Source organism: Hippopotamus amphibius, chromosome 13, assembly GCF_030028045.1.
Source record: "Hippopotamus amphibius kiboko isolate mHipAmp2 chromosome 13, mHipAmp2.hap2, whole genome shotgun sequence".
Classification (NCBI taxonomy): Eukaryota; Metazoa; Chordata; class Mammalia; order Artiodactyla; family Hippopotamidae; genus Hippopotamus; species Hippopotamus amphibius.
In genome coordinates this window covers 66,001,908-66,062,855 of record NC_080198.1, presented here as the reverse complement: position 1 = coordinate 66,062,855, position 60,948 = coordinate 66,001,908, and the positions used below count along the sequence as shown (strand labels likewise).

At 34.8% G+C, this 60,948-nt stretch overlaps 1 protein-coding gene across 2 annotated transcripts; it reads left to right on the top strand.

The window, feature by feature from the left end:
- The first annotated feature begins 680 nt into the window (after positions 1-680).
- On the top strand, positions 681-44,378 carry ADAD1 (adenosine deaminase domain containing 1). Of its 2 annotated transcripts, none has more exons than XM_057706414.1 (11): positions 681-852; positions 1,610-1,798; positions 4,273-4,440; positions 9,844-9,912; positions 14,014-14,139; positions 20,547-20,670; positions 22,704-22,841; positions 23,830-24,059; positions 32,515-32,752; positions 35,260-35,392; positions 44,265-44,378. In XM_057706414.1, the coding sequence occupies exons 1-11, from the start codon at positions 681-683 to the stop codon at positions 44,376-44,378; spliced, it is 1,701 nt and encodes a 566-aa protein (XP_057562397.1). The 2 variants fall into 2 exon arrangements, with proteins under 2 accessions (XP_057562397.1, XP_057562395.1); XM_057706412.1 differs by having other exon boundaries at positions 22,671-22,841.
- Positions 44,379-60,948: the final 16,570 nt, after the last annotated feature.

The window sequence follows — 60,948 nt, the reverse complement described above, 5'->3', positions numbered from 1 at the left end:
TGGGGCACGGCGGGCACGCACTGGCGCAGGCGCGGGGGCGGAAGCGCCGGCGGAGGAGGCGGTTGGTGATTGGATGAGGCAGGGAGGGGGCGTCAGTCCCAGGCCTGCTCCGAGGGCGCGAGTTAGCTTTTGAAAGACGCAGAAGCCCTGGCCGCGTGCCTCTCAGGCCCAGCGGTCTGAAGTGAGAGGTTGAGGCCGGGAGGAAGACGCAACGGCGTCGGCGGCGGCAGGCCGGCGAGCCTCTGGCCTGCGGCTCGCTCAGAGCTGCCAGCCCGCGGGATCCGGCCAGCAGGGCAACAAGGACAATATTGGTGGGTGGGAGTTGGGCTGGGACTCGGGAGGCCGCCAACGGGCGGGCCGCTGCGGATCTCAAGTGTTTTCTTTTTCTTCTCTCTTTTTTTTTTTCTTCCCCTGACTCTCACCATGGGCCGCCTCGTCCCTTCTTTCCTCTTTGTAGCAATGATTTGGGGAGGGATTTAGGAGAGACGGTTCTTCACCCGTAAAACGAGTCACAAAGCAGCCATGACATACAGTTAGATGTTTAGCGCTGGTTGAGGGTGCGTGTAAAGGCCATTTATGGGAATGTGGTAGTTTTCTATTTCAGAGTAAGTACTTTTAGTTTACGTAGTACTTTGTCTTTTTGTTTTCTGCCAATTTTCTTACAATTTGTAGGTGAGAAAATGTCTGGCAGCAGTGACTGGTTTCAGAGTTCTCGGGCCCCTAGCTTTGCCCAGATGCTGAAAAAGAACTTGCCAGTTCAGCCATCAGCCCAGACGGTGACTACACCCACAGGATATTCCTCGGAAAGTTACAGCCTGTCGAACATGGCATCCAAGGTTACACAAGTGACGGGTAAAAACTCTTTTACGTTTGTAATAATGCCTAAGTTCTTTAAGAGTCTGGGGTGGCCAGTTAGTTTTGCTGAGCCTCCAGTTTAAATGTTTCCTGGATATATATCCATTTACCTGTGGCCATGTCCCCACTGAAACTTGGATTCGACTCCCAGCACGGTAGAAATCCTTCCCCTGGCTGTTCACTTAGTTGTTCTTTACCACTTGAGTGTAGAACCACTTCCAGTGTGGCTTGCCTTTTTGGGGTGAGGCTGTGTTATCCCTTTCAGGAAAGAGGACTGGATTTATACTGATGTGTGTTACACATATCACTTGGCATGGTGTTAAGTGTAAAGCAGGAACAGACACACTAAAAATTCAGTTGAATTCAACGTGAAAGGTAATATAAAATAGTTAAAGGGAAGCAGAAACCAGGTTTTAGTCCCAAATCTGTTTTACTACATTCTAGGCCTTAGTGACATCATGTGTATAAATGGCTTAGAGAGCCTCTGAAGATCTTGACATCTCTGCAATTCTGTGATTCTTTGGCATCACTTAATGAATTGACAATGATAGCACTTTCCAAAATAGTCTTAGTACTCCGGATGATATACACAATAACAGGTTACATTTTTAATAGTAGAAACTCATTTTTAATGAAAAACACGTGTCCAAATGTGTCTGCAGCAGTCTTCCATTTTAGGGAAGGGTTTAGTGCTTTCGCATGTCGTATTCTTTTTAATTTCACCAAATTGACAAGCATAAACATTTATTTTTAGGTAACTTTCCAGAACCATTGCTCTCCAAAGGCCTTTCATCTATTTCAAATCCTGTCCTTCCTCCGAAAAAAATACCTAAGGAATTTATAATGAAGTACAAACGTGGAGAGATAAATCCTGTATCAGCCTTGCACCAGTTTGCACAAATGCAACGGGTTCAGCTTGACCTTAAGGAAACAGTAACAACAGGCAAGTGCAAACTTGTATCTGGTTGTTACAGTACTAGAAAACATTTTCCTATTAAAAGCAGAGTATATAAGTGGAACTAAATTTTATTTTCTTTACCTAATGTTCGGGTTGGATAACTGCTCGTACGTTTTGACAGGGATACTTCAGAAATTTTTATATTCATACTCCTTTAGCCTTTTGAGCCCCTAAATTTACTCATACAAAAGTTTTAAACCACTGAATTTTAATTTTTTGTGTATAGCTAGTTTAACGGAAATCTCATCAGCCTTGTAAATTATTTTCAGGTGTAAATAAGTACATCTTATAGCATAAATATGCTTTTGTAGGGATCTTAAATATTTGGACTGATTATTTTATGAGTATTTTGTGATGATGATGATGCCTAACAAAAATTATAGTCAAATTTGGCTTATGAAATATAAAAATTATAAGGGAAAGTAGTACTTACATGATTGATTCTCTGCAGACTCGTCTGTGACTAAATTTCTCCATTTTCTCTTAAACTGTCCCCCACCAGAAGAATCTGTTAGCACATGGGCCTGTGGAAGGCTATAGGAATACACATTAGTAAAAGATGGAAAGAAATTTCTGATTTCTTCACCTTGTGACTAGTGATTAGGAAAAACTTTAGGAAAGTGAAAGGATAAGAGAATAAAGTGCTCTTAAGAGGCATTGACCGGCTAAAAGCATGAGAGTCAAAGGAGCACAGCTTTTTAAAATCTTTATGTGTGTGTGTGTATATGTGTATATATTTGTACACAAACACACACACATTATCAAATAGTTTGGTTTCTTTTTCTCTTCCTGATACTAAATTTTGCCAGTAGGGGTCTCAGAGCTAGTATCTTTGCAAAATAATTTAAAGCTGTTGGATTTTAGTAAAGATTGTCATAGTGAAGCCAAGTTTCTAGTCATTGTTTTGGATGAAATAATAAATTAACAGGTGACCAAAATGGGGTCTTAATAATGAAATGGAGTTTTCTTGGGTCCTGGCACTGTAGGTTGGATAACTTCTTGTGATCAATACTATAGACTGAATTCCTGTGTAATTAGTTAGCTTTCTGCCATTCTTCTCAAACTGCCCTTGGAAAATGTCAACTATTGGTCACAGTACGAAAAAAACTTATCAGGGCAAGTCTTCATTGAACCAAGCAAAAACTACTCAAAAGCACAACCCAGTGATTGTTAATGGTGTTCATTTTATGTGCATGGTACTAGTTGAATAACTCTAATTCAGTAGATTTGGTAAAACAAACAAACAAAAAAAAACAGTGTCAGTATTTTTAAACAAGCTCTTTAGTATGGATTTAGAGGATAATAAAGTTTGAAAACCTGGGGTAGAAACAGGATGAAGCTTCAAGTCTCAGCACTCTGACACAGAGTACTTATTAACAAATTTGATGCATAATATCTCACAGGTAAGAATCATCTGGGCCACCTGTTAAAAATAAAAATAGTCTCAGGTTTATTAAATGTAGATTGGAACCCGGATGATCATGAGGAAGGAATTTGGGAAACTGAGGTCATGGGTATTGGGAGGAAAGCAGTTTACCCGGATGCAGTCTGGAGTTGCTTCTGAAATCTTAATGTACATCTTAAAATCCCAGCAGTTAATGGAATATGTGAGAAGACAAGATAATATAGTAATAATGAGGCTTATGTGGAGTGATACTGTACTTAGCCATTTGTAACCAGAGTGGAGACTTAAGTTTCTTAAAGGCCTCCAGAAGTCTGAATACCAACAAGTAAAACTTGAACCAGAAAAATCTTTGGCCTGTAAATTTAAAGATGATTCCATTTCACTTCATTTTTCATCAGGCAAATATGAAAACTAGGTAAATGTAATTGTGTAAAGGTAATTTTTCTGGGAATTTTGGATGACTAGACAATTTAATTCTTTAGCATATCTTTGTTATTATTGTTTATGTTTTGGTTTTCCTTGTAAATCCCCCACACACACCCTAAGGCAATGATGGGTTGGATTGCTTACTATGACTCCCTAATAGAAACATAAGATTTCTTCAAAGAGATTTCTTCTGTTCTGGAGCATGTATGAGTATCAGGGCACTCAGAGGGTAGGAGGAATTCAGTTTCATTGGTATTGAAGTTCGAAAGAAGAGACACGATGCCAGAGGCTCCACATTTTCCCTCTCATTGGTCATTAGATAAATGTTGGGTTGCTTACCATTGCCAGGCATTGTACAAAACACTGTCATTGTATGTGTGAAGTGACCTCTAAGCTGGCCCTGTTGTTCATGCTGAATCTGGAGCCAAACTGGCTGCTTGAAGGATTCCTCAGAGCTAGTTCAGGGGCCCACTCAGCTTTGCTTTTAACCTGTATTGGCCCTGCAAAATAACTGATAGGCTGAGATAGTTTTCTACAATTATACTGGAATGTTTTCTTATGTAACAGACATCTTTTGCAAGATCACACTGTGAAGTATCACAGCATTCATTCTGAGTTATTTTTCAAGGTAATGTTATGGGACCATATTTTGCTTTTTGTGCTGTGGTGGATGGTATTCAGTACAAGACTGGACTGGGACAAAATAAAAAGGAGTCTAGATCCAATGCAGCAAAATTAGCTCTTGATGAGCTGCTACAGTTGGATGAACCTGAACCAAGAATGTCAGAAACATCAGGTAAATATTCTTGATTATAAAGTAGTGTTTGTAAAATGTATCATTTTCCAGAAAGTTACCTGAAAGATTTATGTTAATAAATAGTTACTTGGCAATTACAAGATAGTAGTAGCAGGATTTGAATAATTTCCTTCCATTGCTGATCGGTGACTTACTTAATAGTAGTTAAAATGCTCTTGTATATTTCAACACCAAAGGTGTAAACATGTTGCTGAACTATCTGATAACTTGTCAGATTTTCAATGGATTTGAGTCCTGAAACTTAGTTTTCTCTATAATTTATTGGATTCTAAATTGTGCACTTAACACTGTGCACTTAATATGTAGAGGTTTTTAATGCAATTTTTGTGAGGTTTGCCTATGCTAAATTCTGTAATGGTAGGGTAAGTTGAGAAAAAAAGGCCCTAAGGTAGTAGCATAGCAAGAAGGTTGAGAGTGTAAACTCCAGAATTAGATTGAGTATTGACCCTGGACAAGACAAGCTGTTTGCCTTCTAAGACTAAGTTTCATCATTTGAAAAATGGAGACAAGGATAGATACCTCCTATGGCTGTCATTAGGATTCAGTAAATAATGGATGCAAAGCTTATAACTGTGCCTGGTGAACAGTAACATAATCAAATTGCTACTAAATGTTAATCAATTTGAAGAATATATATATTAGCATAGTAACCAGTTTTTGTCAGTATTCATTCATGTTAGATTACATTTTGGTTTACCTATAAATGAGGCAACTTTAGTAAAGAAAAACATTTAAATTTGATTTAAACAGTGACAGTAAGTTCTTTTTAAATTCAAATCACTTTATGAGTGGGCTTTTTTTGTTTATTTATAACCTATTAATTTTAATATTTCTTTTGTAATACTTTTCTTAAGGTCATTTTGTGCTTTCTCTGAGTTTAATTCTTCTTTCATACATTTTAATTTTTCTGTTCTTTAGTTAAAACCATTGTTTAATAATTAAAAGTGATTTACTTTGCCACATCTCATAAGTTTCAATGTGTAGCCTTTCTCACTGTTTTCAAAACAATGATAGTTTGTCATAGTTTGGATTAAATAAGTACTTAGGGAAGTATTTTGTTAATTTTGATATATCTGTTCACTAGTTTTTAGGTTTATTAATTTTTCAGGGCTAGGAATGATAATTTTAGTGTCTTATCCATGCTAACAGTTTATCAGTGGAAATTCTTTATATGTAATTATTTTACAAGCTATCAACCCAGCTAGGTGTATCCCCAGCAATGTTTTCCCAGTTTCTTTCCAACCGTCACATGCGTTTGAATTAATAAATTTATGTTTTGAGGGTGTGCTATGGTAAATACTAGGACTGTGATAATTTCCTGGGACTGTGGTAAATACTAGGAATCTAGAATCAAGTAAGACCCATCCTCTACCCTGAAGGAACTAAAATACTTTGTTGAAATCAAGTTAAAATATATCTACAGAATTTCCTAAGCATCTAATTATCAGAAAAGGATATTTATGATTGGCTTCTCATGAAGAATGCATTTCCCCTGAAGGTTTTCAGAATGTTTATCTAGGGCTAGCAAGTCTTTTTTCCTATGGGCCACAGTTTTTAGTTTCTAAACATTTATCTTTTCCCTTTTTTAAAAAATTAAAGTAGCATTTTCCCACCTCCGCTGATGGCACTTTTCACCAGTTTTCTCAAAAAGTGCCAATAGTGCCTTAATTATGACTAAAAGTTCTTTAATGAAAGGTTTTGTCTTGGCATAGAGCCTGGAAATAATTTAATTAGGTCATCTTTTCCCTTATAATGAACTACATTTTCTTCTTTAAAATGTTTGTCCTAGACAATTGAGTTTGTTTTTCTTGTGAAGGGATATGGAAGATAAGTATTGCGCATTTACTTTTTTCTTTGCCGTTAATGTTATATTTGTTTTTCTAGTCTCCTCTTCCCCATTTATAATGTAAAATTTCAAAATTCTGAACTCATCAAAATTATTTTCCATGTATATCTTCTTTCATATTTTGTATGTAGTGTTCTGTTTTTTCATTTTCTTTTTTAATAAATTTATTTATTTATTGGCTGTGTTGGGTCTTTGCTGCTGCACAGGGACTTTCTCTAGTTGCGGAGAGTAGGGGCTACTCTTCGTTATGGTGCGCAGGCTCCTCATTGCCATAGCTTCGCTTGTTGCAGAGCACAGGCTTTAGGTGCATGGGCTTCAGTAGTTGCAGCACATGGGCTCAATAGGTGTGGCTCGCAGGCTCTAGAGCACAGGCTCAGTAGTTAAGGCGCACAGGCTTAGTTGATCCACGGCATGTGGAATCTTCCTGGAGCAGGGCTCGAACCCAGGTCCCCTGCATTGGCAGCTGGATTCTTAACCGCTGCACCAACTAGGAAGTCCTACATAGTGTTTTTAAAAGTATATTCTTATTTTTTCATTAACCATATAAAAACTTCTTTGCTCTGACTTTTTTCAAGGGCAGTATGATTAATGATGTTAGGTTTTGAAAATCTGACATTTTTTGACACAATTTAAGAATCTGGTTCTATGTTTTGTTTAGTTCAGTACCTTTTAAAAATAATTTAATAACGTGGTGAAAGTAACATAAACTTTTTATAAGGCATATATTTAGAACATAAAATTTACCAAGTTAACCATTTTAAGTGTGCATTTCAGTAGTGTTAACTACAGTCACTTTTTTGTGCATCCAATATCCAGAACTATTCATCTTGCAAGACTGAAATTCTATACTCATGAAACAGTTACTCCCATTACCCCCTCCATCAAGCCCATGGCAATTACCATTCTACTTTCTGTCTATATGAATTTGACTACTCTAGGTACCTCATTTAAGTAGAATCATACAGTATGTGTCTCTTTTGTGACTAGCTTATTTCACTTAGTATAATGTCCTCAAAGTTTATCCATGTAGTGACATGTGTCAAAATTTCCTTCCTTTTTAAAGCTGAATAATAATTCTATTGTGTGTAGATACCACATTTTGTTTATCCATTCATCTGTTGATGACATTTGGGTTGCTTCACATTTTGACTATTGTAAATAATGCTGCTATGAACATAGGGCTACAAATATTTCTTTAACACCCTGATTTTTCAATCGTTTGGGTTTTATACCCAGAAGTGGAATTGCTAGATCATATGGTAATTTTATATTTAATTTTTTTGTAGAACTGCCATATTGTTTTCTATAATGGTTGCAACATTTCACCCACAGTGCACAAGGGTTCCAGTTTTTCCATATCCTTGTCAACACTTGCTATTTTTCATTTTTTTGATGGTAGCTATCCTAATGGGTGTGATATCATATCTCATGATTTTGATTTGCTTTCCCTAATTATTAGTGATGTTGAGCATTTTTTCATGTGCTTATTGCCCACTTGTATATCTTCCTTAGAGAAATGTCATGCTCGAAATGTCCTGCCCATTTTTGAATTGGGTTGTTTGGTTTTCTTCTGAGTTTTAGGAGTCCTCTATTCCAGATAACAATCCCTTGTCAGATATGTGATTTGCAAATATTTTCTCCTCTTTTGTGATTTGTACTTTTACTTTGTTAATAGTGGTGAAGGGGAAGATGAGATGAAGCGAGAGAGTAGCACAGACATATATATACTACCAACTGTAAAATGGATAGCCAGTGGGAAGTTGTTGTATAACAAAGGGAGTTCAACTCGAGGATGGAAGATGCCTTAGAGGACTGGGATGGGGAGGATGGGGGGGACTCTAGGGAGGGTGGGGGGGGGGAGTTGAGGGAGGGATACGGGGATATGTGTATAAAAACAGATGATTGAACTTGGTGTACCCCCCAAAAAAATAATAAATAAAAAATAATTTAAAAAAAATAGTAGTCTTTGATTCACAGAAGTTTTTAATTTTGAAAAAGTCCAATTTTCCTATTTTTTGTTTCCTGTGCCTTTCTTCATATCCAAGAAATCATTGCCAAGTCCAATGTCATGAAGCTTTTTGCCCATTTTTTCTTCTAACCGTTTTATAGTTTTAGCTCTTATGTTGGGTCTTTGATCCATATTTTGTTAATTTTTGTATGTAGGGTTAGCCAATCCATATTGTGTTAATTTTGTATATAGGGTCCAGCTTCATTCTTTTGCATATGGGTATCATCTAGTTTTTCCAGCATCATTTGTAGAAAAGGCTGTCCTTTCTCCTGTTGAATGGTATAGGCACTCTTGTTGAGAATCATTTGATCACCTATGTAAGGATTTATTTCTGCACTCTCTATTTCATTGGTCTGTAAGTGTCTGTCTATCCCATTGCTACACTGTTTTGATTAATGTCACTTTTGTATTAAGTTTTGCAGTCAGGGAATGTGAGTCCTCCAAATTTGTTCATCTCTTTCAAGATTATTTTGCTTGTTTGTATATGGTGTTTCAAAATGCAGACCAACTTGTACAGTCACATTTTCTTATTTATTGAAAGCATTTGTGCTTAGTAAACAGGATTTAATATCTTTAGTTTTCATTTCACTTGATCCTTACTCACTGAGTAGATGGGGAAAAAAATCCATCTTTCTCTGGGTTTTTAAGTTCTGCTTATCTAAAGTCCAGAGTGTATATATGTAACTATATTTACTTAACTAATGTGAACCCCGAGATGACATCACCAGTCTTTCTTTGCTAATTTCTGTGTATTCAACCAGTTTCTCGTTTTACTCACAATGAGGTCCAGAGAAGCAGTTCTATTTACTTTCTTTGTCTTTGTGTATGATTCTTGAGAAATATTGACTACTTGAGTTGAACCTTTGCTCCTGGACCCTCTTCATTTAAGCTTTCCTGATTTTTTTTTTCACCCCTTTAGTTTAGTGTCATGTTCTTTTCTTGTTTTTCCTGGATTTCTTAACTCGGGAACCAAATTGGAAAGCTGTTGCAAAGAATGAGGCTAAAAGCTTAGAAAACTTTGAGTACAAAATACTCTGATAAAATGGCATTAAAATGGTAATTTTTACTTATTACTTTTTTGATAGAATGTTCAATTTGAATGTTTTACCTAATATTATTGTGAATATAAAATTGTTCATAAGCATTTGAAACAGGGTTTCATTTTAATTGATTTTCAGAATGTTGAATCTTTTACAAAACAAGCTATGTAGTAGCATAAGAATACAGAACCCAGAAATATATTTGGTGTTTGTACGAGGGTGAGTCAAAAATTATCCTCACTCTGGTTATATTAAAACTTCTATAAATTCTACAGCCAGAGTGCAGATAATTTGATTCACCCTCGTATAATTGATTTCAATATAGGAAAGTTTAGCAAGGCTGAGGTAATGGATAATAGATGACCTAGAGTAGGCAGAAGTATACAGAAAAAATAATCATTCTTGGACTGCTGTTTTATTACAACGTAGTGTGATACCTGCTCTTTGGAACATTGAAGTTTCATTTTTGCTTATGTTTTTATTTACAGGTCCTCCTCCTATCCCTGCAGAACCTATTGTTTCACCTGAACCAGTATATGTTTCAAAAGTACATTATGGTAGGAAAGACCTTTATGATAATTTTAAAGAAGATTAACCCAATTAAAAATTATAACAGCATATAATTAAAATATGCATAGGTATGAAAATGTACATTAGTATTTTATTATTCAAACCTGTCACACTTCTACAAAGATGAGTATTTCCTTCCACACTCTGCTAAAAATTAGGGAAATAATAAAATTGGAGAGGAACGATTGAAGAAGTGGTTTTTTCCTATAAAGAGATGGCTTATCAATATCATATAACAAGCTTTTTTGAGAATTCTTTACTTCGGTGTGCTGGTCATTAATGAAATCCCATGACTTTCTGGTGCTTCATGGTTGGGGTATTCATTTCAAGGATTCTATTCACTTTCTTTTATTGTTAGTCAGTAACTAACATTTATTAGTCACTTTGTCACTCAAGCCCAAAGAAAACTATAACTGCAATTGAAATTACTAGTTATGTGACCTAGGACCAGTTACTTCTCTGTACACCTTAAGTTTTCTATCTGTAAAATAGTTACAGCAGTAGTTATCTCATAGAGTTATTGTGAGGATTAAATTAATTTATGCATGTAAAAAACTTGCCTGGCACACAGTAGGTGTTCACTAAATGGTAACTACTATTATTTTAACATTTTATTATATTCAACATTATGTGGTGATTATTGTATACTTTTCCTATTAGATTGTGAATCCCCTGAAAGGCAGGAAATTACCCTTAATTTCTACGTTGCCTACATAGTAGTAACACTTAACACTTTAAAGTTTAGAGTATTTGTAGAACTAAAATGAAGAGCATTTCTGTTTTTGTCTTTTCCAGGTCTGAGGGTTAGGATTTGAAAACACTTTTATGCCTTTTCAGGTTTGGTTTTCCATTGTCTTTCTGAGACAGAAAAAGGGTATATTTGTGTGCTTGTTTGGAGTAAAAGGCCTAGACTAGGGAAGATAGGCACATGCAAAAGGCAAAATCTACCAATAGTTAAATATAGCCAGTCAAATATAGTCACTTAACCTAACAGTCATAGGAATTGATTAACAGAAGGACAGTGAGCGATGAGTCTAACAGCAGTGATCTGTTAATATAGAAAGGGGCTCTAGTCTTTCTTTTCAGCCTCTGTGGACATTTTTAATAAATAGTGAGAAAGAATCCCAGGTTGGCAAATAATATAGACTACTGTTACCCTGAGGAAACAGATCAATCTGTGAGGAAGAAAGAATATGTGATTAACAGTATGTTTAAAGAAATACATGAATAGAGTCAAGTTTGGTAGGCTCAGGTAAGGAGTTAAAAAGTTAAAAATTGATATTTTTCTGTTAGAAAAAGGAGAACAAGCATCCTTCTTCAGGTTTATAGGTAAACACAGGAGTTGGATGTTACCACTTTTGAAGAAAAAAAGATTTGGGATACATAAAAATCTCCTGAACGGCTCCTGTTGGGCTAGTTATGGAGGGTTCACCATTTCACAGCCTGTCTACTTTGCCATATTTTACTGGACTGTTATCTTCATTTAATATAGTGATATTTTGGCTCTGAAGATAGGTTCAGGTTACTTATGATACTAAAGATCACTTGGAATTAGCAACTAGAAATCAAAGAAATAGTGTTAATTAACATCATATACTTCATGTTTTTATCTTATCCTTCACTTCCAATAATTTGTGAGAACATTTTATTTCTTCAGCAACCAGCACACGTGTATAGTAAAAATAGTATTGCACTTGCTCCTTATTCCTTCATATGCATGCTAATGAGAGATACATTTAGTAACTAAGATTTGATTATATTTACAACGTTCGTTATTTCCTTCAATACCAGTTAAGATCAATAGCTATATCAGTATGTTAACTTCCAAACATTCTTTATGATATTCAGGTGCAGCCTTTTTAATATGCAGCAAAACATTCTCTTGCCACACACATAATTCTTGTTCTGTTGGTCCTAATTGCAGTGTATTTTTCTATCCTGTATCATTACACAAAATAATTGCTAACTATGCTAACTATATAGGACATGATTAAATAAATTACAGTACATTCATTCTGTGGACCATTAAGAAGAAGGAGGGTAGCATTAATGTCTACCTTTGAATGATGCCCAAGACCAAGTACAGTAAGTCCCCTACCTGTGAATGAGTTCCATTCCGAGAGCGTGTTCGGAAGTCCAGTTTGTTCCTAAGTCCAACAGAGTTAGCCTATGTACCCAACTAACACAATCGGCTATATAGTATTATACTGTAATAGATTTATAATACTTTTCACACAAATAATACATAAAAAGCAAACAAAAAATAAAACATTTTTAATCTTACAGTACAGCACCTAGAAAAGTATAGTAGTATCAGCTACATCACTGCTGCTTTTACACTTGTTTCCAGACATCCTGGGCTTGAAATAAAGATGCTGTACTATTGTACTCTATACCGTACTGTACAGTAAAGTACACAAAAGCACAACCACTTGTAGTGGATGCACCCACATGACGATGTGATGCTAGACACGTGAACTAACTTACATGATTGGACATGTGAACACACCTTTGCCTCTTTGAAAGTTCACAACTTGAAGATTTGTATGTAGGGGGGGATTTACTGTAAATGCAAAGTGGATTTTAGCATGCCCTGGTTTTTATTTTTTTAAGTAGTATATGTTTATATTTGTTTATATTTTTGTCCATACATTGTTTACCAAAATGTCCATGCTTGTAATAGTGGTTGTATTTGGAGAGAGAGACTTCTGAATGTACATCTCTTATATTGCTGTTTCAGTGGAAAATAATTTAATTTTAAAATATCATCAGTGAATATGCTCCACCTGTGTTGTAAGTTTTTGGTAATAAGCTGAGCCAAGTTGAGTACTTCTCATTCATATTTTCACTACATAAACACCAAAGCTAATTTTTACACCACACAATGGTTTTATTAATTTAAATGAAATTAAATGCTAGCATGCAATCATAATAATTTGCACCTTCACGTTGTATGCTTTGTGGTTAGATAAAAGAATGTAGCCAGTAGTTCATTCTTCTGATTGTGTTTATGATGTGACTTTACCTGTTTTTGCTAAGAGAGCATTAACAGTATTAACAAAGAAGAGTTCAGATCTGACAGATACAAATAAAAAACTTGAAAATGGCATGACTGAAATGAGTTGTATTAACTGAGACTACTAACGTTAAATTTTTATCATTTGTGTGCCTTTTTAATATAATTATTAAGCAGGTAAAAAGAATTTCTGTGAAAAATGTGATTATACAGTTCATATATATGCAATGTGTGAGAGCAAAATTGTTTCATCACTCTTTTCCTCTGAAGGTATAATGGACTGCAAACCACTTGATAGACTACTTAGCAACCCTCATGCAACTAACAGGAACTATCAGTGTTTAGTAAACAACTAAACTTTGAGAAATTCATATTAAGTGATTCTGCAACCTCTCATTCTCTAGAATAATGATTCTCCCCTGGGGATATACAAGCATACATACACAAAGCAAGAGATGGCCAGGGCCCTATCTCAGAACCTCAGGTCTTTCATTTCTTCCAAAAAGTCCATGGGTAACTTTTGATGTATATTCTTGGTTATAACTGTTCTATGGTAATCCTAATTACTTAAAGCTATGTTTATCTCCTTTCAAAGTTTGGAATTTTTTTTAGTGGGAACATGGAACTATATCAAGAGTAAGTGTTTAATGCTTTGCAGTGGTTCTCAGTGGGGCAAATACTAAGGAGTGTATTTGGACTGTCACAGTGATTGGGGAAGACTGCTGGCATTCATTGAGATGTTGCTTGTCAGGCAATTTGGGACAGTCCCATACAACAGAGAATTGTCTTGTGTCCTATATGACTTTTGAATATTTCATCAAATATAAATAAGTAATCTTCTAATATGTATGTAATACTTACACATCTTTTTGCAAGAATCTATACAAAAAGCTCAATAACTTGTGTTCTTTTAAAGTGGAATACTTTAAAATCTCAGTCATGACATGAATTTGCTTATATATCTCTATAAATTAACTCATTCAATTGAAAGGTTGTAAGAGGAATAATACAGGCCTCTGGGAGAAAGCACAGTGTTCTTCAAATTCATATTGCATTTGATTTTTTTTTCTAGAAGGGAGACATATTCAGTTTGCAAAGATTTCACAGATTGTTAAAGAAACATTTAATCAACTAATTTCTAATCATTCAGAGTATCTGAAATGTAGCAACTCATTAGCTGCTTTTATAATTGAAAGAGGTAAGTGCAAGTGTTTGGGATGTGTTCATTTGTACAAAAACTATTAAGTAACTTGATCTTGATGAACTGCACTATAGCAATTTTTTAAGTATCTTTGCACCTGTTGACAGTAGTGCTGCATTAATTTGAAGTGGCCTTTCTAGTGAGTGTGGGTCATCAAGCACAAAGATTCTCAAAGGTAGAGATAAAGTATACTGAATAGGAACCAATAGAGAACTGCAGAATGGCAAAATACCTAACATTTTAAACAATAAGTATGTTGGAATCACTACCAGCTTTAAATCTAACCCCATTATAGCAAATATTGAGAAGGACTCTATAAAAATCAACATATTTTCTTCACTTTCAAGTAATAAAAGATTAAAGTATGAAAAATCATGAATGTGTTTTTTCCTGTATTATGATGTGATTCCAATTACGTTTTATCTTTTATTTATCCTTTAATGTTCTAGATTGGTCATTAATTAAAAGCATTTGAATTTTATATTCACCTCTGAATAAAGTATTATAGATGATACAGAAACAATTTGATGTTTGGTTTCTCTTCTTAAGGATTTTTTGTGACCTAGGTGGGGAGAGAATATATATATGATTGTTCAAGGATCAACTTTAGTTTGAAATCATGGAGCATGATACCTCCATGCTTTTTTGTTCTCTCTCTAGATTGCTTTGGTTATTTGGGTGTTTTTATGTTTCTGTATAAATTGTACAATTATTTGTTCCAGTTCTGTGAAAAATGCTGTTGATATTTTGATAGGGATTGCATTGAATCTGTAGATTGACTTGTGTAGCTTGATCATTTAAGGATATTACTTCTTCCATTCCTTGAGCACAGTATATCTTTCCATTTATTTGTTGTCATCTTCAATTCTTTCATCAACATCTTACAGTTTTCTAAGTCTTTTACCTCCTTGGTTAGATTTATCCCTATGTGTTGTATTCTTTCTGATGCAGTTTTAAATGGGATTGCTTTCTTAATTTGTCTTTTTGATAGTTCATTGTTAGTGTATAGAATTGCAACAGATTTCTATATATTAATTTTGTATCATGCAGCTTTACTGAATTCATTTATTAATTGTAATAGATTTTTGGTGAAGTCTTTAAGGATTTCTTCATATAGTATGTCATCTGCAAACAGTGGCAGATTAACTTGTTCCCATCCAAATTTGTATTCCTTTTATTTCTTTTTCTTGTCTGATTACTGTAGCTAGGGCTTCCAATACTATGTTGAATAAAAGTAGTGAGGGTGGGAATCCTTATCTTATTCCTCTGATATAAGAAGAAATGCTTTCGGCTTTTCACCATTGGGTACAATGTTGGCTGTGGGTTTGTCATATATGCCCTTTATTATGTTGAGGTATGTTCTGTCTCTACCCGCTTTGTTGAGAGTTTTTTTTTTTTTTAATCGTAAATGGATATTGAATTTTGCCAAAAGCTTTTTCTGCATCTGTTGAGATGATCATATGCTTTTTAGTTTTCAGTTTGTTAATGTGGTGTGTCACATTGATTTGTGGATATTAAACCATCCTCGCATCCCTGGAATAAATCCTACTTCGTTGTGGTGTATGATCCTTCTTTTAATGTATTGTTGAATTTGGTTTGCTAATATTTTGTTGAAGATTTTTTTGCATCTATATTCCTCAGGCATAATGGTCTGTAATTTTCTTTTTTTGTGGTATCTTTGTCTGGTTTTGGTATCAGGGTAATGCTGGCCTTATAGAATGAGTTTGGAAGTGACCCCTCCTCTTCAGTTTCTTGGAATAGTTTGAGCAGAATAGGTATTAACTCTTCTCTAAATGTTTGGTGGAAGTCTCCTGTGAAGCCATCTGGTCCTGGACTTTTGTATGTTGGGAGTTTTTAAATTACTGATTCAATTTCATTATTGGTAATTGGTTTGCTCATGTTTTCTGTTTCTCCCTGGTTTGGTCTTGGGAGATTGTGTGTTTCTAAGAATTTGTCTATTTCTTATAGGTTGTTCATTTTATTGGCATGTAATTGTTCATAGAAATCTCTTACAATTCTTGATATTTCTGTGGTGTCAGTTGTAACTTCTTTTTCATTTCTTATTTTATTTATGTGGGCCCTCTCTCTTTTTCTTGATGTATCTGGCTGAAGGTTTATCAATTTTGTTTCTTTTCAGAGAACCAGACCTTAGTTTCATTGATCTTTCCTTTTTTTTCTTAATTTTTTTTAAGTCTCTATTTAATTCATTTCTTCTCTGGTCTTTATGAATTCTTTTCTTCTAACTTTAGGTTTTGGTTACTCCTATTTTTCCTTTAGGTGTAAGGTTAGGTGATTTATTTGAGATTTGTCTTGTTTCCTGAAGTAGACTTGTTTTAATTTCCTTCTTACATCTGCTTTTGCTGCATCCCATAGGTTTTGGGTCATTGTGCTTGCATTTTCAATTGTGTCCAGGTATTTTTTTATTTCCTTTTTGATTTCTTCAGTGATCCATTGATTGTTTAGTGGCATGTTGTTTAGACTCCACCTGTCTGTGTTTTGTGTGTGTGTGTGCCTTGTTTCTTGTAATTGATTTCCACTTTCATAGCGTTGTGGTCTGAAAAGATGCTTTATATGATTTCAATCTTCTTAAATTTATTGAGACTTATTTTGTGCCATAGCATGTGATCTAGCCTGGAGACTGTTCCACATGCACTTGAAAAGAATGTGTATTCTGCTGTTTTGGATGAAATGTTCCATATAGGTTTAATTCCGTCTGGTCTGTGTGTCATCTAAAACCAGTGTTTTCTAATTGATTTTATGTCTGGATATTCTGGCCATTGATGTAAGTGGGGTGTAGTCCCTACTGTTATTGTATTATTGTCAATTTCTCCCATTATGTTTATTAGTTTGCTTTATATATCTAAGGTGCTCCTATGTTGAGTGCTTTACATTTACAACTGTTATGTATTCTTTAAGGATTGGTCCCTTTATCATTGTGTAGTATCCTTTTTTGTCTTTTTGCTGTCTTTGTTTTAAAGTCTGTTTTGTCTGATTATAAGTATTGCTACTCCAACTTTCTTTTCGTTCCATTTGCATGGAATAGCTTTGTCCCCTTCACTTTCTGTCTGGGTGTGTCTTTAGATCTGAAGTGAGTCTCTTACAGGCAGTATATATGTGGATCTTGTTTTCTTTTTCAGCTACTGTATGTATTTTGATTGGAACTTTTAGTCCATTTACGTTTCAAGTAATTATTGATAGATATGTACTTATTGCCATTTTGTTACTTGTTTTCAGGTTGTTTTTGTAGCTTTTTTGGTGTTGTTCCTTCTTTTGCTTTCTTCCCTTATGATTTGGAGACTGTCTTTAGTGGCTGTGTTTGCATTCCTTTCTCTTTTTGTGTGTGCATCGGTATTATAGGTTTTTGGTTTATGTCTACCATGAGGTTCTTATATAACTATAAGAAGTTATATATATATGATTATTTTCAGTTGATGATCTCTCAAGTTCGAATGCTTTCTAATCACCCTATATTTTTACTCCCCCCAAAGGTTAATGTTTTTGATGTCATATTTTACATCTTTTTGGCATGTGTATCCCTTAAATACTTGTTGCAGTGATAGATGATTTTACTGCCTTTGTTTTTTAACCTTCCTACTAATTTTTATAAGTGACTGATCTATCAACTTTACTGTATGTTTGCCTTTACCAGTGAAATTTTTTCTTTCATAATTTTCACATTTCTAATTATGATCTTTTCTGTTTAGAGCAGTCCCTTTAACATTTCTTGTAAAGCTGGTTTTGTGGTACTGAACTCTTTTAGCTTTTGGTTGTCTGTAGAATCTTTGTCTTTCCTTCAAATATAAATGATAACCTGGTCAGGTAGAGTATCCTCTACTGTATGTTTTTTCCTTTCATTGTAGGTTTTTCCCTTCATTGTAGATTTTTTCCTTTCATTGCTTTGAAAATATTGTGCCACTCCCTTCTGGCCTGCAAAGTTTCTACTGAAAAGTCAGCTGAAAGTCTTATAGGAGTTCCCTTATGTAACTAATTGCCTTCCTCTTTCTGCTATACTCTTTCTTTATCTTTAATATTTACCATTTTAATTATAACGTGTCATGGTTTGAACCTCTTTCAGTTCATCTTGTTGGGACTCTCTGTGATTCCTGGACCTGAATTTCTGCTTTCTTCCCCAGGCTAGAGAAGTTTTCAGCTATTATTTCTTCAAATAAGTTCTCTGCCGCTTTATCTCTCTTCTCCTTCTGGGACCCCTGTAATGCACATGTTAGCATGCTTGATATTGTTTCAGAGGTGTCTGAAACTATCCTTATTTTTTAATTTTTTTTTCTCTTAAGCTTAAGTAATTTCCACCACACTGTCTTCAAGATCACTGATTTGTTCCTCTGTACTAGCTAATTTACTGTTGATTTTTTCTAGTGTATTTTTAAATTTCAGTTATTGTATTCCTCAGCTCTGTTTTGGTGGTTCTTTATATTTTCTTTTCTTTTTTTCTTGTTTTTGATTCTTTATATTTTCTACCGCTGTGTTCATCCATTCTTCTCCTATTTTTGGTGAATATCTTTACAGTCATTATCTTGAACTCTTCACCAAGTAGATTGCTTATCTCCATTTCATTTAGTTCTTTTTGTGAGGTTATGTCTTATTGCATCCTTTGGAACATAATTCTCTGTCTCCTCATATTGCCCAATTCTCTGCATTTATTTCTATGTGTTAGGTAGTTCAGTTACATATCCCCCTCTTGGAGAAGTAGCCTTATGTAGAAAATGTCCTAGAGACCTAGCAACACATTCTTCTCTGGTCACTAGGGCTGTATGCTCTAGGGGTGCCCCCTATTTGGTATGTGTGTGCCCTTCTGTTGTGGTGGGGCCAACTACTCTGGGCATGCTGGTAGGCAGGGCTGGCCCCTGACCCAGTTGGCTATAAGACCATGCCCTGTGTGGTGGCTGTAAGCCCAATAGAGGTCAGGGTAGGCTTCCCTGCCATTTCCTCTTACATCTTGATGAATTTCTTCCTTTGGTTATTCCTTCTTTTTCCTACATTATTAAACTCTAGTTTCTCCCTGAAACATTGCAGTTTGAGTTACAGAGAAGGAAGCTGAGCTCTTGGCTACACTATTGCCCTTTATAATTCAGAACTTATATCACCATTCCAGAACTTACACTGACACTATATAATTCCCTTATATCACCCCCCCCACCCCCATACTGGAACTTTTTGTTCAACCCAATACATTAGAGATAATAAAACTTTTTTACTTTTCTCATCTAATCCTACTCCTCCAGCTTTCTTTATTTCAGTAAATGGCATCCACCCAGTTGCCAAAAATCTAAGTCATCCATTATTTATCCCTTTCCCTGACATCTTAAAATTTATCTTCAAGTCCTGTTTATTATATCCCCAAACTCTGTCTCATATCTGATCTTTTTTTTTTTTTTTTTTTTTTTTTTTTTAGCCATCATTTGAGTCTTAAGTCCTTGTCTTTAACCTGGACTGCTATAACACACCCCTGATTCAGCTTCTTGGACCTTACCGAAATATCTTTTACCCCACTCCTTATGCTGCTCACTCCTCATAATGAAACTTTAATTTCAGTTTCATAAGGAGGGATTCTGCAACTAGTCTTCATGAGGTAATCTTTCCTCCTGATATTCTTTAAATTAGCCCTGTATTTGTTTCCTTCAAGGCTTTTATTACAATTACTTCTCTTCTATTAGAAGCTTCATGAGAGCATGTCTTGCTCAACCTTTTATTCCTAGCATCTATTTCAGTGCCTAGTATTTTGGTAGGCCCATAACAATTTTTGTGGAATTAATCAAAGTCCTTTCTTAGGTGGTTACAAATGTGGAACTGAACTTTGAAAGACTAAAACCAGAGATTTTTTGAAATCATCAATACAGAGGTAAAACATAGAATGAGGTATTCAGAGAAGAATATTTAGAGAGAAAAGAGAAATGATCTAGCTACTAGGCTATAGAAAGTCCACACAGTTAGGAGGTGAAAGGAAAAATCTATCTTCTGAGCATAGAGTTTCAAAGAAATCTCAGATGGTATACAGCAAAAAGTGTTTCTGTTCGTTGTAGTGGAAATTTATTTAGACAAAGTATAATATAAAACATCTGCCTTTTAAATTGAGATATTATTGAAGTTTTTTTTTAAATTTTGCTACTTAGAAGACTCTCAAACTCTTATTTGAAATTGTAGAATTTTTCCAACTTTTTGTTCAATATATTTTATCAACTTTAAAATGGTAAGGTAGACTTTTTCATTGAACTATGGGTGTAATTAATTCATTTAACCTACTCTCTTCTTACACCTGGCATTTAATAAGTGCTTAAATAAAAGTTTGTTGAATATAAATGGGAAAAAATGGTAAGGTAGAGGTGGAGGTTGAACATAGGGAAGAGGGAAGTCAAAATAATCTGCTACTGTTAACCTTTTCTTTTCAGCTGGACAGCACAAAGTTGTAGCTATAGGCACAGGTGAATACAATTACAGTCAGTGCATTAAGCCAAATGGAAGAGTGTTGCACGATACTCACGCTGTTGTTACAGCAAGGAGATCTCTCCTTAGGTAAGGTAACAGATATATTTAATACCATCAAATATTAAGGCTCTTAGCCTAAAGCAATCACATGTATATGTCTTTATTTACAAATGAAATTTTACTCATCATTGAGCCAAGGATATGGCATTCTCTTACCTATCCAAGCCATCTGATTTTTCCATGTCACTTTTGGAAATCTTATAGTAATTGCAGTGTGTAGCCTATGAATTTTAGTGGCTTCTATTACCAAGATCTTATGAACTCAGTTTTAGGAGTCATACAATCTTTTTTAAGATAAAAATACTGTCTTTATTACTGATAAAAGTATAGCTTTAGATCTGGACCTAGTAGGCTTCGTAATATCTCACCCCTAAATTAGCCATACTTATCCAAAGGCAGAAATCAAAGAGTTTCCACTCATGAGGTCTGTACAAAGTTTACCATATAGCAGTGTTGATAAAGTATTTTTTAGGCTGGCAGATCTCAGAGAGGAAGGGGCTGAGGTGAGCATGCCTAGTTTCTTTTTCCAAACTTATCAGTCACTCTGCTCCTTATAAGAGGCATGAGTAGCAGATAGTAGAGAAATAAACCAGGAATGTTACTCTTTGGAATTCCTTTTCTATAAGAACATGGAAAGTGGGAAATAAGCATTACCTCCTACAGTATTTACCAGTTTTTGTTCTCAAGTCATTAAGTTTATTTTTAGTTAATTATCGGCTGTGTTGAGTCTTCGTTGCTGTGCTCAGGCTTTCTCTAGTTATGGTGAGCCGGGGCTACTCTTTGTTGCAGTGCGCAGGCTTCTCAGTGCAGTGGCTTCTCTTGTTGTGGAGCACGCACTCTAGGCATGCAGGCTCAGTAGTTGTGGCACGTGGGTTTAGTTGCTCCGTGGCCTGTGGCATCTTCCCGGACCAGGGATTGAACCCGTGTCTCCTGCATTGGCAAGGGAGTTCTTAACCACTGCACCTCCAGGGAAGTCCCAAGTCATTAGGTTTACTTTTTATAAAACCTTTTTTAAAGGAATTTGTCAAACACAAGTGAGAATCAGATAATTCCATCATTCAGTTATCAGCATTCTGATACCAATGTCCAATGATCATATCTAATTTTTAGCATATCCAGTGATTAGGATTCTATTGTTCTTATTTAATTTATGCATCCTCACTTTTTGTTGCTGGTGGTTTTTTTTTGCTGGGGTATTTTAAAACAAATTTAGACATTATTTTATCTGAAAAACTTAAGTATGTATCTCTAATAATAAGGAAAGGCTCCTATAATCTTAGAAGGAAAGCTTTTGGAAAGTCTGTGAAGGTAAAGCAACTCATTGTACTCCGATCCCCCATAGTGCTTAGTGAATTATTTGACTCCTTTAAAACTACCTTTTGTTTTTATTTCTTTCCATCCTTGGTACTGTCATTTATACTGGTGCTTAATTTTTTATTATATATTTCTGATGATAGGATTAAAATCATGGTTTTTTAAATAAAATAATATTTCAAATTTCCTGAAATAGTCTTTCAGGAAATCTATTTCACTTCTTAATTCAACTTATGGACTTTGTTATATTATTCCTATGCTCTTGTGTTTTTGTCTTTAGAACCACTAAGTAGCAGGAACCACAGTTGTTTGTCTGCCTGTTTTGGCAGGGAAGGGAAAACGGAAGTAAAGCAGAAAATTGACACTTCACCTAGGCAGCTGGGAGCAGAGCTGTCTTAGAAAGAAGGGAGGAATCAGTAGAGAAATGGGTCTTTTGCAGAAAATGATAGTTGAGTACTCTAATGTGAAATGAGAGTGCAGTGGTAGTTGAGGAATGATGCTTTACAGCTGGTCACGGGGCAGACTGGGCTCCAGCTGAAGACTTCTCAAGGGACTTAATTCTTCATTAAGTAAGGCTAAGATTATTTTAGAAGTCTCTATCAATATCAAAACTTTTGACATACAGGGACATTGTTCACGATGTGAGTGTAATGTTTGTTTGAGATACTTCATTTTTAAATTTACTTACTTGATAAATTTCTCATTTATTTTAGGTACTTTTATAGACAACTTCTACTCTTCTATAGCAAAAATCCTGCTATGATGGAAAAATCAATATTTTGTACAGAACCAGCTTCTAATCTACTCACTCTCAAGCAGAATATCAACATTTATCTCTATATGAGCCAGTTGCCTAAAGGATCAGCCCAGATTAAGTCACAACTGTAAATATTATGGAATACTTTTAAAAGGTTTTTTAAAGCAACTAGGATGGCCATATCATATATCCTGAATCCATACAGCAAAAGAAGTAAATTTGTATCTATCCACATTCTCCCTCCAGCCTTGAGGTGTTACTTGTAGGCTGAAAGAGGCCACAGATTCTTTCTCTCTCCCCTCCACTCAATCTGATTCATTACTACAACTTAAATATTCCATGTACTTCACCACTTTCTTTTCGATGCTATTGAAAATCTTCTACTCCTTTCTAGTTGTAATACTTTATAAACTTTAGGAAGTATGGATTTATGCACTCTTCACATACTAACACAGGAGTTAAGGAATGCAGTCTGTTCTTTTGGTCAATCAGTGGCCAAAACTTCATTATCTTGATGAATGGGTAGCATCAGCATGAAATTTGAACACAGACACGCACAAAAAGAAAGTAAAATTCACTTCAAGTCCAACCATCTAGAGATAACCATGGTTTATAGCTTAATTAAAAGCCTTACAGTAACATCTCTGAAAACAAGGGTGAGTGTTCCTGGAGAGAAACCTCAGGAAAAATAATTTTAGATTTTACTGTTTTAACATATTTTATTGGAGGTGAATCTTGAATATAAATTGTCATTTTTTTTTCATTGTCTAATTTTGTAGTTTTTAAAATTTTTCATGTGGAGAAAGGTAATAACTCACAAACTATGGTGGGGACAAAAATTAGATTTTGATTTGATTTTAAGGGACATAAAGAATGGCAATAATATGAAATTTATCCTTGCTGGAAGCTCTAAATATGGTTAATTTCTGTTTGGTTTTAATCTTGTGGAACAAAATCACTCCATCCTACTTTGCTTTGGGTTTGCATCTGTTTCTGTTACTAGAATTAAACGTATACTGACAAGTTAAATATGTTTGAGAACAGTTCTTGGATACATGCAGATTTTGCTTTGTCAGCTTCGTTTTTTAAAGGAAGAAACTCTTTTCTTTCTCTAGGCGTCTTAATCCACATTCTATATCTGCATTTGAAGCCAATGAAGAACTGAGTCTCCATGTGGCTGTTGAAGGCAAAATTTATCTGACTGTCTACTGTCCTGCAGATGTTGTTAATAGAATAAGCAGTATGTCCTCAAGTGACAAATTGATGAGATGGGAAGTGCTTGGTGTACAGGGAGCATTGCTTAGTCACTTTATACAGCCAGTTTATATCAGCAGTATACTTGTTGGTGAGTAAGATTTCAGTACCTCTTGGCCTCTTTCACTACATAATTACACTCATTACACTGTATTTTCCTTATCAGTGTAAAATCATATTTTGCATGCATGAAGCTTTATTTAAGGTAAAATTCAGATCCACTATTTTGTTGAGGTTTTCATTTCGTGGTAACTTGTCGTCACAGTTAGTATAATATGACGTTTATTAGGAGGCTAGTAAGAATTAATATTTTAAGTTAGACAATATGTATTCTGTCTTGAACATATACTTTTGTTTGCACAATATTCAGTTTTTCCCTTTCTTTTGGAAGAAGAAGCTTGTTTGAACTTCTCAAATTTAAAAGCTTACATTTAGTTATTCCTGAAATAAGAAAAATATTAAATGCCCATTTTGGTTCCTACTTTTTTTATACATTTGGTTATGATTTGTCTCCTTTTGATTTGTGAAGTGAGTGGGAAGTAGCTAGAACACAAAATAAATAACATGAACTAGTAATTTACTTCTTTCGTAGGAGCTCTTATAGAATGCTGTATTTATATTTGAGTGGTTTTCCAGATATTATCTCATTGGCTAATAAATTATAAGAAGGAAATAGTAATTATTTTTCTAATATTAAGCTTATTTTCTTTGTTTAGGAAACCTATTACTTGGTTCACAATTCAAAAGATTCTAAAGGGTATTCAGTGAAAAGTCTTCTTTCCATCCTAGTGCCCGAGGAACCCATTTTGCCTCTGTGGCATCCAGTTACTAGTTTGTTTTTCTTCCCAAAGGTAGTTTATGCTTATAAAAGTAAATGCATACTTTTTTTTTTGTATTTTACACCAGTGGGATCATACAATTCATACTTTTCTGCACCTTGCTCTTTTCATTTAACAATGTATCTTAGAAATTTTTCCATATGAGTATATGAAGAATTTTTCATTATTATAATTCATAACTCTGTATAGTATTTCATTGTACAAATGTATTATAATTTATTTAACCAGTTGTGGGTTGATGGAACTTTAGATTTGTTTCTAATCTCTTTTGTTTCTAATCTTTTGAAGCTACCAAATGCTACAGTGAATAATGACCTTTTTCCATTTGTTATTGACACATGTAAAATATATCTTTAAGGTGAATTCCTAGGAGCAGAATTGCAGGTCAAAGATGTATGCATTTGAAATTTTGAAAACTATTACCAAGTTACCCTCCAAATCATATTCTCACTAGCAATATTTGAGAGTGTCTGTTTGCCCACACCCTAAAAAGTAGTTTTTCTAACTCTTTTTCCAAATATATATTCTTGTAGATGATTTATTTCTTAGATTTAATTTGGTTACCAAAATTATTCTTTATGACGTTTTGTTTTAGTCAGGTCAGATACTCTCTCAGACACTTCAAACTTTCCTCAGTCTTCTTTAGGAAAGGCTGTTTTTGTTCTTGAAAAATGTTTACAAAAATGTCTAAGAAATGTCTGTGCATTCTCCAGAGTCACAACTTTGGCATGCAAGGCTTTCTTTGACTTTTGTGAAGAAAGATATTTTATAATTTGTCATTTGTATGACATAACTCCACACTATATTTAGTCTCTTAAAAGGGTAGAATCTTAAATAGATTCTTTTAGAATTATATAGTGGTTTGGACAGGGGCTTAAAAATTAAATCTCATCATTTTGACTGTCATCTTGCATGTAGCAGTAGGAGCACCAGGTAGCAATAAAAATACTATAAAACTTTGTAAAATTGCTTCTGATCTCTTTCTTTGCATCTTTGTGGGACATATCTAAAGCTAATTAATTGGTGTTCTATCTGGCATAACCTAAACAGATTTTAATATTTGTTAAAAATGCAAATTTCTCAGCCTCTTAAAATCTTTACTGTGTGTCTGTGGTGTAGCCCCAGGAATATACATTTTAAAAGAACACCACCAGGTGATTCTGAAACAGGTGATGTGAATAGCTTACTTTGAGAAATACTCAGTGTCTGTACACTTAAAAAAGTGCTATGTATAGCTAAAAGAATCTTAAGAGTTTATTGAACTAGTCATCTAATACAGCTTGTCACTTATTATACAAACTCTTTTTTTTAACTTTTTATTTTATATTGGAGTATAGTTGATTAACAATGTTGTGATAGTTTCAGGTATACAGCAAAGTAATTCAGTTCTACATTTTCCCTTATAGGTTGTTACATAATATTGAGCAGAGTTCCCTGTGCTATACAGTGGTTCCTTGTCGGTTATCCATTTTAAATAAAGCAGTGTATAAATGTCAATCCCAAACTTCCTGACTGTCCCTTCCCCCCACCCTTCCTCCTGGTAATCATAAGTTCATTCTCTAAGTCTGTGAGTCTGTTTCTGTGTTGTAAATAAGTTCATTTGTATTATTTCTTTTTAGATTTCACATATAAGTAACATATGATATTTCTCTTTCAATCTCTGGGTCCACGCATGTTCCTGCAAATGGTATTTTTCATTCTTTTTTTTTTTTTTTTTTTTTTTTTTCTTTTTGGCATACGGGCTTAGTTGCTCCGAGGCATGTGGAATCTTCCTGGAGCTGGGATCAAACCCGTGACCTCTGCATTGGTAGGCAGATTCTTAACCACTGTGCCACCTAGGAAGCCCCTTCATTCTTTTTAATGGCTGAGTAATACTCCATTGTGCATATGTACCACATCTTCTTTATCCATTCCTCTGTTGATGGACATTTAGGTTGCTTCCATGTCTTGGCTATTGTAAACAGTGCTGCAATGAACATTGGAGTACATATATCCTTTTGGACCATGTTTTTCTCCAGATATATGCCCAGGAGCAGGATTTCAGGATCATATAGTAGCTCTATTTTTAGTTTTTTAAGGAACCTCCATACTGTTATTCATAGTGGCTGTACCAATTTATATTATAAGACTTCATTTAACTATTCAAAAAGTTTTTGGAAACTAATTTTATACTGTAGATGTTCTCAGATATTCATTTTGCCATTTTATGGTGATAGTTTTTTTTTTAATGAATTTAGTAAAGTAGGATACAAAATTAATGCGCAGAAATTTCTTGCATTCCTATACACTAACAACGAAAGAGCAGAAAGAGAAATTAAGGAAACTCTCCCATTTACCATTGCAACAAAAAGAATAAAATACCTAGGAATAAACCTGCCTAAGGAGGCAAAAGATCTGTATGCAGAAAACTTTAAGACACTGATGAAAGAAATCAAAGATGACACAAACAGATGGAGGGACATACCATGTTCCTGGATTGGAAGAAACAACATTGTGAAAACGACTGTACTACCCAAAGCAATTTACAGATTCAATGCAATCCCGATCAAATTACCAATGGCATTTTTTCAGAGAACTAGACCAAGAAATCTTACGATTTGTATGGAAATGCAAAAGACCCCGAATAGCCAAAGCAATCTTGAGAAAGAAAGAAGGAGTTGGTGGAATCAGGCTTCCTGACTTCAAACTATACTGCAAGGCCACAGTGATCAAGACAGTATGGTACTGGCACAAAAATAGAAAGGAAGATCAATGGAACAGAACAGAGAACTCAGAGGTAAGCCCAAACACATATGGGCACCTTATCTTTGACAAAGGAGGCATGAATATACAATGGAAAAAAGACAGCCTCTTCAATAAATGGTGCTTGGAAAGTTGGACAGCAACATGTAAAAGAATGAAATTAGAACACTTCCTAACACCATACACAAACATAAACTCAAAATGGATTAAAGACCTACATGGAAGGCCAGACAGTATAAAACTCCTAGAGGAAAACAGGCAGAACACTCTATGACATCCACCAAAGTAAGATCCTTTTTGACCCACCTCCTAGAATCATGGAAATAAAATCAAGCATAAACAAATGGGACCTAATGAAACGTAAAAGCTTTTGCACAGCAAAAGAAACCATAAACAAGACAAGAAGGCAACCCTCAGAATGGGAGAAAATAGTTGCCAACGAAGCAACGGACAAAGGATTAACCTGCAAAATATACAAGCAGCTCATGCAGCTTAATACCAAAAAAGCAAATAACCCAATCCACAAATGGGCGGAAGACCTAAACAGACATTTCTTCAAAGAAGACACAGATGGCCAACAAACACATGAAAAGATGCTCAACATCACTCATCATCAGAGAAATGCAAGTCAAAACCACAATGAGGTATCACACTGGTCAGAATGGCCATCATCACAAAATCTAGAAACAACAAATGTTGGAGAGGGTGTGGAGAAAAAGGAACTCCCTGCACTGTTGGTGGGACTGTAAGTTGGTACAGCCACTATGGAAAACAATTTGGAGGTTCCTTAAAAAACTAAAAATAGGACTACCGTATGATCCAGTAATCCCACTCCTGGGCATATACCCAGAGAAAACCATAATCCAAAAAGAAACATGTACCGTAATGTTTATTGCAGCACTATTTACCATAGCCAGGACATGGAAGCAATCTCAATGCCCATCAACGGATGAATGGATAAAGAAGATGTGGTACATGTATATAATGGAATATTACTCAGCTATAAAAATGGATGAGATGGAGCTATATGTCATGAGGTGGATAGACCTAGAGTCTGTCATACAGAGTGAAGTAATCCAGAAAGAGAAAAACAAATACCATATGCTAACTCATATACACGGAATCTTAAAAAAAAAAAAATGGTACTGATAAACCGAGTGACAAGACAAGAATTAGGATGCAGATGCAGAGAATGGACTGGAGGACATGGGGTTTGGGGGGCGGGGGGCGAAGGGGAAGCTGGGACGAAGTGAAAGAGTAGCATAGACATATTTACAGTACCAACTGTAAAATAGATAGCTAGTAGGAAGTTGCTGTACAACAAAGGGGATCAACTTGATGATGGGTGATGCCTCAGAGGGCTGGGATGGGGGTGGGTGGGGGGGGGAGTCGCAGGAGGGAGGAAATATGGGGATATGTGTATAAGTATAGCTGATTGACTTTGGTGTACCTCAAAAACTGGTACAAGAGTATAAAGCAATTATATTCCAATAAAGAGCTTAAAAAAAAAAGATAAAAGTCTTACGTTTGCATTTAAAAAGGCATTATTATTTGAACAGAAAATAATCCAGAGTAATCTGGAAAAAATTTCACTTTGCTTAGTTATTAAAAGAGCTGGATTTATATTAGTTTTCAAGCTTTTTAAGGTATGTTTGCAAGTTTGTTATCCTAAGATAAAGTTATCTGAATAAATACCTCAAGAATGTTTATCCAGTGGTGTTTCCATTCAGAATTCCTTTTCATATGCTGATTTGAATTGTACAGTTGCATTATAGAGAATAGTAAATGCTGATTTCTTCTTAGTGAAGGAATCTATTTTAAACATAGTTCTTGAATGTTTTTGAAGCATGTGATAATCTTAGAGATTCTGTTACTCATTTCTTTCTCCTTTTCAGATCAGTAATAGGAGGTTTAGAATGTTAATAAAATATGTGCCCCAAATCATTCAGTTTGCCTATTGGCAGAGCCTGGACTCAAACTCAGTTTTCATAACTTCACATGCTTCTGCGTTTTGTATTAAGTTGAGCTTTGACAGCTTTGTCTGAGCCTAGCCAGTGACTAGAATCTCACTATTCTGTCTGTTAAACTTGACACCCTTGTAAGGCAAGTGCTTTGCCACACTCATCTTGGTCTGGTTTGTACTAGGAGGTCAGTAAATGTTTCATGGGTAAATGCTTTGAGTCAACGTGTTTTATTTTTGAAAGTGCTTTTATTTTTCTTCCTAATACTAATTCTGCCACATGGAACACTTGGAAAATAAATTTTAACTATTATTCTTTACTCTTATTGCGTTTTAGGCTCACCTGGAAAGCTTTTAAAATAATATAGGAACGGCACTGGTATTAATATCCAATCCCTAGTGATTCTAATGTGTGTCCAGAATTGATAAGTGCTGCTTCTCTGATAATCTAATCTTTTATGTTCCTTTTTCATCAGGTGTTTATTGAGCCACCTACTGTATGCTAGGTGCTGTGTACTGTTACATAACTCTCAGGGGCACCGTTCACATAAAATACAGAATGAGCATTAAGAGTACAAAGACAAGACGCTTCTTGCCTTTATGTCTTCTGTCTAGTTATCATTTGTGTTTCACAGGAGCATGATTTGTTTTCTCCAGATGTTCTGTAATATGTGGGTGACAGTATTAAAATGTAATGCCTCAGACTAAATATGATGTTTCAGATATGATATGAGCAGTGCGTAGTTCTATAATAATACTGTATTCTTTGATTTAGACACTGTAGGTATATTAATACAGCTTCAGTTTGTATGGGCACACCTCAAAGATATTGTGGGTTCAGTTCCAGACCACCACAATAAAGTGAATAACACAATAAAGTGAGTCACAAGAATTTTTGGTTTCCCAGTGCATATAAAAGTTATGTTTACAATATTGGGTGTTAAGTGTGCAATAGCATTATGTATAAAAAAAAGCAATGTACATACCTTAATTTAAAAGTACATCATTGCTGAAAAAGGCTAAACATCATCTGACAACACAGGGTTGCTACAAACCTTCAATTTATAAAAACCATAATATCTACAAAGTGCAATAAAACAAAGTGCAGTGCCTGCATTACCTGTTTCAGCAACTGTTTGTGTTGACTTATATTAACTTATGGTAGACTAAGGTCCTGAGAGCTTTTCATGCAGAAAAGGTCTCAGGTTGGGTTTGCTTTGATAAGATTTAACCTTTGACTTTAATCTTTGAGTTTTATGTTATTATTTCAAATCAGGAATCAAATTGAAATTATATAATTTTAGAGATATATTTTTCTGGGAACAAGATTTAGCCTCAAGATATAATCAAAATCATACCTCAGATATAGTTAATAATTAAAGCATATATAACTGGAGAAAGTAAATTTTCTAATAAGATATTAATATACTTGATTTTTACCATTAAATTTTATACTACCACATTAAAACATTTTGGTGAAACAATTTGATGTTTAGAGAATCTTAACGTGGATTTACTTTCCAAACGTTATCTTGCTATTTTAGGCACAACCAATGTCATTATCTTTTTACAGTATGTCTTTGTCTGTTTAGGCTGCTACCAAAAAAAAAAAATATATATATATATATATATATAATAGACTGGGTGGATTAAACAATAAACATTTATTTGTCACAGTTCTGGGGGCTGGGAAGTCCAGGATCAAGGGGCTGACAGATTCAGTGTCTGCTGAGGGCTTGCTTTCTGCTTCATAGATGACTGTCTTCTCAGTATGTCCTCAATATGGTGGGAAGGGTTAGGATCTCTTTTATCTTAAAGGCACCAGTTCCATCAATGAGAGCTCTGACCCGCATAACTTAATCACCTAGCAAAGGCCCCATCTCCAAATACCGTCACACTGGGGATCAGATTTCAGTGTATGAATTTTGTGAGGACACATTTAGTCTATAGCACAGTGTATAATACATAACATTTTCTTTTGTATCCATGTCTTCTGTTCATTATAGACACAATGATGATTACACAGACCTTATTTCTTCTTAACATTTTTTCTGTGTCTAATTTAACTTAACTAGTCTTCATTTGTCAGTATCTCTTGATTTGGAACATTCAAAGGAGTGCTTAGAAAAAGAGTGTCAGAAGCAACTCATGTTCTTTTTACATCATTTTCTAGTTCTGAAATAATCATAATGAGTGTAAGCCCAGTAGCCATCTCAACAGTTCCAATGATGTGAAAACAAAACTTTATTTGTGAAATATGTCTAGTGGTATATAAAGATTCTCTTGTGAGAACTTCAGATCCTCTAAGGAGGAAACAGATCTGCTTTGCAATTATTACTTTTTAAATAGGAATGACTGTTTCCGAACTTCTGTTTTAAGTTTGACACAGCCCATTATTTTATACTAATGACATTGCATCTTTTGAGCTCTCTTCTTCAACAGTAATTTTAACTGAGAACTGAAAGCTTTTGGCATTGGCCACAACTGTAACCAGAAATGGTCATTCTTTAAATTACTTTGTGTTGTGAAACTAAACCATGTGGTACTGGAACAGTTGCAATCTGTGGCTCTCAGATGTGGAAAAATAACATACTTTAACCAACTATTTCTCAGCTACATATATCTGCTACGTTATGTGCTGGTTTCATGCTGTAATTTCAGAAATCAAGACAAAATGAGCCAGTTCTCTCTGGCAGAACCCTGTAAAAGTACTAATTTGTTTATGGTCAAGTCTGGCTTTTTGCTTTTATTCACTGGAATGTCAACTCATTACTTTCTGTAGAAGATTATTTTTTGAATGGAAATTCTAACTTATTACCTTGTCCTGATTCTGGTAAAGAGTACAGAAGTAGCTACTAAGAGAGTAGAAGTAGGAAAGAGAAGTTTGCAAGATATAGAATAAAGAAGTGAACTATTTACAATTAAAAATTTATTTATATTCTTTTTTTTTGGTATAGTCTTTGATATTGAACTTCTGAGTATTTACTTTGTTTTTGCTTTTCTAGGTGATGGGAATTGCAGTGATACCAGAGGCTTAGAAATTGCTATAAAGCAGCGTGTTGATGATGCACTCACTTCAAAACTTCCAATGTTTTACTTGGTTAACAGACCTCATATTAGTTTAGTACCTTCTGCATATCCACTTCAAATAAACTTGGAATATAAATTTCTGAGTCTGAATTGGGCACAAGGGGACATTTCTTTGGAGATTGTGGATGGCCTGAGTGGGAAGATCACTGAAAGGTTAGCACTACTAATTTTTTCAAAAATCACATATTAAGCAAAAGAATACATTTTAATACAATTTTTAAAACTTTTAACTTTTTTGAATACAGTTTTTTGAATTGTGATTAATAATAATCATAGTAATAGTTATCAAGTGTGACTATGTTGCAGGCATTGTACTAATTAAAAAGCTTTTTTTTTTCCTGATGAGAAGATAGGCCTGGCAAAGTTATATAATTTACCGAAGTTACATAGTAAGTGGTGGAGCCAGCGTTCAAAATCAATCTTCAGAACCTTTGTTTATCTAATGATCATTAGCATTATTTAGTGTATTTGTTTTAAAAATTCAGTTTTTCCTTGTGAATCTGAATATCTGGATTTAGGGCTCGGGAATCTGTGTTTTGGCAACTTTCCCAAATATTATTTATGTACACTTGAGTGTGAGAACTATTGTACTGTGTTATATTGTACTGTGCTTTCTTATAAAAACCCTGTAGATTAGAAGATGTTGTTTTTTTACAGATAAAGAAACTGAGATTCAAGCTAGGTTAAATATCTTGCTTAAAGTCACCCAACTATATGGGGGCTTCCTAGGTGGCGCAGTGGTTAAGAGTCCGCCTGCCAATGCAGAGGTCACGGGTTCGATCCCAGCTCCAGGAAGATCCCACATGCCACGGAGCAACTAAGCCCGTGTGCCAAAACAAAAAACAAAAAGTCACCCAACTATTAAGTGACACAGCTAGGATTCTGACCTGGGCATTTTATTTCCAAAGCCTTTGTTCTTATCCATAATACATTATGCCTTTTAGACATTTCTTTGTAATATTCCTGACATTGATTATCAAGTAAAACAAAAATCCTTCTTTTAGTGTGAACATACATTTATAATGGGGTAATGAATAATTTTAAAAGTTTAAGTGCTTCAATGTGCTTTCTTTGTGAAAGACAGATTTAAATTAAGATCACATACAAATGTTTCTTGGTATGAACTCAATCAAGCATACTATTGATTATTTCAACTACAATGAATTATACTATTTATACTTTGAGTCAGCATAAAGGAGTATATTTCTGTTAATAACAGACTACACGCATACAAACAAAACAGATTTTCTATGACAGACATTAAAAAACTGTTTACTGAGGGACTGCCCTGGTGGCGGCCAGTGGTTAAGACTCCACACTTGCAATGCAGGGGGCGTGGGTTCGATCCCTTGTCCCTAAGATCCCACATGCCGTGTGTTGAGGCCAAAAAATAAAAATAAAAAAGCTCTTTACTGAAAATAGTATAACAAAGATGAGATTAATGTAAAATAAGCTGAGAACTCAGAGCTTTTGGCATTGGCCACAACTGTAACCAGAAATGGTCATTCTTTAAATTACTTTGTGTTGTGAAACTAAACCATGTGGTACTGGAACAGTTGCAATCTGTGGCTCTCAGATGTGGAAAAATAACATACTTTAACCAACTATTTCTCAGCTACATATATCTGCTACACTATGTGCTGGTCAACTAAGCTAGATTTGGTCGGGCTCTCCCACGTGTCTGGGGTCAGCTCTAGGTCAACTGTAGGGCATCTTGGCTGATGTTAGAGGGACAGCTGGGCTCTGGTCCATGTGTTCTCTCATATTCTAGTAGCTCAGTCTTAGCAGGCTCACATGGCAGAAGATGGGATCCCAAGAGAAGGCGAACACAAAACCTCTGGAGGCCCAGGCTTGAAACTGGCACACAGTCTTATTTTATTCACCAAAACAAGTCACAAGGCCAGCCCAAATTCAAGGGGAGGAAGAATCACCCATAGTTATGGATGGGAGAGTCTGAAAAGTCACATTGTAAAGAGCATGGAGACAGGGAGGAATAAAGGATTTTGGCAATTTTTGTAATCTATCACAAGAACAACTAATGAGAAGATATAATGAAGGGAAAGTTAAAATAGCAAAAAAGCTTATGATCTGTGGACTCAGTTTTAGTAGAAACGTGGAAAAATATATACCTACATGTGCATACATACACACATATATGTATGGAAGGTGATGAGGTGAGTGTGTATATTTTACTTTTTCAGTCAAAATTTACACACAGTGAAATGCACTGTACAATTTTGTGAGTTTTGATATATATATATATATAGACCTGTGTAACCATTACCCCAGTCAGAATGCAGGACATTTTCTTCATTTCAGAAAATATTTCTATGCCTTCTTCTAGTATTTCCCTGGTAGAACCACTGTTTTCATTTGGATCACCATAGATTAATTTTGCCTCAAACAATATAAATGTTCCAGATGTCCATCTTCTGCTTTAATTTTTAATGCGGTACTCTGATAAACTATAATTTCATAAAAGAAATTAGCTTCAGAAAACAGTTAAATATTCAGAATATTTTATGTAAAAAAATTTCACTATATGCACTGCACAAAATTGAGATAAATGTTTGTAGATTCTGTGTTGATTTTATCCCCACGAATGCCAACATGAATCATTGAATAATGATTAGTGAATGTTTCATTCTTTCCTACTTTAGTTCCCCATTTAAAAGTGGTATGTCAATGGCAAGTCGACTTTGTAAGGCTGCAATGTTAAGTCGATTTAACCTGCTTGCCAAAGAAGCTAAAAAAGAAGGTTTACTTGAAGCTAGTACATATCATGCAGCTAAGGTAAGTCTTGAAAGGAGTGAAGTTGATCACTGAAATAAAAATTTAAAACAATAATAATGTAATTTGATGATGATGATGATGATACATAGCAAAAGTTGGTTAAATAGTTCCTGAAAATAAGATATTGCCATGTAGTGGTAAAATTAATTTATAAATGAATATGCTAGAAATTGGCTGTGTAAATAAGTGTTGCCACTTAAAGTAGCTACCTCACTATGGTGTGTACCTGCTTTGACAATATTGATCAAAACCTACTGTCATACCCAGAAAAATAAAATGGTAGTAAAATTTCTTCTGTATATGATATCAACTATTTTAACTATAGTATTTAAGTATTATAAAATAATACATTAGTATATTCATATAAATTGATTTGCCCATCTCAAAATTGTGAAACACCTTTAATTTGAGTTTATAATTTGGTCTTAAATGATGTAGATAGCCCTTTTCTATCTTTAAAATATATGTTCTTTTTTTAGTATTACAAACAATGCACGTTTGAGTAGAGAATTCAGAATTTTTTTTTAATGTACAGAGGGGAAATATTACTTGTAATCCCACCTACTGCTCAAATATAATATTTCTCGTCTTGTAATGTAAACATGTTATTTCAGGTTCTTGCCATGTATTTATATTTTTTGTGTATGCATATATTTTAAAATATTAAGCTCATACTAGATATGCTTTTTAATCTGCCTTTTTCATTCAACATACTGTGACCTGAGCCATGTTGTAGTGATATATCCATGTTATCAAGTTATTAAATACAAATTATTTCTGATAACCTAATTTCAGTTCAGTAATAATATAGTATTGTATGAAAGTCTCTTAATTTCACCAGTATCTTAATACTCACACTGTATAATTCCAGCCTGTAAAGCAATTAATATTAAGTTTAAGTTTGTAGATACACACCTTTTTAAGTATGAAAGCTTACCTAGACAATTTCTGATTTTGGCAGTGTAAAGAGGTTGCAAATTATCTCTGTAAAAAACAAGTATAAAAGTGGACAAAATTATCAGGAAAAAAAAATACTGTTCACAACTCTGGAAATTGACCAAAGGCAGAAAACACAATGAAAAATGTATATTCTTGTAAAACATTTAGAACTTTGTGCAAGGACAGCAGGAATTTGTGGCATCTTTGCCCAAAGCTGTTCCTGTTCTCTCTCCTTCTTCTCTGCTGGTTTGAATGGCAAGAACTGTAGTTTTATCAGATTGACAATGCCACAAAAAGTAGTAGATTTTCTGCTAGAGGGGATGGACCTGACTTGGGGCAGAGGGTGAAAATTTGTGACTTTTTCAGCTAAATGTGCCAATCTGGTAGGGGGAAGAAAATTGAGAAGATCAGTAACTTTGCTGGCCTAAGGTTGCAGTCCTGGTTGGGGCAAGTGGTATACCAATTATTAACTTAACAGGTAGATCTTGGAAATGAAAGAACCCATGGAATGGGATGAGAGAAATTCTCTGTATATCCTTGGTTGATTGAGAAATTGCACTCATGTGCAAGGGAGACTCAAGAGAACCCAATAAAGAGTGAAAGTATGAAATAGAACTGCCTGCAACATCAAATACACTGTACCACTCACCCCTTCCCAGATGAATTGATAGAAGAAGGTGGAACCTATAAGGATAGGTTTAAGGTGTTTGAGCATTATGTCTGCTGAAATCATTTGCTTATCACTAAGCTTTGCAGATACAGGGTAACCACTAGGAAGCCAGGATAAAACATAAAAAAAAAAAAAAGGAAAGAGACAATACACACCACAGGGAAAACAGATCTCACAATTTCAGCAAACTAAAACAAAACAAAACAAAAAAAAATAGAAAAATAGAACAGAATCTGGATGGAGTTGCTATATTAACTAGAAACTGTTTCAACCAAAAATTACGGGATTTGTAAAAAGACAGGAAAGTAAAACCTTTACTCAGGAAAAATAACATTCAGTAGAAACTGGCTCTGAGTGGATTCCAGTGTTGAATATAGCAAAGGTTTCAAAGCAGCAGTTATAAATATGTTCAAGTAATTAAAGAAAAATACAACAGTACTTCAGTAAATAGGTAATCTCAGTAGAGAAATAGAAACTACCACCACCACCACCAACAAAATAACCCCAGTGAATATTCTAGGATTGAAACAATATATAACAACTGAAATGAATAATTTTCTAGATAGGTTCAACAGTTCATTTGAGATTGCAGAAAAAATATCAGTGGACTTTGAGGGTAGATCAAAAGAAATTATCTTAAAGGACGGAATGAAACAGATTAAAGAAAAATGAACAGAGCTTCAAAGATTTGTGGAACAGTATTAAGTGTACCAAATTATATATATTATGGATCCTAGAAGAAAAGGAGAGAGAAAAGGAATCAGGAAAAATATTTGAAGAAATTACCCAAAATAGTACCCATATTTGATGAAAAACATTCACAGATCCAAGAAGCTCAAGAAACCCAAGAAAGAAAAAAATAAAGATTCACACCTAGATATATCATAGTCAGACTGCTTAAGACCAAGACAAAGAGAAAATCTTGAAAGCAGCAACAGAGAAAATAGTTATCAACCACAGACCAATTTTTTTAAGGCTGATTTCTCATTAACAGTAATAGACGCAAACCCAAAAGAGTCAAAGCAATCTTGAAAAAGAACAAAGTTGGAGGGTTCACACTTCTTGATTTGAAAGCATACTACAAAGCCATGATAATTAAGATAGTATAATACTGGTATTAGTGTAAATATATAGATCAATGGAATATAATTGACAGTCCAGAAATAAAACCTGGCAATTATAAGCAGTTGATTTTTAATAAGAGTGTCAAGATAATTCAGTTGGAAAAAAATAGTCTTTTCAGTAAGTAGTCCTAGGACAACTGAATATCCCCATGGAAAAGAATGAACTTGGACCTCTACCTCATACCATATACAAAAATGAACTCAAAATGGATAAACCTACATAAGAGCTAAAACTATAAAACTCAGAGGAAAGCAGAGGATAAAATATTTATATTCCTAAGTAAGAGAAAAGGTTTCTTATATCTGATAACAAAAACACAATCCAGAAGAGAAAAAAAATATTTTAAACTTCATTAAAGTTAAAACTTTTACATTTCAAAAATTATCATTAAGAAATTTGCAAATCATATTTAATTAGGAACTTGTATCCAGAATACACAAAAAACTTTTGCAACTCAATAATAAAAAGACAGGTGACCAAATTTTTTGAATGAACAAAGGATTCGAACAGGCATTTCTACGAAGTATATTTTAAAATGGCCAATAAGCATATGATGTTCAGCATAATTAGTCATTAGGAAAATGCTAGTGAAGACCACAGTGATATACTACTTTACACACATTAGGATATAGCTATAATAGAGAATGACATTTAACAAATATTGTCAAGAATGTGAAAAAATTGGAACTATCATGCATTGCTGATGGGAATGTAAAATGATACAGCTGCTTTGGAAAACAATTTAAGTGTTCCTCAAAGAGTTAAATATGAATTACCATGTAACCCAGGAATTTCATTCCTAGGTGTATGCATAAAAGAATTGAAAACAGTTATCCACACCAAAACTTAGACGTAAGTGTTTGTAACAGTATTCATACTGCAGAAGCGGTAGAAACAGCTCAAATGTTCATCACTGAGGAATGGATAAACAAAATGTGGCATGTCCATACTATGGACTACGATTCATCCATAAAAGGAACTCTGAAGTACTGATACATTCTACAACATGGAGCAACCTTGAAAATGTTAAGCAAAAGAAGCCAGACACAAAAGACTGCATGTATAATTCCATTTATGTGAAATGTCTGTAACAGGCAAATTCATAAAGACAGAAAGTAGATTAGTGGTTTCCAGGGGCTGTGGAGAGGAGAGAATGAGGAATACCTGCTAATGGGTACAGGATTCTTTTTAGGGGTGATGAAAAAGTTCTGGAATTAGTGATGGTGGTTGTATAATTTTGTGAATATACTAAAAGCCACTGAATTATACACTTCAAAAAAGTGAAGGTTATGATACATGAATTATATCTCAACAAAGCTGTTAGAAAAGAAATAATGGAGACCAGAATGCAGTGAAATAGCATGTTCAGAAAAAAACTTGGTAACCAAGAATTCTATAGCCAGCAAAGTAATACTTTAAAAGAAAAAGAAAAACATTGCCAGGTAGATAAAAATTAAGAGAATTTGTTGTTAGCAGAACTTCTCTAAAAGGAATTCCAAAGGAAGTCCTTGAGGCTTGGAAGAAATTATACCAGATGATAAGTCTATAGGAAAGAATAAAGAATACTGAAAACAGTAATTATGTGGGTAGATATAAAAGATGTGTGTACTTTTATTTTCTTTAAAAAACCAAAGTTGTTTAAAATGATTTCAGCACTATTATTGAATTTTATTATGTACGTAAGTGAAATATAGATGGCAGTAATAAAGGACAGAGAAAGCAATGGATCAATATTAGAACAAAGTTGCTATATATTACCAGGATTTAGTCAGTATGAATCTGAAGTAGACTATGGTAAGAGAAAGAGGAATATTATAATTCCTAAAGTAACCACGAAGAAAATAACTGGGAAACTATAGCTAAAAAATCAACAGAGGAATTAAAATGGTGTACTAAAAATGCATTTCTAAAAAGACTAGAAGGTAGTAAAGAAGAAACAGAGAAATAAAGGACACAGGACTTAGAAAACAGTGAAATGGCAGACATAAATCTACTACATCAATAATTACATTAAATTTGAATATTATAAATGCTCCAGAAAAAAGACAGAAATTTGTCAGATTGGGCTAGAGAGCAAGACCCAACTGTATACTGTCTGCAGGAGACACATTAAGTTCAAAGACACAAATAGATTGAAACTAAAAGGATGAAAAAAAAATACCATGCACACAATAGCAATAAGAGAGCTGGAGTGTTTATATTAATGTCAAACAAGTACACATCAAGATGAGAAATATTGCTAGAGACAAAGGGTAACATGTTATAGTGGTAAAGGTTAATGCATTAGAAACATACAACAATTATATAAATATATGGGTGTAACAACAGAACCTCAAAATACATAAGCAAAAAAATGCCGACATTTAATGGTAAAATGGACAATTCTACAGTTATAGTTGGAGGTTTTAATATTCCTCTCTCAGTAATTGATAGTACAACTAGATAGAAAACCAGTAAGAATATAGAAGCTTTGAATAACACTACAAACCAACCAAACTAAATACTATGCACAACAGCAGAATATACATTCTTTTCAGATACACATGGAGCATTCTCCACTATAGACCATATAGGTCATAAAGCAAGTCTCAATAAGTTTAAAAGGATTAAAATCACACAAAGTATGTTCTAACTACTATGGAATTAAATTAGAAATCAACAACAGAATGAAATCTGGAAATAGTCATAATTATACATTTGGAAATTAACCCACAGGTCAAAGAAGGAATTACAAGGGAAATCAAGAAATATCTCAAACTGAATGAAAATGAACATTACAACACATTAAAATTTAGAGAATGAGATTAAAGAAGTGCTTAAAAATACACAGCTTTAAAGAAAGGAAGAGAACCATAAAATCAAACTTATACCTAAAGAAGTTAGAAGAGCAAATTTTAAAAAAATGAGAGAAGAAATAATATAGAATAGGTTGGAAATTAATGAGATAAAAGACAGGGAAATCAATAGAAAAATCAATGAAATCAAAAGTTGATTCATTGAAAAAAACTTAACAAAAGTTCATAATCCTTTAGCTAGACTGAGAAATAAGAGACAATGCCAAGTGATCAAAATCTTGAATGAAAGAAGGGTCATCACTGAAGACTCCAAAGAGCTAAAATAATTATAAGGAAATACTATAAACAACCTTTTGCCAACAAATTAGATAAGTTAGATGAAATGGACACATTCCTAGAAAGACAAATTGCAAAACTTGACTAAACGGAACATCTGAATTGAACTAAAGTAAAAAAATTTTGAATTATTAAAATGCTTAAAAGCACAAGTGCAGTCACGGCTTCACTGGTGAATTGTACCAAACATAAAAGCAAAAATTAACATAAATCCTACAAAAACTGTTCAATAAAATAGAGAATGCTTCCTGACTCATTTTATGAGGCCAGTATAATAAACCTGATACCAAAGGAGGGCAGAAACATAGCAAGAAGTGAAAACTACAAATCAGTATCTCTTAGGAGCATAAATGCAAAAATTCTTCACAAGATATTGACAAACCAAATCCAGCAGCATATAAAAAGGATTCTACACCATGACCAAGGAGGTTTATTCCAGGATGCAAGGGTGATTTAACATCAAAAAATCTTTTGATGTATTATGTGAATATATTCAAGTTCAAAACCCACATACTTATCTCAATAGATGTACATAATACATTTGACAAAATCCAACACCTGTTCACAATGAAAACACTGAACAAATAAGAAATAGAACTGAACTCTCTCAACCAGATAAAGGGCATCAATGAACTACAGTTTACATGGCAGTGCTGAAAGGCTGAATACTCTTTCCTCTTCCCCCCAAGATTGCTCTCACCACTTCTAGTCAACATGATATGTAAGTCCTAGACAGTGCAAGAAGGCAAGAAAAAGAAATAAAAGGCATCCAGACTAGAAAGGAAGTAGGAAAACTGACCTTATATCTAAATGATCTTGTATGTAAAATATTCTATGGAACCTACCAAAAATAACTATCACATGTGAATTTAGCATACAGTATAAGAACAACATAGAAAAATAAATTGTATATCTATATACTAGGAATTAAACTTGAGAAAACAATTTCATCCATAAAAGCCAAAAAATAAACTTAGGAATAAATTTGACAAAAGAAGTGTAAGGCCTGTACACCAAAAATGATGAGACATTGCTGAGAGAAATTTAAGAAGACCTAAGTAAATGGAGAGTTGTACCATTTCATAGATTGGAAAATTCAGTACTTTTAGAATGTCATTTTTCTCCTAAATAATCTATGGATTCAGTGCAAGCTCTATCAAAATCCCAGTAAGCTTTTGTATAGAAATTGACAAGCTGATTCTGAAATTGATATGTAAAATCCAAAGGATATAGAAGAACCAAAACAATTTTTAAAAAGAACAAAATTGGTGGAGTTACCCTACCTAGTTTCAATAACTTATCATAAAGCCAGGAATCAAGAACAATGTATTGATATAATGATAGACGTAAAGATCAATGGAACAGAATAAGAGACCAGAAATAAACCCACACACTAACGATCAATTGATTTTGTACAAACATACCAATGTAATTTAATGGGAGAAAGAACAATCTTTTCAACAAATGGTGCTGGAACAGTTGGGTATGTGTGGGCAAACCAAAAAATTAATATAGACTTATGTCAGTCATACAGAAACCTCAAAATGAATCATAGAACTATAAGAGCTAAAAAGTATAAAACTTCTAAAGAAAATGTGAGGAAACACTTGTCTTCCTAGGTTAGGCAAATTTTTCTTGGATATGACACCAGAAGCATAATCCATAAAAGAAAAAACTGATAGATTCCAGAATTTAAACCTTGCATTTCAAAAGTCATCATTAAGAATATGAAAATACAAGCCACAGAATGGAAGAAAATACTTGCAAATCATATATTTGACAAAGGTCTTGGATCTAGAATAAAGAATTCTTATAACTCATTATTAAGTGGGCAAACAACTCAGTTTTTCAAAGTGGCAAACAATATATACAAATGGATAATGCACATATAAAAGATACTCAGCCTGATTACTCATTAGGGAGATGCAAAATCAAACCACAGTGAAATACCACTGCACACCTACTAAAATCCAAAAGAGTGACTATACCAGGTGTTTTTGCAGAGAAACTAGAAACCTCTTGCACTGCTGACAGGGATGTAAATGGTTTAAAACACTTTGGAAAATAATTTGGCAGTTTGTTATGGAGATAAACATATATTTAACCATGTGATCTAGCACTTCCACTGATATCTATCCAGGAGAAACAAAAAGTTATATCCACATAAGACGCTATATAAATGTTTACAGCATCATTATTTATAGTAGCCAAACCTAGAAACAGTTCAGAAGTTCATCAGCTGGTGAATGCATAAACAATGTGATATATCCATATGATGCAATACTAATCAGCAATGAAGAGGAACAAACTGATGCATCAGACAACACGAATGAATCTGAAAATGGTATGCTAACTGAAGAAAAACTGACACAAAAGAGTACAGGCTGTGTTAGTCACTTTTAATGAAATTTCTAGAAAAAGCAAAACTCTAGACACGAAGATTTGTGATTGCCTAGGACTGAGGCTAGAAATACAGATTGGCTGTATATGAGCACAGTGGAAATTTTTGCAGGTGATGGAATTGTTTTACAACTGGATTGTGATGGTTACACAACTATATAAATTTAGTAAAAATAAAAAAATCAAACTGAATACTTACTGGTGGGTGAATTTATGGTATACAGATTTACCTAAATATAGCTGTTTTAAGTTCATCAGTATGTTCATTTATAAAAAAAAAAGGAAATAAGCCAAAATATTAATGATGGTTTTCTATAGTATGGGGATTACAGGTGACTTTTATTTACTTGTATACTTTCTCTATTTTTCACATTTTCTGTAATGAATATGATTATTTTAATTAAAAATTGAAGAAGAAAAATTATCTTTTAGGAGCATTGGGAAGAAAATTTTTTGTTTCAAAAATAATAGTGAGGAAAGCGGGAAATCAAAAATATTTTTCTTAATTTTTAAAATGTCACACTAAAGAAAGAAAATTAGGGCTACTTACTTTTCATAAGCCAAATTCTGCCTATATTCTATAATTCACTATTTTTTCTTTCTGTAGCATATGTCTGGATCCTATCAAGAAGCTAAAACTTTGTTGAAATCCTACTTACAGCAACATGGCTATGGCTCCTGGATTGTGAAATCTCCCTGTATAGAGCAATTTAGTATGTGAATTAAGCAATCCATTGTCATATTAAAAATCTTTTTTTTTTTCGTGTGTTTTGACTACTAAAAAAGTTTTTTTTAAATATTGGTGGTTTTCAGCTTTTAAAATCAGAGTCATGCAACAGCAGTGTTAAGAGATTGCTGAAAATTTGTAAATATTCATGTCAATTTACATTGAAACATTAGGGTTTTAAATGTTTTTTTATTTTTTGAAAAAATAATCACCTTCATTATGTAGCTATTTTGTATTTATTTTTATAGACATTGTAAAGTCATTACCTTTGGTAATTTAAAAGATAATTTATTTTCTTTGAAGTTATTTGTTCAGCAGAGATATCCAGCATTGTGACCTGGTATCTCACTCAAGTTTTTTTTTTAAATTAAAAATTGGAATCCAATAATACAAATAACAATTCTTACTCATTTGTTGATTAAACCAACAGACATTTGAATGTCTAATATTTGTCAGTAACCATAGTAAGGAACAGTAACTAAAACATCATTTCTCATGTCAGAGAAGCTCATGAATGCAAACTGAACATATGAATACAGAAAAATGTTAACCATGTTAGGGAATAATTTGATAAATTAGTTATTCTTAGTAATAGAGAATTATTGTAAATGCTTTAAGATTGCCCATTTTCAAGTATTCTGTAAGATCCACTCAAATACTATTCTTTGTAATTTAGATCAGTAGGGATTTCTAATAGATCAATAAAAGATTAATTAGCTTTATATTTGTATTTGTTTATATAGTTAGATGAAAGAGAAAGTATAGTTACTCTTGGGTTACGATACATATCTAACCCAAGATATGAAATTGCCATTTTTAGTGAGGGAGGGAGGTCATAAATGGTCAAATATGGGCAGTTTCAGGTGGGTCAACATAAATATACTATTATTAAGAAGTTACATTTCCATCAGTGAGGTGATATCTAGTGCTTATTTCTCTAAATTGGTATTTCCTTGTTAAATCTTTTTAGTCTCTAATTTGGGTTGTTTCCTTCTACAGCTAATTTCCAGCCTTTATTTCTATTACTTTACCTCTCTTTGATAGTAGATTGCCTTTAAAAATACAGCATCTTTCATCTTTTCTTGGCTCTTCACATTTATGGATATTTTGCTTTTGACTGACACAAAATAAGGAAAAGCACCAGCTGGTTAATATTTGCCTCTGAAAGTTTTGCCTAACTAGTGAAAGATCATATGTTAGACAATTTATTTCCTCAAGAAATTTTTAGTTTTAAGGGTAAGATAAAACAAATATACTCAGAATCTAGTAAGTGCCACTTATCTGTTCAACAAGTGGTCACTGAGTGTCTCTGTGTATGTATTATGTCTGCTTAACTTGTATATGGTGTTTTGATTTAGAGAAAGATTATATCTAGAGAGGGAAAAGCTATATAAAGGGTAAAGGAGATGGCATTTAGTAGAAGGCAGTCATTTAGCAGAAGGGGCAGGATATAGATGTGAAACCCAACATGGGCTATTATGACTCTTGACAGTTGTAAATTATTTAATCTCTTTTAGCTTAGTTTTTTATCTTTACAAAGATGAAATTGGTACTTGTGATTGTTATTGTTTGTTTAGGGATGGAAGCTTGATAGAAAGGACTTCAGGCTGCCCTTCATCAAAAGTGGGAATGCTTATTATCTCTTCTGTATATTATGTACTGGGTTTGTACAAAATATTTTGCTTAATGAAAAGCAAACTTTTTAATATAAATCATATGTAATATTTAATTTATAAGCATACCAAACATAATATTTAATTTGTAAGCATGATAAATACATTATTTGTGGCAGATATTTTTCAACGATTTTTATAAGAAAGTTTGATAATTATGAAATACTTTTATGATAGAAGGATCAGGGCTAAGCTATTTTTCAATACAGAAAAAAACATTTTCTGCAAAGTTCCATTTATTTTTAAAGTTCTGTTGGGAAAAGCAAACTTCTAAATTTAGACTTCTAAACCTCTACTTCTAAAGTTGTTCAAAATCCATGAAATTAGTTGCGTCTAAGGTTAAGTCCTCTTTTAGCTCTAAGGTTCTGTTATCTGAGGCAAACATTGAAGGATGGGTAAAATTTAGAAGGCTGAAATGAGAGAGAGAATGTATTCCACTTGGAAATGATAAAGCAAAGAGTAGAGGGGAAATGTTACTGTGTTTGAGGCTAGAGTAGAGTATAGAACACAGGATAGGATTGTGAAATGAGTCTAGCAGATGTTCTCAGTTTGGTAGGCAGAAGGGAGTCCTTGAAAGATTTTGTGTAGGAAAGTGACCTACATTAAAACAGCATTTCACAGCATTTTCTCTGTTTACTTATTGTGGAAATTTTCAAACGTACAAGAGTAGAGAGAGTAGAACCCATCACACCTATATTATTAAATCATGGCATGATTATTAAAACAATCTCATTTCATATATACGTACCCAAGGTAGATTATGTTATAGCAAATATCAGACATGTTACTTCATCTGGAAATACTTTGATATGTATCTGTAAAATATGAGGACTCTAATACACACACATACACGTGTGTGTGTATAACCACAATTCAGCTAGTATACCTTAAAAATTAATAGCAATTCTCTCATCTCATAAATGTATATATATTTGGAATCAAAATGAAAATTACATCCATGTATTGGAATTTGAATTTTTGTTAAATATCTGATAATCTATAGATTTCCTTTCATTTTTTTTCTTTTAACTTAGTTCTTGAAAAAACTGGGTTCTCTGTTTGCAGAGTTTCCCACAATCTCATTTTGCTGCTTACATCTTCATGATGTCATTTAACATGTTTATCTGTCCTCTGTATTTCCAGAAAACAGTAGTTAAATCTAGAGGTTTTTAAATTCAGGTTCAATTTTTTAGCAAAAATTTTTCACAGGTAGTATTGTGTGCTTTCATTAGAAAGCTTTCTGGGTTGTCTTTCTTTTTGTGATATAGCAGTCACTGATGATTATTGCCTGATTCCATTGTTTCTTTAGGGGTTACAGGTGATACTCAAATTCTCTCATTACCTGGAATGCTTCTATTAAAAGAAATGTCCACTTGTAAGTTATTTGATTACCAGGGATATATAGTTGGTACAGAAGAGGCTGGATTATTTCTCTTTCTTTATGTTTCTGAAATAATTAATTGGTTCTTTGTCATGCTTTAAAGTTGACCAATGAGGATTTTTTTAATATCATGAATTTAAACATATTTGTATTTCAGTAATTACGATTCATATTCAGATTGTTTTCTTCCACCAATAGGAGCTTTTTCTAAACATATCTTAGTATTTTTCTCCAAGTTGTTTCTGATGCTAAGTAATATTTTGTATATTTTATTTTCTAATTTGTTTCTGATATATAGGCACACAACTTATTTTTTTTTTTACATTGGTTTTATATCCAGTGACCTTGCTAAATTAATTCTGATAGTTTATCTGTAGAGCTTTTTGGATTTTCTTCATAAACAGTCATATCATATGTGAAAAATAAAATGCTTATTTGTTTGGTCCCAATGTTTATCTTCTAATTTCACTTTTTCCCCCCCACTAGCTATAACTGTCCAGTTCAGTGTGAATAGAAGTAGTGAATGGTGACCTTATCTCATGTGGGAACCTTGTCATGTTGGTACCTGTGTCTTTTGAACATGATCCCAACAGTCTTTTTTAGCTTCCTTTCTTTCTCTTTTGACAGAATGTTCTTGCCTCATCTTGTCACCTCAGACTTTGAATTGGCCATTTCTTTTAAGAGGCCTAGTTTCTTTTCATGGAAAGTCATGTTTAGAAACCATAATCTGGATGTTAAGGGTACCTATTACTGGGTTGGTTATTTTTTCTTAGGTCTTTTCAGAGAAAAGAGCTTGAAAATATGTGTATTAATTTAAAATAAAATAGTGTATTTAGTTCGTATTGATACTTCCATTTCAAATTCAGGTCCACAGGGTTTTCATTTAAACTCTTACATCTTATATTTGTAGCTTCTTTCTCTTATACCAAACTCCTGATTCCTATTTATACCAATATAATTTCTTATTTACTTTTTTTAAAAGTGTGCTATTTTTTGAATCGAAGTATACTTAATGTCCAGTGTTATATGTTACATATGTAAAATATAGTGATTCACAGTTTTTAAAGGTTATACTCCATTTATAGTTATTATAATTATTGGCTTCATTCCCTGGGTTGTACACTATATTCTTGAAGCTTCTTTTATTCATAATAGTTTGTATCTCTTAATGCCCTACCCCTGTATTGCTCTTCCCTGCTTTGCTCTCCCCACTGGTAACTACTAGTTTGTTCTCTATATCTGTAAGTCTCCTTCTTTCTGTTATATTCAGTAGTTTTATTTTTTAGACTCTGCATAAAAGTGATATCATTCAGTACTTGTCTTTCCTTTCTCTGACTTATTTCACTTAGCATAAAACCCTCTTAGTCCATCCACATTGTTGCAAATGGCGAATTTCGTTCTTTTTTATTGCTGAGTAGTAGTCCATTGTGTGTGTGTGTGTATGTCATATCTCCTTTTCCATTCATCTGTTAATGGATATTTAGGTTGGTTCTATATCTTGGCAATTGTAAATAATACTGCTATGAACACCGGGATGCATGCCTCCATACTGTTTTCCTCAGTGGCTGCACCAACTTACATTCCTACCAACAGTGTGAGAGTTCTCTTTTTCTCCACATCCTCACCACCATTTGTTATTTGTGTTCTTTTTGATGATAGCCATGTTGACAGGTGTGAGGTGATAACACATTGTGGTTTTGATTTGCATGTCCCTGATAATTAGCAGTGTTGGGCATCTTTTCCCACTGGCCATCTGCGTGTCTTCTTTGGAGAAATATCTGTTCAGGTCTTCTGCCCATTTTTCAGTCAGGTTGTTTGTTTTGTTATTGAGTTGTATGAGCTATTTATATATTTTGGGTATTAACCTCTTATCAGTCATATCATTTGCAAATATTTTCTCCCATTATGTAGGTTGTCTTTTCATTTCTTAGATGATTTCCTTTGCTGTGCAAAAGCTTTTAAGTTTAATTAGGTCCATTTGTTTATTTTTGCTTTTATTTCCTTTACTTAGGAGATATATCTGAAAAAATATTACTCTGATATATGTCATAGAGTGTTCTGCATATGTTTTCCTCTAGGAATTTTATGGTTTCTGGTCTTACATTTAAGTCTTTAATCCATTTTGAGTTTATTTTTGTATATTCTCTAACCACTGTTAGAGAATGTTGTAATACCATAACTGTCCAGTTTTTCCAGCACCACTTTTTTTTTTCTTAAATGAGTTTTGAAATAAACTTTTAATTTTTAAAAATACCCTTATTGAAGAGACTATCTTTTCTCCATTATATATTCTTGCCTCCTTTGTTGTAGATCAATTGACTGTAAATGTGTGGGTTTATTTCTGGGCTCAATGTCCTATTCCATTCATTTATATGTCTGTTTTTGTGCCAGTACCATACTGTTTTGATGACTATAGTTTTGTAGTGTAGCCTGAAGTCAAGGAGTGTGATTCCTCCAGCTCCATTCTTCTTTCTCAAGACTGTTTTGGCTATTTGGGGTCTTTTGTGTTTCCATACACATTTTAAAGTTATTTCTTCTAGTTCTGTGAAAAATGCCCTTGATATTTTGATAGGAATTACATGAATCAGTAGAATGCTTTAGGTAGTATATTCATTTTTTAAAAAATATTTATTTTATTAGTTATTTGGTTGCACTTGGTCTTAGTTATGGCAGGCAGCCTCCTTAGTTGTGGCTTGCCATCTCCTTAATTGTGACACATGGGCTCCTTAGTTATGGCACGTGAACTCTTAGTTGCAGCATGCATGTGGGATCAGTTCCCTGACCAGGAATCGAATCCAGGCCCCCTGCATTGGGAGCATGGAGACTTAACCACTGTACCACCAGAGAAGTCCCAGTATATTCATTTTAACAATACTAACTCTTCTGATCCAAGAACACAGTATATCTTTTCCTCTGTTTGTGTCATTTTCTATTTCTTTCATCAATGTCTTATAGCTTACTGAGTACCTGTCTTTTTCCTCTTTAGGTAGGTTTATTCCTCAGTATTTTATTCTTTTTGATGCAATAATAAATGGGATTGTTTCCTTAATTTCTCTTCTGATAGTTTCTTGTTAATGTATAGAAATGCAGGCAATTTCTGTATATTAATTTTGTATCTAGCAACTTGACCGAATTCATTGATGAGCTCTAGTAGTTTTTTAATGGTGTCTTTGGGATTTTCTGTGTATAGATAGTATCATGACATCTGCAAACAGTGACAGTTTTACTTCTGCCTTTCTAATTTGGATAATTCTTATTTCTTATCTGATTACTGTGGTTCAGACTTCCAGTACTGTATTGAATAAATGTGGCAAGAATGGGCATGCTTGCCTTGTTCCTAATCTTAGAAGAAATGCTTTCAGCTTTTCACCTTTAATTGTGATGTTGGCTGTGAGTTTGTCTTATATGGCTTTTATTATGTTGAGGTATGTTCTTTCTACATCCATTTTGTTCAGAGATTTTATTATAAATGTATACTGATTTTAGTCAAAGGGTTTTTTGCAGCATTGAGATGATCATATGATTTTTAGTCTTCAACTTGTTAATGTAGTGTATCACATTGATTTGTGGATATTGAACTATCTTTGCATCCCTGGTAAAATCCCATTTGATCAAGGTGTATGATCTTTTTAATGTACTATGGATTCAGTTTGCTAATATTTTGTTGATGATTTTTGCATCTCTGTTTATTGTAATTTTCTTTTTTTGTGATATCTTTGGCTTTGGTGTCAGGGTGATGCTGGCCTCATAGAATGGTGTTCTTTCCTCTCCAATTTTGTGGAATAGTTTGAGAAGGATAGGTGTTAACTCTTCTCTAAATGTTTGGTAGAATTCATCTGTGAAGTCATGGACTTTTGTTTATTGGAAGTTTTTAAATTACTGATTCAGTTTCAATACTAGTAATTGGTCTGTTCATATTTTCTGTTTCTTCCTGGTTTGTACCTTTCTAAGAATTTATCCATTTCTTTGAGTTTGTTCATTTTATTGGCATTTGGTTATTCCTAGTAGTCTCTAATAATCTTTTGTATTTCTGTGGTATTAGTTGTAACTTTTTTCACTTTGATTTTATTCATTTGGGCCCTCTCCCCTTTTTTCTTGGTGTGTCTGGCTAAAGGATTATCAATTTTGTTTACCTTTTCAGAGAACCAGCTTTTAGTTTCATTGATCTTTTCTGTTGTTTTCTTAGTCTCTATTTCATTTATTTCTGCTCTGATCTTTATGATTTCTTTCCTTCTACTAACTTTAGGTTTTATTTTTGGTTCTTTCTCTAGTTCCTTTAGGTTTAAGTGTAGGTGGTTTATTTGAGATTTTTCCTTATTTGCTGAGGTAAACTTGTATCACTATAAACTTCCCTCTTACAGCTGTTTAAGCTGTGTCTCATAGGTTTTGGATCATCATGCTTTCATTTTCATTTGTCTCTACGTATTTTTTGATTTCCTCTTTGATTTCTTCAGTAATCCATTGGTTGTTTAGTAGCATATTGTTTAGCCTCCATGTGTTTGTGTTTTTTGCAGTTTTTTTCCTTGTAGTTGATTTCTAGTTTCATAGCATTTTGGTCGGAAAAGATGCTTGATGTGATGTCAGTTTTCTTAAATTTACCTCTGCTTGTTTTGTGGCTTAGTATATGATCTATCCTGGAGAATTTTCCATGTGCACTTGAAAAGAATGTGTATTCTGCTGCTTTCAGGTGGAATGTTCTATTTATATCTATTAAGTTCATTTGGTGTAATGTGTCATTTAAGGCCAGTGTTTCCTTCTTGATTTTCTGTCTGGATGATCTGTCCATTGATGTGAGGTGTTAAAGTCTCCTACTATTCAAGGAAGGGAGGGAATACGGGGATATGTGTATAAAAACAGCTGATTGAACTTGGTGTACCCCCCCCAAAAAAAAAAGTCTCCTACTATTGTTGTATTACTGTCAGTTTCTTTATATCCATTAATATTTGCTTTATGTATTTAGGTGCTCCTAAGTTGGGTGCATATATATTTACAATTGTTACATCTTCTTCTTGGATTTACCCTTGATCATTAAGTAGTGTCCCTCTTTGTCTCTTGTAATAGTCTTTATTGTAAAGTCAATTTTGTCTGATACAAGTATTGCTACCTCAGCTTTCTTTTAAATTTCATTTGCACTGAATACCTTTTCCATTGCCTCGCTCTAAATCTGTGTAGATCTTTAGATCTGAAGTAAGTCTTTTTTAGGCAGCATATAAATGGGTCTTTTTTTTTTTTTTTTTGTATCCATTCAGCCACTCTGTCTTTTGATTGGAACATTTAGTCCATTTACATTTAAGGTAATTATTGATAAGTATGTTCGTACTGCCATTTTGTTAATTGTTTTGGGGTTGTTTTGTGAGTCTTTTTTTCCTTTTTCTTTTGCTCTCTTGTGATTTGATGACTATCTTTAGTGTTACATTTGAATTCCTTTTTCTTTTCTTGTGTGTGTATCTGTTACAGATTTTTGGCTTGTTTTTACCATGAAGTTTTTATGTAGCAATATGTATATATACATAATGGCTTTAAATTGCTGGTCTCTTAATTTCAAATGCATATTAATAACTCTGCACTTGAATTCACCTCCCATCACGATTACTGTCTTTTATATCATAATTTACATCTAATTGTTTTGTGTATCCCTTAAGTACCTATTATGGATGTAGATGATTTTACTACCTTTGTCCTTTAACTTGTCTACTAGCTTTGTGTGTGGATGATTTCTTACCTTTAACTGTATGTTTGCCTTTACTGATGAGCTTTTTCATTTCTTAATGTTCATGTTTCCAGTTGTGACCTTTTCTTTTTCACTTAAAGCAGTTCCTTTAAAAATTCTTGTAAAGCTGGTTTGGTGGTACTGAATTCTTTTACCTTTTTCTTGTCTGTAAAACTTTTGATCTCTCCATCAAATCTGAGTGAGAGCCTTGCCAGGTAGAGTATTCTTGGTTATAGGTTCTTTCCTTTCATCACTTTAAATATATTGTGCCACTCCCGTCTAGCTTGCAGAGTTTCTGCTGAAATGTCAGCTGATAGCCTTATGGGAGTTCCTGTGTATGTTATTTGTTGCTTTCCCCTTGCTGCTTTTAATATTCTCTCTTTATCTTTAATTTTTGCCATTTTAATTACAGTGTATCTTGGTGTGTTACTCTTTGGATTAATCCTGTGTGGAACTCTCTGTGCTTTTTTGGATTTAGCTGTCTGTTTCCTTTCCCAGATTAGGGAATTTTTTAGCTATTATGTCCATAAATGTGTTCTCAACTTCGTTCTCTCTCTTCTTCTTTTGAGACCCCTATAATGTGAATATTAGTGTGCTTGATGTTGTGCCAGAGGTCTCTTAAGCTGTCCTTATTTCTTTTCAGTCTTTTTTTCTTTTTTCTATTCAGTATCAATGATTTTTTACTACCCTGTCTTCTAGCTCACTGATCTATTCCTCTGTGTCATTTAGTCTACTGTTGATTCCTTCTAATGTATTTTTCATTTCAGTTACTGTATTCTTCTTTTTTTGGTGATACTTTATATTTTCTAAGTGTTTTTCTTAAAAATTTCTAACTTCTTGCTCTGTACATGCATTCTTTTCCCAAGTTCTTTGATCATCTTTACAATCACTACCCTGAACTCTTTCTTGGGTAGGAGCCTAATTCCACTTCAGTTAGTTCTTCTTCTGGGGTTTTATCTTGTTCCTTCATCTGGATCATTATTCTCTGTCACCTCAGTTTGCCTAAGTTGCTGTTTGTATTTTTACGTATCTGGTAGGTTAGTTATATTTCCTGATTTTGGAGAAGTGGCCCTTTGTGTAAGCCATCCTATGCATCCCAGCAACACACTCCCCTCTCATCATTATATCTCTAGGGGTTTCCTTTATGAGGGCTGCAGGGTCCTTCTGTTGTGGTGAGCTATGTGGGCAGTCTTCTAGACTTGGTTGCTCCCCAGTCCAATTGGTTGCTAGGTCCTGCCTTATGCACAAACTGCCAGCTGCTGGTTGGTGGGGCTGGGTCACATGGTAGCTGACTGCAGAATCCCAGGGGGCCTCAGGGCTAGTGCTGGCTTACTGGTGGGCAGAGTCAGGGTCCAGGAGACCCTGAGGCTGTTGCCTGCCCACTAGTGAGTGAAACCAGGTGCTTCGGTTAGAGTTGGACTACTGGCAGGCAGAGCCAGAGCCAGGTCCTGGAGTCTGGTTGCAGGGCCTAGGGGTTCCAGTGCTAGTGTCAGATGGCTGGTAGGGGGACTGGTTCCTGACAGTTTGGTAAGGAGTCTGAGGTGTCCCAGAGCTTGTGCTGGCCTACTGGTGGGCAAGGCTGTTGCTCAGTTGGTCCCAGGACAAGGTCTGGCCTGCCAATGGCAGGCTCAGTCCACAGGCTGTGGGATTGTGGTTTTCTTGTGTCTGGTGTCTACTGCCTGGTAGGTGAGGCTGGTCCAGAGGCTGGAGCAGGCTTCCTGGGGGGCAGCGGGGCCCAGAGGATTCTGGAGCTTGTGCTTGCCTACTGGCAGGTGGAGCTGGGTCCTGGGCCCTCTGGTGTGCAGGGTTATGACCAGAGGCAGCTGTGGGCTCAGTGGGTCTTAAGGCAGTCTGTCTGCTGATGGATAGGGTGTGTCCCTGCCCACTTAGCTCCTTGGCCTGAAGCATTCCAGCACTGGCACCTACAAGCTATTGGGCCAGGGCAGGGCTGGGTCCTGGGGCTAATAAGCTAGAGGGTTGGTTCCACAATGGCACCCACCAGCACCAGTGTCACTTGGTGGAAAGAGTTCCCAAGCATGGCTGCTGCCAGCATTTGTGTCCCCAGGCTGAGCCATACTTGCCTCCTGTGTCTCTGGGAGACTCTTCAAGAGCAGTAGGTAGGTCTGACCCAGGCTTCTATCAAATTACTGCTTTTGTCCTGGGTCCCAGAGTGTGTGAGATTTTGTGTGTGCTCTTTAAGAGTGAAATCTCTTATTTCCCCCATCCTCTGGGACTCCTGAATTTAAGTCCCACTGCCTTTCAAAGCCAAATGCTTTCAGGGCTTATCTTCCCAGTGCAGGACTCTTGGGTTGGTGTGTTTGATGTGGGGCTCGGACCTCTCACTCCTGTGGGAGAACCTCTGCAACAGTCTGTAGGTTGCCAACCTGGGGCATGGGACTTGACTGTATCATGAATATGTCTCTCCTACCCATCTTGTTGGGGTTCCTTCTTTATGTCTTAAGTTGTAGAAGATCTTTTCTGGTAGGTTCCAGTCTTTTTCATTGACGATTGTTGTGTAAATAGTTGTGATTTTGGTGTGTTCGTGAGAGGAATTGAGCTCAGCCGCAGAGATAGCTGAAGCCTGGATAGTCAACTCTGTCCTTAGGCAGCCTGTTATTTACCCCCATGTTTAGTAATGCCAGTTTCTTATCTGTTCCATGGTAGGAAAAAGGTTAGAAAGCAGTATTCTAAACTTTTTAATAAAAAAATGTGGTGGTGTTAATCATGTATTAAGTCATTGCCTATTGAGGTAGAATAGCCATTTAATTATATCTGTTATAGGAATTTAATTTTTTAGTTGGGAGGTATTTTTAGATAATAATATTTCATTTTTCACATGAGGTAAAGTGACATGACTGAGCATTATTTTAAGGAAACCTTAGATGAAACTTGTGAAAAATAATTTGAGGGTAATATGTATATGAAATAAGTAAAGATACTTTTAAAATATTGTTGCAGACGATACGAATGTTGTCTTCATAATAGCAGTTAATGAAGGATCACTGTGACTTTCAAATGCAAGTTTGTTTTCTTTGAGAATGAGCTGAAATTGATGGTTCCTAGATAAAGATAACTTTTCTTTGATGTGAGAAAGGAGAAAGAATATTGTTAAGTAAACAGGAAGCATGTGAATTTCCTCTTTAGAAATCTTTTGGTCCTGATACCATAAGTTGATTTAAAATACAACTTTCTACTCTGTTACTTCTTGTGTTATAACAGATGTCAAAAATATTTTTGTTTAGTGTAATAGTTTTAGTAGTATCAAAGGAGCATCCTGACTACCAAAACAGTATTTGTTCCCGGAAATAACATGCATGTTTCTGTTGTTAAAAAGTCTGCTGAGCCTATATTCCCTTTCTTTGTGGTATTTTAAATCTGGATTATTTTCTTAGAAGCTGTAATTTTTATTGTTGCATGATGGTAGAGATTAAAAAGGTATACTACTAGAAGGTTGGTATTACCATTTAAAATCTTCAGATGAATTATTTTGAGAGTTGTAGTTTAAATTGTTCTACATATATTAATATGTTATGTTTTTCTGTCCAAGTAGCCTTTTTTATTTTTAGTCGCTCCCAGTAGTTGAAGTTGTGCCAAGATCAGTTAGTGTCCCAAAGGGGAAGAACTCAGCATCTAGAATTTAGATTGATTGGAAGCCAGACCCTCAGGCAGCAGCTGTTAAAGTATGCAAATATATGTAGTTCTATGGGACCACAAGCCTAAGCCCCCCTGGTCCGCCTGAGCCAGGCAATCTAGAGGGTATCCCCTGGGCAGCATTCACAAAAATCAAGGCTCCAGACGAGTGTATAAACTCCTTTCTTGGAGTTATTGTTGAACTGTAGCAAGGCAGAGGGAGAGTGCAAAGATGATTTTTCCTGGCCTGTGTTCCCTGAGAGCACTTTCGTATCCTCTAGATGTGTGCCAAACCCTAAGGCCAAAAGTCCAAGACTAGCAAGTACCTCCTTCACAGAAACTCTGGGGATGCATTTCAGTCTGCTATCTGTGTAGTGCCCTGGGAGGTGGACTGACAAGAATTGTCTCTCCAGTGTTACAGTCCTGTGGTAGGTACCCAAGAACGCAAGCCCCCCTGGCCACTAGAGCCAGGCAATCAAGGGCAGCAACTACAAAAACCAAATAATCAGACACGGCTATACGCTCCTTTCTGTAAGCTACCAGTGAGCTGAAGTTAGACATAGGGAGAGCACAAAGATTGTATCCACTGTCGTTCTCTGAGAGCACCTCTATAGGTCCCTGTTAGTGTGTCAAACCAGAAGCCTGACCCTCAGACTGAAGCTCATGGACAAGGAAATAGGCCTCTTTCTCAGAAAGACTGGGGGTATATTTCAGTTTGCAACATGTGTAGTGCCCTGGGAGTGATAGACTTCCAAGAACTGTCTCTTTGATTGTTACAGTCCTGTAAGACCCAGGAATACAGGCCCCGGTCTCTAGAGACAGATGATTAAAGGGCATCCCCTGGGTGGCAGCCACAAAAACTGGGTCACCAGATATTAAAAAAAAAAACCAGGGCAGCAGGTGTATGTAGAATCTCCCCTCCAGGAGATACTGGTGTTCTGAAGCACAGCAGAGGGAGAGTGAGTGGGAAGATGGTGCCCTCTGGCTTTAGCAAAGCAGAATGAGAGCAGGAAGATGGTGCCTACCACCCTCTGTTCCTGGAGAGCATCCCAACAGGTCCCTGCTTCTCAGACCAGTCCTTTAAAATTAGAAAATAAATCTCCTTTACATGAAGTCTGGGCACTTTTCAAAGGACTGCTTCTACATTGGGCTCTGGGGCAAGTGAGTCTGTACACAAGCTTCCTGAGGTCTTATGGCTGCGAGCCTCATTGGCCTTCAAAGCCCAGATGTTTGGAGGACTGTTTTTGTTTTGTTTTTAGGGGAAATTATTCCGCATGTAGCTGTAGATTAGGTGTGTCCATGGGAGGAGGTGAGTTCAGGAACTTCCTACATTGCCGTCTTGAATTGGAGTCTCTCCTCTCCATCTTTATCTAGATTCTTCCTGTTTTAAGGACAGCTCCAATGTAACTTTTCCATGAAATTTTCTCTGAAACCTCCTAGTTTTAAATATCTTTCCTATCTCTGAACTCCATATATCCTGTCCCTCTCTTAACACATTTATTTTTACTTCTTGTGATTGTTACTAAATTGTGAATTTATTAATTTTTTTACTTATTGCCTCCTGGGCAGTGACTTTAAGTAATTAGTTAATAAATATTTACTTATTGAAAACTTACTAAGTTTTTATATTTTTTCCCAAGAATGAAAGATACAGATGTGTGTAGACATGTCTAGAGACAACTAAATTTACTACTTCAGACATTGGGGGCATCTCTGAGTCTCCTAGATATATGTTGTTATAGATGAATTATCATATTTGATCATTTACTGCTAGAATTTTAATGACTACACTCCCTGTGTAACTGCACTTAAGATGACTTCTACTTTTAAAAGCCAAGGACTTTGTGAATTAATAAGGTATATGACACCAAGTTTGTGTTCTTTTTTTTACTGAAAAAACTAAAAAGGAATTATTTTCTTTAAATAATTACAGGTTCATAAGAAGTTGCAGAAGCAGTATGGAGAGGTCCTGTGTACCCATCACCCACCTTCCTTCAGTGGTACATTTACATAATTATAGAACATTATCAAAACCAGGCACAAAGGTACAATATAATTAACTATACCACAGAACTTACTCAGGTTTTGCCAGTTTTTATATGTACTCCTTTTTTTAAAAAATAAATTTATTTATTTATTTATCGGCTGCGTTGGGTCTTTGTTGCTGTGCGTGGGCTTTCTCTAGTTGTGGAGAGTGGGGGCTACTCTTCGTTGTGGTGAGTGGGCTTCTCATTGCAGTGGCTTCTTTTGTTGCAGAGCCCGGGCTCTAGGCACGTGGACTTCAGTAGTTGTGGCATGTGGGCTCTAGAGCGCAGAGTCAGTAGCTGTGGCACATGGGTTTAGTTGCTCCGCGGAATGTGGGATCTTCCCAGCCTAGGGATCGAACCCATGTCCCCTGCATTGGCAGGCGGATTCTTAGCCACTGCGCCACCAGGGAAGCCCCTACTCCTTTTTTATGTGTGCAGTTTTATGAAATATTTTCATATGTATACTTTAATATAACTACCACTACAAAGGAACTCTTTCATAGGTTTTATACTGAAACCTTCTTCTCCAACATCTGTCAATCTGTTATCTCCTGAATATAATTTTGTCATTTTGAAAATGTTATGTTAATGAAATCACATAGTATAATATTTGGAAAATGGCTTTTTTCACTCATTAGACTGACCTTGAGATCAGTCCAAGGTTTTGTGGTATCAATAGTTTGTTCTTTTTTTATTGCTGAATAATATTTTATTTTATATATTAGCACAGTTTCTTTATCCCTTTACCCATTAAGGTGAACCCATTTGGGTTGTTTCCAATTTTGGCTATTATAAATGAAACCGCAGAGAACATTAATGCATTTTATTTGTTTATTTGTTTGTTTATTCATTTACTGGCTGCATTGGGTCGTCGTCGCTGCACACAGGCTTTCTCTAGTTGCAGCAAGTGGGGCGTACTCTTCATTGTGATGTGTGGGCCCCTCATTGCGGTGGCTTCTCTTGTTGCAGAGCACGGGCTCTAGGTGAGCAGGCTTCAGTAGTTGTGGCACATGTGGCTCATGGGCTCTAAGTTGCTCCGTGACATGTGGGATCTTCCTGGAGCAGGGCTCGAACCCATGTCCCCTGCATTGGCAGGCAGATTCTTAACTATTGCACCACCTAGGAAGTCCCAATGTGTGTTTTATTGTGGTAAAATATATAACAATTTGCTATTTTAACCATTTTTAGGGGTACAATTTAGTGCTATTAAGTACCTTCACAGTGTGGTGCAACCATCACCAGTATCCATTTCTAGAACTTTTGTGTCATTCTAACCAGAAACTCTATACCCATTAAATAGTAGCTCCCCACTCCCTCCTTCCCCCAGCCCCCAGGTAAGCATGCATCTATTTGCTGTCTGTATGAATTTGCCTACTGTAGGTAGTTCATATAAGTGGAATCGTAAATATTTGTAATATTGTCTTTCACTTAGCAGAGTGTTTTCAAGTTCATTCATGCTGTAGCATATATCAGAGTTTCCTCTTTAGGCCAAATATTATTCCATTCTGTGGGTATACTGCTTTTTTGTTGTTGTTTATCCTCTCATCTCTTGATAGATATTGGCTTATTTCTACTTTTAGGCAGTTGTAATTCATGCTGCTCTGAACATGAGCATACAAGTACATTTGAGTCCCTGCTTTCAGTTTTTTCAGACATATACCTAGAAGTGGAATTGTTAGATCCTATGGTAATTTTGTGTTTAATTTTTTGAGGAACTACCATGTTTTCCAGTATGGCTGTCTCACGTTGCATTCCTGCAAGCAGTGCACAAGGATATCAGTTTCTCCACACTCTGTCAGCACTTGTTATTTTCCCTTTTTTTGGACATAATGGTCAAGGATTTTTTTTTTTTAATATCTGTCCAGTTAACTGGGAAGCATTTATGAAAAGACTGTTCTTTCCCCACTGAGTTAAGTTGTACATTTGATGTAACCTTATATATGTCAGACTTTTTCTTTTCTGCTGCTCTGTCCTTATGTCAGCCATGCTTAGTTATTATGAGGTTTTTACTAAGACTTGATAGTTGGCAGTAGGAACGCTCCAGCTTTGTTTTTCTTCAAGAATGTCTTGGTTAGTTTAAATTCTTTGTATTTCCATATAAATTTAAGCTTCACTCTTTTGGTTTCATACCACCCCTCCACCA

Bases quoted from the DNA above. Each gene is read 5' to 3' on its own strand.
- ADAD1 (XM_057706412.1), top strand. From the start codon at position 681: ATGTCTGGCAGCAGTGACTGGTTTCAGAGTTCTCGGGCCCCTAGCTTT. The intron at 4,441-9,843 runs GTAAATATTCTT...TTTTATTTACAG, and splicing joins AAGAATGTCAGAAACATCAG to GTCCTCCTCCTATCCCTGCA. The intron at 24,060-32,514 runs GTGAGTAAGATT...TTGCTTTTCTAG, and splicing joins TATCAGCAGTATACTTGTTG to GTGATGGGAATTGCAGTGAT.